At 43.9% G+C, this 72,089-nt stretch overlaps 1 protein-coding gene across 1 annotated transcript; it reads right to left on the bottom strand.

Annotated features, from left to right (window-relative positions):
- Positions 1-32,851: 32,851 nt before the first annotated feature.
- NDUFAF4 (NADH:ubiquinone oxidoreductase complex assembly factor 4) lies at positions 32,852-71,698 on the bottom strand. The gene is made up of 3 exons (XM_085611128.1): positions 71,426-71,698; positions 53,223-53,323; positions 32,852-33,160 (listed from the first exon to the last, which is right to left on the bottom strand). Exons 1-3 carry the CDS (start codon positions 71,550-71,552, stop codon positions 32,861-32,863), a joined length of 528 nt encoding a protein of 175 aa, XP_085467254.1. The 5' UTR covers positions 71,553-71,698; the 3' UTR covers positions 32,852-32,860.
- Positions 71,699-72,089: the final 391 nt, after the last annotated feature.

Here is a 72,089-nt window from a genome sequence, read left to right as displayed (position 1 = left end):
TCAACATCAGTGATTTTTTTAGGCATTGGAGTGCCCCACATATTCGGTGGTCTACCGAAAACCACTTCATAGGGAGATAAGCCTGTTCTAGAATGGGCTACCATTCGCATGTAAAAGAGGGCAACCGGTAGGGCTACCATCCAATCTACACCTTTGTCTGCGCATATCTTTGCTAGTTTTATTTTTAAGGTCTGATTGTGTCTTTCTACAAGGCCTGCTGCTTCAGGATGTCGCACACAATGGAACTTCCAGGTATACCCTAACAGAAGGGACACTTGTTTCATGAGTTCAGAGGAGAAAGGCTGACCGTTGTCGGAGTATACGACACGCGGTAATCCATAACGTGGGAAAAACTCTCGTACCAATTGTCTGGCGGTAGTTACAGCAGTATAATCAGGGACTGGATAGGCTTCGGTCCACCTTGATAATGAACATACTACTACCAGGACATATTTGTAACCTCTACATCTATTCATTTGGATATAATCCATCTGGAGGACCTCAAAAGGATGGTCAGGTGGATGGAATCCACCTTGTTCCATCGGAATGCCTTTACCTGGATTGAATTGGCAACAGATCATACATGTCCTGACCTTTTGTTTCGCTGCTGCACGCAGGTGCTTGTTGAACCATATATTCTGTAGGCTGTCTAGCATTGCTTTCTCTCCTAAGTGTGCAGGACTATGTGCGGTATTTATGATCACTTGTACCATCGAATCAGGAAGAAACCATGTGGATTTGCCCTTAGTCATCCAACCCTGATCAGTCAGTACCCCTCCTTGTTCCGACCATTTCTTTAGTTCGTCTAGAGTTGCATGTGTCTGTATGTCTTGTACATCCTTGGAAGGATCCCTAACTGTCATGGCTTTGGACACTGATGGTACCTGTGACTTTGTCATGTCTAGTGGGGTCTGAGCTGTCTGTTTAGCAGTTCGGTCTGCCAGATCATTGCCTTGGGAAATGGTATCTGTGGCTCTAGTATGTGCTTTGCATTTTAGGATAGCTATGGCTGTTGGTAAATGTATCGCTTCCAGAAGGGCTTGAATAAGGGGGCCATGCTGTATCTTGGCCCCATGAGAGGTCAAGAAACCTCTTTCTCGCCAGAGCACCCCGAAATCATGAACTACCCCATATGCATATTGGGAGTCGGTGTAAATGTTTACTTTCAGGTGCTCAGCTCTTATGCATGCTTGTGTTAGGGCGATGAGCTCTGCTGCTTGTGCTGACAATATGTCTATTCTTTTAGTCTCTATTATTTCAGTATCAGTAGTCACTGCATATGCTGCCACTAATTCTCCCGCCCCTGTCCTCATGCATGAACCATCAACATATAGTGTTAGGTCAGGGTCTGGAAGTGCAACGTCTGTCAAGTCTTGTCTTGGCTTAGTCACGGTATGTATTACTTCAACACAGTCGTGTGGGGAAAGGCTTTCTGTACTGGAGGGCAATAGAGTAGCGGGATTCAGTAAGTTGCATCGTCTGATCTCTCTGTGTGGTTGGAATAACGTCAGCTAATAGCCTGTCAGTCTAGCTACAGTCAGGTGTTGGGTTTGTGTCCGGTTCAAGAGAACCTCCACTGCGTGCGGTACTTGTACTGTCAGGGGGTGGCCCAGCACTATCGAGTCACTTTGTCTTATGGCTAAGGCCGTTGCTGCAACAGATTTTAGGCATGCAGGCAAAGCCTGTGCTACTGGATCCAATGTACTAGAAAAATAAGCACAGGGCTTGTGTTTTCCTGCATGATCTTGTGTGAGGACAGATAGTGCTGTTCCATCCCGCTCTGTCACAAAAAGCATAAACGATTTGTTGTAATCAGGGATCGCTAAAACTGGTGCTTGACATAAAGCTCTCTTTAATTCTTCAAATGCCACAGTGTGTTCTTGTGTCCAAGGGAGGACTTTCGTAGAGGCTGCCTCCTGTGTCGTCAACTGTATTAGGGGCTTGGCTATGTAAGCATACTGGGGAATCCACTGCCTGCAATATGAAGCGAGGCCAATGAATGCACGTACCTCCTTTTGTGTCGTGGGCTGTGAAAGACCTGAAATTAATTGTATACGCTCAGGTGTCAGTCTCCTACCCTCCTTGGATAGCAAGTGCCCAAGGTACGCCACTTGCTGTTCACAGAATTGCAACTTCGAAGGGGACACTTTGTGCCCCTTGTCAGCCAGGAAATGTAAAACCATCAGGGAAGCATCCTCACAATCATGGTCCGATCGTGCAGTGATGAGAATGTCATCGACATACTGTATCAGTGCCGTAGAGCTAGGCATATGAATACTGTCTAGTTGTCTTTTCAGTGACTGACTATAAATGCTAGGACTTTCCGTGAAGCCCTGTGGTGCTCTCGTGAATCTGAAGCTGCGACCTTTTAAACTGAAACCGAAAAGATATTGGCTGTCCGGATGTATTGGAATACTGAAAAATGCGTTCTTCAGATCTATCACTGTAAAGAACGTAGCATTCGCATCAATGGCAGTCAATATCGAAGAGATGTCCGGGACCACAGGGTACTGTGGTACCACACATTTGTTTAACTCTCGCAGGTCCACAACTAATCTATATACAGGTGGTATATTGGGGTCAGTTCTTTTAAGAATAGGAAGGACCGGTGAATTACATATGTTCGAATCAGTCTCAATCACCACCCCTTGTGCAATCAGGTCATCTATTATTTTTAGTAAACCCACTTCAGCCTCGGGTGGTATTTTGTATTGTCTAATCCGTGGTAGCACTACACCTTCCTTTAGGGTGACCTGGTGTGGTGTAATGTTCATGTAACCTACGTCAGTTGGGCCTTGTGCCCATAGGTGCTGTGGTACGTCTCGGAGCCTGATGTCAATATCTTTCATTACAAAATGTCCCTTGAAATCACGTAAATACAGTCGCACTCCTTCTGGTGAGCAACAGATTACTGCTCCTAGTTCTTTTAATGTTTTTATACCGAGCAAGTTTTCCAGACATGATTTAGTAAGTAGTAAGTCTGTAGTATGTATCAGTGGACCAACTCCTAAGGAGACTGGTTCTGAAACCTCATTAACAATAGGTCTACCCGAAAATCCCAGGGATACACTCTTTGAGCCCGAGAGGGGTGCCCCGGGCACCTCGGAATGACTAATGGTAGTTCTACTAGCCCCAGTGTCAATCAAAAACTTTTTATTTTGTCCCAGTAACCGTGCATGTACATAGGGACCCGCTTGGTCCACAGGAACTGGAATGAGGGGCAGGTCGAATTCCCTCTCTGGGCAGCTTCATGAATATGCCTGGTATTCTGGATAGTTGTTTTGAGCGTGCTCATACATTTGTGTTGTAGCTCGGGCTGGTGCAGGTGCATGGACGGACGGTGGCGGCGGTGGAAACGTGTCTGATGTATGATGTGTGTTACCGTCCTTGGGAGGATATTGACGAGGCTTTGTTTTACCTATCGCTATATTGTTTTTCAGCACTGCACACTCATTTACGAAGTGGCCTGGCTTCTTGCAATAATTACAAGTCCCACTATTTTGTTTCGTGCTATTCTTGTTCGTGTTTGCATTTGTGTTTGCCGGTGTCGATTGGGCCACCAGCATCTTCATCTTTGTGTCTTTCATGCGTCTCTTTTCTTGGTCATGTTCCTCTCTAGTTCTGTTCTGGTGATACTGTAACATCTGTAACATTTGGGAAGGGCTGTTTGCTTGCCAAGTACTCTCAACCTTCAGTACTCTATACTTTACCTCAGGTATGGAATTTTCTACTAATTTGCTCACAAAAAGATGGGGATATGAATCACTACCGGGCTTAAGGCCACTGTTGATAGTAAAACATTTCTCAAACCTAGAATAAAAATCGCTAGTGTCCTCGTCTGGTTTCTGTTTACAAGCTGAAATAGCATCCCAGTCTTCTTTCTTGGTAATTAATAATCTTGGCAAAACTTGTACAAGGAGTTCAGGTAATTCTTTAGCTCGGGGACCCAGACCAACCCCCGGGCCTCTTGCATTTTCTTCTGTTTGCAACACATCCCAGCTAATCTTGCTCTCTCCCACCTCCCAGTCTTTTTCTTTAAGCTTCTCGTAAATACCAGCAGGCAATAGTACTTTTAATAACTTTAGAACGTCCGCATATGTATATTCCCCTAAGCGGAGAATGTCTTTTAATTCCCTGTGAAAACCCCCCGGGTCTTTGTCATGGGAGGGCAACATCTTTTTCATTTCCAGTATCTCTAATTTTGACAGAGGGGTGTAGACATACACCCGTTGTAGTTCATTGTTTGCATCCTTTACAGGATGTACCTCTCGTAGGGGGTTCAGTTTGTCGTATGCCTGCCCCTTAACCTGGGGTGGAACGGGAAGCAGGGATCTAGTTACATATACTATATATTTGTGTCGCTGATCCAAGATGACATTAATCAGTTCAGTACCCAAGTTCATCCATCTGTCTAGTATTATGTCGTCCAGCAAACTATACAATATACCAGGACCAGAGTACTGACTTTCATATAACGTTATTAAATGTTGGACCATGTAAACACCAGCTAAGCGCTGTTCATTCGGTGGAAGGCTCAAAAACGTCTGTGCTACGACATCATTATTATATAAATCGTATTGGGATACCCACAGGGTGGCTGATCGTGCTAATTCAAGTTCAGTTGGGGTTAAGGGCTGTTCATTACCTAACCATTCATTCACCGCTTTGTCGGTGATTTGGAACAAATTTTCAAGGGAAAATCTCTTTTTTATAGCCGTTCCCTGTTTACGGTAACTCAGGCCTTTGGGTTTGTCGAATCGTTGGGCATGGCCCACGTATTGTATTTTATCTTGGTCCCCTGCTTCATCATCAGATGATAAAGCAGCTTTATCGTGCGGTCCTGCTTCGTGTGACGCTATTATTGCTTTTCGGATTTTGGTCAACATGTTGTCAGTCTGTCCTGATTTATCATGCTGACCGGCATCTATGCGATCACTCCAACCAGTATAACGATGGTCTACATCCCCGTTTCCTTCGTCTTTTTCTCTGATCAGACAATTAATTAGGAAGCGAAGGATGTAATTCTTAACAACCACTTTTCTATTTTGTATAGCATCTGCTATGCTCTCAGGACCTTCCCCTGTTCTTATGAATGTGTACATTTTCTTTAGATGTTTATCCATATCTGGTAGTTTTTCCAGATCTGTGACTGCTCGTCTAAGCCGTAGTGAAAACACAAGCATCCAGCCCTTTCCTGGGTCTGGATCATATATACATTTGGGGATGTTTACTTTTACTGTCGACACCCCTCCTGACGCTGTCCCGGATCCCCCCTCCCCGCCGTCATCGAGCTCCTGGAGCTGTTCTGGCGTTGGGGGTGCAGGGAAAGATCCTTCCACGTAGGCTGGTGGGGATTCCTCTAGATAGGTGTCAATAAACCTGTCGGATGCTGTTTTTAATTTTCGGGGTACTGGCGGAGGCACTCTAATGGGTCTTTCTACTGGAGTCACTTTCGCTAGTTCCTCTGAAAGGACGGGGTAAATACCAGCAACGACAGTATTCATTTCTCTTTCAGTCTGCTCTCTTTTTACTCGTTCCCCTTCCTCCCGCAATTTCTTTTCTTTGGCTTTTTCAGATTCATTCTTACTTCTCTCTATTTTGTGGAACTCTTTTTCTGTTCTTCTATGTGACTCCTTACGCCACAACTCAATGGCATCCTTCTGAGCAGGTCTAGATTTTCTCTTCCATATTTCTTCCTCTACTTTCATAATGCTTTCCGCATCCCACGTTCCCGTGATAGGCCATCTATATTTTGTCTCTAAATCATTCGTGTAATCTACCCATAGTTCTAAAAACAACACGGCATCTAAACCATGCTTACAGTACATGAAATGTCCAGGTGTATCCCTAGGCGGAATGTTAGCTGGTTCCTCTAGTACACCTTTTCTGGTACATATTTTACGTAGTTTCGAAAATAACGGCATGTTGGAATGTAGCCAAAAACAAAAATCCCAATAGCGCTGTAAAAACAAAAACTATAATAAAACAGACTTACATAAAACCTGACACATTCAAACCTAACTGAACCTGACTAGGACAATAACATTCATACAGGTATATCGGTGCACCTTAAATACTTTGAGATCTCTATTTCCTATAACTCTAGCTGCATGCACTTGAACATACAGGTCTCACAAGTGAGAACCCGTCTTGATTGCAACCCCCATGAGAAAACTCACCGGGAAGCGGAACTTGAACTTGAACTTGAATTTGAACTTGAAGTCGAAGGCCTCCGAAACTTGACGCTGCGCGGGGAATGGCGTATCTTAGGTGGATCTCCAGAAACCTCGGACACAGCTCTCTCGCAGGTGGGCTCTGGGTTAGGACAATCTGCGTTCCTCACCGCCTCGTATGGATGCCTGGTCGCAGTCCATCTCCTTCGTTGGCCTGAGGGAGTTGGCGGGAAAACCCGCGACGTACGTACTTGAAGTCCGTCACAGCTATGGAAGGGGGCAAAACTGTACCTTCATCTCCGGCGTGTGGGGAAAGAGAATTGTCCCTGTTCGGGCGCCATTATGTCGTAAATAAAATATTACGCTCTCTGAATTTCAGAATATCAATAGTATCATGCATACAGCAAGAGGCTGAGTCTGTGGTATCAGGTTCAAAAAGGGCTTTATTCCAATAACTCGAGTCATAGGGAGAATATTACCATCACCACAAGGGATCTGGAAGGGTCTCAAAAGTATTCTCAAAACATTATTCACAGAGTACAGTATATATACATCTCCATAATGTACGTAAGCGAAAAGAGCAAAAGAGAATGAGATAAGAGCATGTGGGCGTGTAAGTAGGTGTGAAGGTGGGCGTCTTAGTGGGCGTTTACTGGATGATAATGGGTATTTTGTCATAGGTGGGTGGATACCTGGATACCTGGAGGGGGTTGCGTGATCTGCTGGAATTGCACTGGAACTTTGCCTTACTTGTGTTCAACTCGAGCATGACGTGGTGTAACTGACGTGGGGAAGGGTTGCTATGCAACCGGGAAGTCTGGAAGTGAGGCCTTCAGTGTCAGGACGACCAGCACATCTTGTTTTATCTGATATCTGATGTCTGGAGCAGGGACTGATTTGTGACATAGGTTGCCCATCACCAAGAGCCGATGTGGCATCTATTTCTTCATTTACTTCATTTACTGCAGAGGCCTTACATGGGGACTATGGGCTTTTTACTGACGTGAGCTTTGCAATCTCCCAAACAGAGACAGTAAGGCTAGGCTTTCTCCTTTGCTGATGGGTTATGTTGATCCCTCCTTCTCCAGGCAGGAATGCGGCTCTGTAGGAGCAAGCAGATAACCGTGCTCAATACTGTCTCGGCACCTCTGACAGGGCCCCTTTGGCTGAGGCCCAAGTGTGCAAGGCCAAGGATACGCAGCTGCAGCTGAGGCCTGAAACCTCTTCTCGGGTCTGGCTGAGCCACAAAACACGGGTTTTTATGTGGTGCAGGAAAACATGATGAAAAACGTGCAGGCCTCGATACAGATTTGTCGTTTCTCTCATGGGAGACTGAATGATGGCAGGCCACGTTATAGTATAAGCATCATGATAGACAGGCCATGGAGAGGAAATGCATAGGTTACATGCATGTGCACATAAGCGTTGGGGGGGCACATGGGGACACACATGCCTCATAATTTTTATTTTCCTCAATACGACCCTACCAGCCCCACTGCCAACCCCGTGTACAGACCTGTGTCCAGCCCCGCGGCCATGCCCGTGTACAGTCCTGTGTCCAGCCCCGATGCCAGCCCCGTGTACAGGCCTGTGTCCATCCCCGCTACCATACCTGTGTACAGGCATGTGTCCAGCCCCACTGCCATACCTGTGTACAGTCCTGTGTCCAGCCCCGATGCCACACCCGTGTACAGCCCTGTTTCCAGCCCCGCGCCCGCTATTGGCAGTATAGCTGGTGCTGCGGAGTTGCCGCCATTTATAAGACCGCGCAAGGTGTGCCCCCCTAAGCAGGGACAAGATGTGTCTGTAAACGCAGAAGATGTATTCAAGGCTCATGTAAAAGAGATGCAGATGGCTGTTCGAAAATTAAGGCGTCAGGGGAACCGCGCAATCATGAGAATTGATCTGGGGTTTACCAAGAGCTGTAACAGGAGGGAGGCCCAACATCTGATCGCTGCAAGGACTGGGCTGTGTAAAAATGGGATCATACAGATGTGTCAGACAACCGTGGCCGACATACATGGTATACAATGGTGACTAAGACCTCTATAACGGTAAACAGAAACGTTATTCAACCCCCTCTATCCAGTGGCTCATGCACATCTCTGAGAAGGAGGACATCCAGATTCAACATGCCTTACAGGGTGGTGAATACCGCTTGGGACCCTATTACCTGGACGGGTACTCTGTAATTAAGGGTGTGCCGACAGCCTTTGAAATCAACGGTTGTTTTTACCATGGCTGCCCCAAGTGTTACAAGCACCACGAGTATAACAAAATGCTGGGTACCAAATTGGAACACTTATACAGACGTACTCTGACAAAGGCCCAGTATGTTGAACATCAGGGCTTTGCTCTGAGAGTTCTTTGGGAGCACGAGTGGTTAGACATGTTAAAAACTGACACAGACCTCTGCTCGTTTCTTATGACTCATGATTTACCCACACCTTTGGAGCCCCGAGATGCCTTATTTGGGGGGCGTACAAATGCCATACAACTGTACAAGGCCGTTGGCGAGGGTGAGAAAATACACTACTATGACTTCACCAGTCTGTATCCTTTTGTGAACAAAATGAAGTTGTACCCACTGGGTCATCTATAGAGATTTTAAGCCCCTATCCGAATACTTTGGGCTTATCAAATGTGAAATCTATCCGCCTAAGCAGCTCTACTTCCCTGTGTTACCATGTAGAGTTGATGGTAAGCTGATGTTCCCCCTCTGTCGAACATGTGCGATGTTTAAAGAGGTTGCGGGATGCAGACACACCGCTGAACAAAGGATGCTCACAGGGACCTGGTGTAGCAACGAGGTACAAGCTGCCTTAGAGAAAGGGTACAGGTTAGGTATAGTACACGAAGTGTGGCATTTTAAGAGCACTACAACACAACTCTTTGCCCCCTACATTAATTTGTTTCTCAGAGGCAAACAGGAGGCCTCAGGGTATCCTGAATGGTGTACTAGTCAGGGTGCAAAACAGAAATACATCGACGACTACTACGCTCATGAGGGTATCCGTTTACGCCCCCACCTGATAGAGGTCAATCCTGCACGCCGACAGTTAGCCAAACTCTGTCTCAACTCCTTGTGGGGAAAATTTGCACAGCGCACAAACCTTTCAAATACTACCTTAATATCAGAACCTGATGAACTGTTCAAGTACCTGTGTGCCCCCTGCTACGAGGTGTCCAGCTGCGATTTTATCGATGACGATACCGCTGCTTTGTGTTGGAAATATGCCCAAGAGTACCCCACATCGAGTAACAACATAAACATTTTCATAGCCTGCTTCACGACAGCCCACGCTCGTCTAGAGCTTTATGGGGTTATGGATAAGCTCCAGGATCGCTGCTTGTATCACGATACAGATTCAGTGATTTTTCTGAGTAAGCCTGGGGGTGAAGACCCTCCTCTAGGAGATTATCTGGGTAATCTAACCAGTGAGCTAGATAAGGATGAGTATATAAAAGAATATACTTCCTCATGGCCTAAAACATACAGTTACCGTACCAACAAGAACAAGGTGTGTATGAAAGTCAAAGGGATAACATTAAATGTCAGCAACACCCTAAAAATCAATTTTGATAGTCTGAAGAATCTGGTGCATGAATACGCTACAGCAGACGCTTCTGAGAATGCTAAAACCATAGTCGTGAACCAGCCCTGCATAGTCAGATCCAAAAAGAAGTGGGAAATCACAACCCAGCCTCTACATAAAACATTGCGAGTTGTTTTTGATAAAAGGGTCCTGACCACGACTATAAAACACTGCCTTATGGTTATTAGACCCATTAGAGAGACAACCGCCACAGCATGGACACCAGGTTACAACATCCGTTCTCCTGCGTTCTAGCAGGCCCCTCAAACTGCGGTAAAAGCTACTTTATAAAAAAGCTCTTAGAAAATGCCGACTCAGCTTTATCACAAACCCCTAACAATATTGTATGGCTTTATTCATGCTGGCAGCCTCTTTATACAGACTTGGGCCGTCGGTCACCCCATATCAAATTTATAGAGGGTATACCGAATAACCTAAACGATGATGAGCCACTGCCCCCAACCCTTGTAAATATGATAATTGTTGATGATCTGATGCGTGAAGGGGGTGATCATCCTGAGTTAGAGCGTGCTTTTACTCAAAATTCACATCATCGCAATCTAAGCATCTGCTACATTGTGCAGAACTTGTTTTACAAGGGCAAGAACAGTCGGTCTATAGCTCTCAACGCTTCATACCTTGTTTTATTTAAAAACCCCCATGACAAACAACAAATATCCGTCATAGCTAAACAGATGTACCCCGGAAACACACACTTCTTCATGGAGGCCTTTAGCGACGCTACATCAAAACCCCACGGGTACCTGCTGGTAGACTTAAAAAATGAAACTCTAGAAGACTATAGACTAAGGGCTGATATTTTCCCCCCAGAGCTCCCTGTAGTTTACACCCCTAAGCCCAAGACTAGGTCTTATAAAAAGCAACGCTGATGTCTTTTAGAGCCATTTACAGTTCAGCCATTATAACGCTCAGTGGTGACCATGTCTGCCCGCCTACGTCGCAATCTAGCGCTCCTGAAAATGCTTGCTACAGCCAGCCCCCAACACAGAAAGGCCATCCTGGGCGCCGCTTCTGACGATTTAGTGTCTGCCATTTCAGAAATAGCCCTAAACACCCTAAAAGGCAACGTTCCTATATCAAAGCGTCAGTTACAGGTGTTGAAGAAGAAGAGGGGTCTTATCAGGAAGCTCAGTAATAAAAGGGCCTCGCTCATCACAAAGAAGAAACTGGTGAAACAGTCTGGGGGTTTTATAGGCAACTTGTTGGGCATTGCTATACCTATAATTACAAGCCTCATCACGGGCCGGTGATGGAACATGCCACAAAAATGTATCTGGTGCCTAGGCAGCAAATGGAGCATATGGGGTCTTCCTCGGACAACGCCTGGGATATACGTAGAAATGAGACTCTACGCCTGGATACTGAAATTCAAGACATTTTGAGCAGGACCGATCTAAATCCCTACGACAAGGCTAACCTTTACACAGCCACTCTCAAAGAATTCTTAAATTCATACACCCTGTGGAATACCGAGAAAAACAAGCTGACTCTATATACCCCAGACTCTGAACAACCACCAGCTCCAGTCAACGCCCCGCAACCCCTACAACCGCCTCCCGATCTTGCGACATCCTCAGATACCTTTGTTGGAGATCTCTTAAAAAATATAGGTCAAAGGCACAGAGGGGCTGCGCAGATGCTAATGAGTAAACTAGCCGCTTCTAAAGACCTGACCTCTTGGAATGAACGAGGAGAGTTTCTCTACAAGGGCCAGCCGGTTGCAGGGTCGCATATGTACGATCTAGTCAAAGGTCTCACGCACCCCAAAATCCTAACGCCTCAAAATGCACCGAGAGGGTGGGAGCAGTTTCTGAGGGCCGCTGCTGAACTCAATATACTCTCCACGCTTGTTGGTAATAATGGACACCGAAGACTGTTAGACACTTTGAAGGCCCCCCTACTACCATCGCCTACAGGTTCTGAAGCTCGAAGGCTATCCCCGACATGGTCGACCCCTGCAACAGCGGTGCCACCCCGCAAAAAGACTATGCCCAAACCCCTCACGTGGATTACGCCTTGATGGTTCCGCAGACTTTTTAAATTATTGTGTGTATTATATGTATAAACTTTCCTGGTTTTTCTACTTCATTGGTTTCTTCAATAAAGTTTGTGAAACTAATGACCCCACTACCAACCTGTTTGTAATAAACGTTTGTTATAACTTTTCAATCCGTCTCAGTCGTCTTTTAAAACATTTAAGGTGTATGTATATTGAAATACGAAGTCTGAATACATGTTTTTTTAAAATATAATGTCTTTATTTTACATGTTCAACATTAAGCATACGACTGTTATAAACCCTTACAGTTTTGACAAGCTGCATATTCTGTTTTCACAGGTCTGACCGACGACCTTGTGTTTTCTTTTACATAATTCACAACTATACTGTCATTGTTAACAAGATCCCTCGAATATAGATTTAAGAAATTTCTAAACGAAAGACCCTCTGACATTTTACTGATAAAATAAATACAGTGTTCACCGCATGTGATGGCCATGGAATCCTGCACCCTCAGCTTGTTATACTCCACCACCGCTGCAGCTTTTTTCACAAACTTGAATATGGGCCGTGTATAGAGTCTGTGTTCAGGGAACTCTGCTGTACTGTCAAACACTGTAACCTTGTCCCTAGCTATAAACAAGGCGGCCCAGTGTGTCCCCGCCTGGTCATGCGGGTCTGTGTTAAAGACTAGGGTGCACGGTCTTTCTGGCCCTATTTCGCTTGGTAACCCATCGCTAGGGAAAACACCCAAAAAGTATTTCCTAGCGTATTTATGTCTGTTTAAGAAGTCACGTATCTGTACAGTATCCATTTCGCAAATGTTTTTAAAGATAGTCAAACAAAATCTGTCTTGCGTGGTTGATCTGAATGATGCTGTCGAATACCGAGAATACGACCATGTTCACATTAGCCGCTAACGGGTCGGCGAAACGTATTTCAGCTTTTAGATTCCCATTTTTGACCAGGTTGTAGTGATCGCCATCTTCCATGTCCGGTGTCAGGTCGAATGCGAACAGCGTGTATCCGCTCCCATAGCCTTCTCTTGACACGGCTACACCACAGTCCCTTTGATGCTTTCCTGTTATCGAAACCAGACCCTGATATTCCCTGATGTAATGACCGGCTGCAAAACTGGTTGTGTAGGGTTTTGCAGGAATCACATTGCCCTCGTGGACCAGCGCCGCGTAGTTGATTTTGTAGTGTTTAAAATTGAATGGGTTTGAGGCATAGGTACCGCTAAAAGCTGTATTGTCCACAAAACCTATGATGATGAGTTTGGGTAGCTGGCCCAGAAATAAATTCTGCTGCTGTGTTAAGCGGGTTCCTGCAGGGATACTGAATACCTTCAGAGATACTCTTTCCACAGCGTACTTGGCGTTGGATATTTGTAAAGCTTCGGCGTGCGCCAACCTGACGCTCAGTGACACTTTCACTCTCTTTACAAACAGGCTCGCGGCCAGGATGCTCAGCTTGTAGTGTTCCGCATCCCCGCTGATGAGGCAGAATGAGTCCTTGCTGCGAGTGAGCTTGAGCTTAAGATCAATTCCATTGATGAGCAGTTTATCTTGGAAGAAGAGGTCTGAATGTATGCGACCTAGGAGGTCAAAGGTACGACTACTTGCCGCCTGCCCTGCTCTTTTTATAAAACCCTTATTGGCTCCATCCAGAGCTGTGATTTCACACTGTCGGTATGTATCCCGGTGAAACAGACCCGCTGAAAGTTGTGTGTCAAGGGCATCGCTACTGTAATTTAGAATGCTCTCGATGTAGGCTCTGTAGGCGTACATGTTATCGTTCTGGGTGATGAGTCGATCACCCAAGGTGATGTCCACTTGGTTAAACAGGGTAGCTAGCGGGTAAGCGATCGTTGCCACTTTAGCGTCGTCTTCAATGTCGGTCCCATCGGCTTTGACGATTTTACACATAAGATGTAGCAACGTGTTGTTGAGATCCAAATACATATCCGTGGACCCTGACACAAAAAACTCTATGGGGGCCAGCGGCGTCAATGCTGCTAAAGGTGATACCTCCATGAAGAAGCTGTTTTCGATGCTTGTCTGCGTGGGTTTTAGACTAAACAAGTCTAACTCTGATTTGGCGCACTCTCCAGATCCACAATGTACGAAGGCCATGGCTGTGTTTACGAGGCTTTAAAAAATATTTACTTTTGAGCCGTTTCGCTTCTTGGCAGCTCTCTTCCTTCTTGGGGCTCTTCTTTTCTGAGTGCGTTTTGAAGAGCTCCTCCTTTTTTTATAGGGGGCCGGAGGGCCCCAGCGTCTGGAAACCCCATGTTTCCTTTTGACACTCGCGCGTGGTTTATACATCAAACCCGCTCCTTCTTGAGGTTGCTTGTTCATGCGCTCTGCAACCGCCGATGTAACAGACCCCACCACCTCCTGGGCAATGTTCGTGGCAGCCGCCTTAACATGGGGTTTTGCAATTTCATAGCCTCTTCTCAGGAAAGGCATAGCTCTTCTAAACAGGCTTCTAAAGAATCCTCCTAATCCAGCCCCGTACATAACAGGTGACCCTTGAAAGTACGGCGGTCCTCCATAACCGGCTTGACTTCTGTAATAGTCTCTGTACATAGACGGATCTCCGTAGGTTTTCATAACCACCATTCCTGCTGCTTAATATCCCCTGTTGTGTCTAGGCCTTAAATGAAGTTTGACAATAACTTTCCCGTATTTAAAGGCCACCGGCTCAGACTGATCATCGTAGATCATAATTGAAATTGTGTCAAAATGGTTTTTAGAAACTGCGACGTAGTCAGGTTTGTTAAATTGGATATTGACCATGGTATTATTATCACCCTGTACATGAACACATCTTAACAGCGGCGAGTAACTATCCCCGATCCTCTGAGCCTCTACAATATCACCATACACATAGAGCGTGTAGAACCCCCCGTTAATATCGGGGCACGTGTGATCTTGTTCCACCGGACTTTTCACATGTTGTACTGTCCCTAAAACCCTTTTTAATTTACCGGAGCAGTTAAACAGGGTATTGCGATTTATGGATTTGAGAAACACCTTCCTTCTAACGTTATCTAGCACCAGATGAATATTCGGCAGCGGTTCTATGGCAGCTATGGATTTGTTGATGGCTTCGACAATGCTAGAAACGCTTGGGTAGTAGCCGTGAGGGAAGGATACGTTTATGACCTTGGGGTCCTGTTCACGCTTGAATTGGAACTTGGTTTGGGCCGCTGTAAAGGTATTCCATGTTCTAGGGTACTGGATTTCTGTTAGGGCAACCTCCCAGTCCCCTTTCAGGTCCACAGGCTTAGCCAATTTGACAGTGTAATTAGAAATCTGATTGTTGGGGAACATGCTTTTAGAGGCGTTGGATGGTAAGGTTATATAAAAGGGTTTTGTCTCCATCGTATCAGCTGTTTTGAGCTCACACACCCTTCAGGGAACTGGCCAACACCCAACTGTTAAATTTCTCAGACCACCCCCGCCATTTGACATATGCCTGGCTCTTAGCCCCGCTACCTTTCCTTTTCAGAACCTTTTCAACCCTGTACACCCGGTTCGGATCATCTGGCACTTTTTGTAACTCTTCCTTGTAAAAAACCCCAGACACCGTTTCCCCATCGTAGTCCTTTAACCTGTAAATATACAGCCCTTCCTTAAGCTCCACACTTTCCACTATAAATATTTCATCGCTAAAAGTCTGCTGGTAACCCTTCGTGAAGACTCCTTTCAATTTTGAAATCCTTACGTGATCACCTTTTTTAAAAACAGGCTTCTTCACCTTTGTATCGAAATTACGACCATACACATTTCTCCAAACAGTTAACGAATTACTAGGTGTCACATCTTCGGGGGCCCTTTTGATGGTCCTATGATAACTGGCATTATATACAGCTAAGAAAGCCTGCAGGACATCCACGTATCTGTAGGTGTTGTGGGCCGTAAAATACCTCCACATCTTAGACTTTAAGGTTCTGTTAAACCGTTCTACAACAGCTGCTTTTACCTCCGTGTGTGTTACAAAATGTTGAACATTGTGTTGCTTTAATAATTTCTGAAATGCCTTGTTTAAGAATTCTTTTCCGGCGTCTGTTTGTAGTTTTTGAGGAATACGCCCCTTATCGAAGATGGCTTTAAAAGCGGCTGTGACGCTAGCCCCACTTTTATCACGCAGCGCCTCTGCGTAGGCGTACTTGGACAACACATCTATGACGGTCAATATATAACAAGATCCGTTGTTATGTTTTGCTATATCTTGTAGACTTATTATGTCCGCTTGCCATTGATAATCTATTTGCGCATTAACGATTGTTGGGCGTCTCTTAAAATGTCTTCTGGGCGGTTTATGGAGTGAATACGCCTCCTCGCCTGATAACCAAGTCTTCACAGCTTCTCTGCTTACCGACTCCTTTTCATCCCCAGCACTTCTATATAGAGCTTCGGTGCTCCCCAATCTACCAACTCCCCTAGTATCGTAATAAAGTTTTCTTAACACGCCCCCCTGCATGTTATCAGCCGTTACACAATGCAATGAATGACGCTTGTTTTGTGTAAGAACATTTTATTAAAAAATAAAGACTATTAGCAAAATCATAGACATTGGTTTCATATCTTTTCACATTCTGCATAGTACGACCTAACACAGCGTCACCCCATTTGGGTTTAACATTCTACTAGTTTGTTCTAAATACACGCTATCATGTAACGTTACATAAGAACCTACTTAAAACAGTCTTCGGGGGGCCAGAGACCCTGCTTGTCTATTTGTTTTATACACATTACACATACGCCTTGCTATGAGTCTTTCTATCATCCTTCTATTGAAAGCAGTGTCCATTCCCTGCATAACGGTTAGTTTTGAGCTCGGGTCTAAGGCATATCGGATCTCATTGAGTGCCCCTATCAAGATCATCAACCTATCGGGATGGACATATTTCTTTTCATTGTACAAACCATACACAACCCTTAGCAGTTTATATACCTTGTAAGGGTCTAGCAAAGTACAAATATAACGTATTGTTCTTGTTCTGTATGATTCACACAAGCATTCGTGCGCCGCCTGCTGAGGATCTTTGATTTGATGACCTTGACAAAGGCTGTAATAGTCCCGTTTGACACAATTTAGTACCACCGACGCGGCGAAAGCCTTAACTGCCTGTCGGTCGTCGTCGGTCAATCCTGGCTCTTCCTTTTCACACGCGTCAGAGCTGCATACACACTTATCGCAGCCCTTACGGTTTTGACATGTGGAACTTTCAGCTTGTTTTGAACACCACAGACAATTGAAAATTACATTGTTCGCTTTTGCAGGTCGCCACCCTGACACATGCCTCCACTCTGTAGCAGCCCTTTTTAGGGTCTCTCTCTAGGTTCAAAAGACGAGAGAATGACAATACGTTAGTTGAAGAAATAACATATATCATTTTTGTAACTACCTGCTCATAACATTTTCCTACTAACCTCTGCATTTTCACAGCCCTCTGCGGCGGCTCTGAAATCTTGTGAGTCGCCAATGTCCTGCGAGGCCCCATCATCTTCAACGCTTGTCCCAGGCTGTTGCAGACCTTCCTTCTCTGCAGCCATATTCTCCTGAAGGTCCATGTCTTCATAGACGGGTGTGTTAGGGGGTTCTACAGCCTCTTTACCATAGTGCCTTAAGAAGTATGTGCATCCAGCGGGTTTTGCTCTCTAGAGGTCAAAAGAAGACAGAATGACAATACGTTAGTTGAAGAAATAAAATACATCATTTTTGTAACTACCTGTTCATAACATTTTCCTACTAACCTCTGCATTATCACAGCCCTCTGCTGCGGCTCTGAAATCTTGAGAGTCGTTAATGGCCTGCGAAGCCCCAACATCTTTGACGCTTGTCCCAGGCTGTTGCAGACCGTCCTTCTCAGCAGCCGTATTCTCCTGAAGGTCCATGTCTTCACAGACGGGTGTGTTAGGAGGTGCTACAACTTCTTCAACGTCCTCCATGTCCACTGAACTGAGGCCAGCAAACACACTGTCACTACACGAGCCCTCACTTCCGCTGCTGTCGCACTTAACCGGGCCCATCCGGCATCCGTAATCCTTGAGCCTGAGTTCTTCCATAGGCCTACACAGGCCGTTGCCAAAACCAGTAACGTCGCAGCCCATATCCCGAGGTGTTTCTTGTTGAGCATTCTCGTCCATTACCAGAGGTGTTAAGCTGCGGTAATATCTATTGATAAGGGTCTGGGAGCCATCCACCCTGGCGCTTTTCACGAACGGGTTGTATCTCTTCATTTTGGCTGTGGGTCCCTTTTCGTATTCAAACGTCTGCTTGCTGTACACGGCTCTTGCCACATGCTTATATGTATTCTAAGAAGCCACAACCCCTAAAAGAGGCGTACACCTCTACAACACAACACGGTCACGTGGCCTCAGGACTGCCCCCGCAGCTGTTCCCCTGCAGCTGTCTGCAAACCCCCCAGCCACGTCCATTTTTGCAGGCAGACCTGTCAAATTTAAGGCCAGAAGTTTAAGACTAGGCCTGTCAAATTTAAGATTAGACCTGTCAAATTTAAGACTAGACCTGTCACTTTTGCGGCCAGCGTTTGCGACCAGACCTGTCACTTTTGCGGCCAGGAAAGTTTGATGGAAGCTATACCTACTTACTACTAAAGGGACATTCTTCTGTTTAAATTACAAAGTAAATAACTGTGCTGCTGTTCACAAGATACAAATCCAACCAGTTTGACAACATACTGCCTAGAGCAGCAAAGAAAGAAAAAAAATCAAATGAAAGATGAAACAGAATGTTATTATCATTTTATTTTTTCCTCCTGCTGCGGCAGTGCGTGAGGGGGTGGGGGCGGAGCAGCAGAGTTTTAGACACTCCTGTGCGCAATGACTGTTTGTTCGCCCCTCTTGGGCCGTCCAAAACAGTCATAAGCAATCCCCTGTTCTCCATGCGGGCTGCATTACAGCCTGCATGGAGAACATGCCCATACCTGCAGCCCCTGGCTGAGCGCCATTTCACAGCGCTCAGACCAATCACAACGCTCCCCCCAGCGCCTACTCCTCCCGCCCCCCCCCCCCACCTGCGAGCCTTACCAGCCACCCCTGGAAAAGGCATTAAAATGCTGACAGTTTGCAATAGTGAAGTTAAAGAAATACAGAGTGTAGGTATTTTTTGACATTTACCGTTACATATTATTCACATGAACCTATATCATTACAAAGAATGCCTTTCAGAAAAAAATATATATTCACACAAAAGCACAACAGCAATTTAAAAAACTAGGACTTCGAAAACAAAACTTTTATCATGAAAATGTTTTTATCCATCCTAACCTCACCCTTCGCCTATCCCTAAACCCATCCCTCAGACTAACCCTTACCGTTACCCTATGGCTAAAGCTTTGACCCCATTTATTTGTATGATTTAGTTAATGTAAAAATAGAACCTTAATTAATGCGTACAAGTAAAATATTATTTTCGCTCTAAGAACTATTCAGTAGTCGTCGATTCTTTTTCCAGAGTTCTGTGTTCAGGTTTCTCAGTGATGACATCATCCATTTTCTTTTTATGTCTTCGAGAATCAGGCTACTGATGAAGGCAGAACTGGTTCCATTTTGCACCAGGAAGAACTGCTGCAAAGGATAAATATATGACAGGTCAAGAGTGTGTACAACAATGATGCATTGTAAAAGAAAGTATAAGAGGTTACTTCTGGACAAAATTACGGGGACTCTTAAGTAATGTGTAAAATACGTCTCAACATCAGGTGGAAAGTAACTAGCTCGTGCATAGCCATGTCCGACACTTACTATGCAATGTCTATGTCTGCTAGCTTGGCCAAAACTGAATTACAAATATATATAAAGCCGCAGGCCAATTGCATATCCGTTGGGTTAAAACAATATTTGAAGGTCAGTGCGCAAGATCTGATGTTTAGACTTTTAAAAGACGGGAGTAAAAATGTGGACCGTTCTATTAAAAAGCCATGACCGCAGCAAATGATGTGGGCCAGCGAATCCTTCCAGTAAGGCCAAAACGCATCAAGATGAAAAAAAGAACGCTGAACACAAGAAGGAAGCATTGCATCGTCTCCTGCTCTAGGATAGTTTGAAAAGGGGTCCCTCTTCTGGATTTTCTGAAAAATGAATTTTGTAATCTTTTCACATTATTTCAACGAAGATAAACTGACTATCATTCATAGACTTAACAGCACATACGAACAAAATATAATAATTTGTGAAAATGAATATTGTCAAGTAAGCAGAATTTGCATTTAACTGCTAGCTATGTATCGGCACACCTTTTAAAGGAACAATTGGCTTAAAAGAAAACATTCAAAATGTAGTAAACTTGAAGAATAAAATTGATAGATGCCATGATGCATCGTATGAACATACATGCCATGCCATCATCTAGGCATAAATCAAATCACACTTATTGCAGATTTAAGCTTGAGTGATTGGAGGATGAAATAATAGATTTACAGTTATTAGACTAGAGCTAATTATTTTCTGTGTTTTTGTAGATGACCGTGGGCAAAAAAATTCAACTTCTATTGACCATGAAAGGCCTAAAATATAAGGACCTCTGTATTTGTTTTTAGGATTATTAGTGACGTATAGGTTTGCTTTGGAACTCTTGTTCTGAAAAGTCTCTGCTAAAATGTTTGGGTGTATACTGCATGTCAATTTCAGTGTGTCAGAGACACTGGATATTGCCACTCTGGCGTGTCTTTCGTCTGGGCTACTATGTCAAAGAGGATATCAGGGGACAAGAACAATATCTTAGTGGTTTGTTGCTTCACTGGACCATCTAACACTTGCTATAATAAATGATATACCCTCAGAAATCTGTATATCTCAGACTTTGTGTCTAGTGGGATTCTGACATTACTTGAACAAATAATATCTATGTAATAAATGTTTTTGCAGTTGTGATTCTAATCTCACTCCCTTTAGCTAAATAAATGCTCACTGCTTTTGATAAACATTAAGGGGTCTATTAGGAAGGCGGGCGAATGGGTGCCGCCGGGCCGGCAGACATCCGCCCGCGATCGCACCCTGGAAACCGCCGGTCCCATTAGCATGGCAATGACGACCGCGGCAGTGAGAATCTCAGCCCGCTACTTTTCCATCACTTTTCCGCCTGTACCAGTCCGCACGCATGCCTAGCGGGCGGAACTGGACCGCTACAATGATGCCGGTGCAGGGCCAGGCTCCGCCGGCATGATTATCTTGCCGGCGGTAGCCAGCCTTTCCGCGGCGGTGGAACCGCCATGGAGAGACAGGTGGAGAATATCTCCGGATGCCCATTGCGGGCCCCCAATGTGTGTGGGGGGGTGTAGGAGCAATGGGGGGTACCCATGGTACCCCCTACATGTCCCTGTACCAGGTGGCAGGCACTGTGCAGTGCCTGCTACGCAGTGCAGTGACATGCACGACATGCTGCTTTTCACACCGCGGTGATGCTGCTGGCAGCAGCAACTGGCGCAATGTAAATCGCCAGAATCTGACCGCCACAGACGCATTTCGACTGCGGCGCATCCTAATTGGACCGGCGGTAATGCCGCGGTCCTTGCGGGCGATCTTTTCCCACTACCATGGCGGTCGGCTCCCCGACCGCCATCCTAATAGGCCCCTTAAGGTTGTTTCTTAAGTTGAAGAAGAATACAACATTCCTCAGAATTATATATTTCACATCAATACCAAATGAATCCCTTTCCTAAGCACATATCACAATTAAATGTAAAGTGTGTCATGAAAATATCAGCAGTATTTGAAGAGATGAGGATCCTTACCTTTAGTCAAGTCTCATTATATACAAATGTGCAAAAGAAAATGAAGTTATGCTCCTTCAAAAAATCTCTAAACAGTATTTTTAACTACTGAAGTTTTTTCCAGAATATGATTAACTTCCTAAAAATACTTCGCTGTATTCAGCTATGATTTAAACTCTGTATCCAAAATGAAAACACTGTCCTGGGTTTCACTTCCCTACAGCAACAAAGTATCTTGATTGACTAGCAAGAACACTCTGGACCATGGAGGAATTTATGCTTGATAACTTCAGAATGGCCGCCACCATTTGCAAACATCCTAAGAGTTCTGTGGAGTCAGGGGAATGGTACTCAGGTGCCTTGTGTAATGCATCCTCCAAGAAACACCAATGTTCTGCACAGAATTTCCATAGAGCCTACGAGTTTGGGGCATGGCGCTTACACATCCACAGAGTGTAGAATGACAAATGCTGGACACAGATCATGACAGCACAACCCTACAGGCATGAGATAAGGTAAATCTAGGGCACTGTATACAACAACTATGTATTGTATTGCTTCATCACTCTGGTTGTATTCTTTGGCAGGTGATTGACTTAGAGAATTCCATGAAGGGTTTCAAGACCCAGTTTGACAGAGTTTCCAATGCCGTTACATAAAAAAATAAAGATTACAATTTAATGTCTGTGTAAATCACATGATCATGATGTATGTATAATAATTTTTGTAGAGTGTAACTGTCACTCCGAGGAGCATCATTGCACTATAACGGACTGATACATAGGAGGCAACAGGAGTTCTACAGGATCAGATAAGTGAGAGGACTAGGGCGTCTGGGGCTCCGAAGATCCAGGTTTTCAGGGATTTCCTGAAAATTGGTTCAGTCTCAGAGGACCGGAAATGGATAGGTACTGAATTCCAGGCTTTAGTTCCTAGTACTGCTACAGTTTTGCCACCTCTAGAGATGTAGCTGAAGCAGGGGGCAAAAAGAAAGCTGGCTGATGAAGATCTTAGGGATTGCTGCGCCGCATATGGTTTAATTCTGGCCCTTAGATGTTTTGGTCCAGCTGATCTAAAGGCTCTGTAGGCGATTATTAAGATCTTGAAAAGGATTATTTTGTGAATAGGAAGCCCGTGTAAAGATTTTAAGGCTGCTGAGGCTGAAGAGCCTTGCAACCGTTTTAGAACTTGGCGAGCGGCAGCATTTTGAACAATCTGCAATTTCTTCAGGACAGACTTATTGGTCCCCGCATATAGACTAGGCCTGGGTGGTAAATTCCGTTCCACTCGCGGAATTTGGGTAATTTTGTGGAATTGTTGCAGAATTTTTGCTTAGCCGCACTTTCAAAATGCGTGTTTGCGAGATATTTCCCCTAAGCACGCAAACAGCGTTCGCAAACAGTAAAAAAGCATCGCAAACGGGCGGAACAAGCAACTCCGCGTGTTTGCGGAACTCTGCGTGCTCGCCGAGATTATTTACCGTTTCGCGGAGCTTTGCGTAGTGCGACTACGCAAATTCCGCCCACCCCTGATATAGACTATTACAGTAATCCAATCTGGATGTAGTAAGGGCCACTGCTACCGACTTTCTCGCCACACAGAGTAATAGGTCAAAAACGTTTTGAGAGACTTTATAAGATGGAAACAGGTGCCGGCCGCAAAGAACACTTGTTGACGTAAAGATTGTGACGTTTCAGCTTTTACTCCCAGATTCTTCACTACGTCTACTGTGTTTGGGGGAGGGGGGAGATCTTTGGGCCACCAAAGGCTGGGTGAGAAAGTGTTTCTTTTTCCAAGCAGCATGGTCTAGGTTTTTAGGGTGTTATACACTTCAGATGGTTAGCTTTGATCCAGTGTAACACTGCTGTAAGGCATTTAAGCATTTTATTCCGCTATGGTAGAGTTTTTATCTATTACTAGGATTAACTGAGTATCATCTGCATAGGAAATGGTTTCAATATTGAAGGATGCTATCAGGTTTATCAGGGAAAGCATTTAGATGTGGAAAAGGACTGGGCTTAAGGCAGAGCCCTACGGAACTTCAGAGGTTATGGGTTGCTCTGCTGATTGATAATGGCCGAGGGTGACTATTTGTCTTTGATTGGAGAGGAAGAATTTCATCCATGCTAGGGGCAAATGGGAAATACCATAGGTTTTAAGCCAGTCCCCCAGTATGTCATGGGAGACTGTAAGGTCTAGTAAATCTGCCCTGCATTTTTCCCCTGGTCTAAGTCAAATTTGACAGTTTCAATGGTGTGTAGTATTGCCGATTCTGTGGAGTGCATGGGCCTGAAACCCGATTGGCTTGGATGCAAGAAATTAGCAGCTTCTAAGAAGGAAGTCAGTTGCATGTTGACTAGTTAGACAGGGTAGAAGGGAAATAGGACTGAGGTTAGAAAGGATCTTGGGATCAGATTTTTTTTTTGGAGGGGTTTAACTGCAGCGATTTTCCAGGTCAATGGTAATTCTGTTCGCGCGAGTGAGGAGTTTATTATATTATTAATAGTCGGGTTAATGAGTTGATAATGTCATGCAGTACATCTGGTGGGCATTGGTCGAAGGAGGATCCTGATTTACAGGAGAGGATAGCTTGGTGTGATTGTTCCATACTGATGTCCTGGAAAGACAGAAGGACCGGTCTATCACCCAGGCCATCGGCATGTACGTTAGAAACAGGAGGAGGGGTCGTCTTAAATCTTTTTTTAATTGGAATTTTCTGTTAAAAAAAGTCCGCAATTTGGTCACATAGAATCTGTGATGGTGGAATCTCTTGTTTAAGTATTTTAGGATGTGTAAAAGATTTCACAATTTTATAGATCATTTTTTGATCAGAGTCGGCCAGTCTAAGTAGATTGGTGAAGTAAGATTGCTTTTATAACAGTTTTAAAAGAGGTTAATTCTTCTTGTTTGTAGCTTCTCCGCCATTTACGTGCAAGCTGCCTACAATGCTTTCGTAGTTCTCTCAACTTTTGTATGAACCAGGGGGCAAAGCTTTTTCAGGGTGCTGCCAGAATGGTTATGTTGTTGATGTTACCTACTATGTGCGGACTCGGAGGTCTTCTCCTATATTTACGAGTGCTATTGTTAAAATCAAATCTGCTTGAAAGGGAATTAGGAATCCAGGTGATACCCTTTTTGTTACTACTGACCACTGCTGTGTTCTGTACTCTGACCTGATTACTGAACCCCTTGATTTTTTCCTAATGAGTGCACGTGAACCTGGTTGGGCATTAAATACTGCAACAATATGTCAGTACTCTGGGACAATACTGGGTTGGAATTGCTGCTTAAACTTTATAAGAAGGTTGAAGAATAAAGCTACCCTTCTGGACACAATTTTAGTTAGAGGGCTATTTGTGAAGTGACGCAAAACTAGTGTTGTCAAGGGATCGTGCCTATAATTTTATCAGTAAAAATATTGGGGAAACAGGCAGACAGACCACTTTAGGAGGTTACTTTATACAGGTCTCTTTGCTACTGACCTATCTCCAACTCCAGTCAACTTCATCACACTGCTGACTGGCTTTTGGATGTACATTTCCGCAAAGGAACAACACAAAAATGAAGCATGCCACGAGACTTGGGTGATAGGTTGGCATCATTAGGATTGCTTTACATCATCGTTCATCATTAGTAATAAACAGAAAGGACACCTAAGGAGCACTTACTAAAGTGGTATATATTAGCATGTCATCTGTCTCATACAAATATTGACTTAGTTTGATCTGAGCACAAAGGTTTATACCCAGACTGCTACGAACAAAGGAAGAGATAGGTTTCCTCCTTTCTACGAATATTTGATCTCTGATAACTTGGCACCAAACCTGGCTATGTCGTCCTGAAAGGAATAAGAGATATTAGAACATTGGAATGTTGGAAGCTCCATTGAAAACAATGGAGTGCTCCGGGCTTATAATGGCTGGTATAAACCCGGAGCACCAACATTCCAATGTGCCTTTGTTCACAGCTCTGGCTGTGAACAAAGACTTTAGGGAGCGTGAGGGGATTTCAATCCCCTCGTGCTCCGTGAAGGCTTTGTTTTGTTAGAACATTCTGCCCTCTAGTGGCAGAATGTTCTAATAGCCTTATAGCCCTTCGTAGCAGGGCTATACCGGCTTTTAAAGTCCCTCTGCTTTGTTAAAGTCCCTCGCCTTCGGCTCGGGCCTTTAACGCTGCAGCGGGCCTTTAACAGCCGGTATAGCCCGCTACGGCGGGCTATAAGGCTATAGTAATTGTAAGATGTATTTATATAGCACTTACTTCCCCTGATGAGGTGTTGAAGTGATTTCCTACAAGTAGCACGCTACTGGGGAGCCCAAGAGTAGAGTTTGATGGTTAGAGATCACTAAAACCACATCCAGTTTCCTCAAAGTAATACAATAGGTTTAGTCTTAAAGATGAAGGTGTTACATAATTGCTCAAACTGAGAAATAGGGTAGGACAGAAACTGTTAGTAAATGTTATCACAAACACAGGAACTTATGCAAGTGGCCTTCAAACATAGAAGGATAACATTCCCACAACAAAAGAATACCACAGGGTGGTGTCAGTCCTTTGTATATAATCTATATTAACAAACACAACATACATTAATAGGAGGCTATGTTTTCCCACTACAATCAGTAAATGTTCTTCAGCGCTGAAGTAGCTCTTATGGCCATGGCTGACGACCTATGAATTATATCGTTTGACAGTGGTGGTGCAGCATTTATTCTTAAGTGTCCCATTCGGCACAGTATCTCACACATTATGTCTGCACAGTTTATTCTCCCTAGCCAACCAAGTCGAATCTCTTCTCTTTCAAACATTCAAGCTGTCTTGGTACTCTGAACTGTTCCATTTTCCGAACCTGAAATCTGTAGGGTGCTTCAGTGCTCATCCCTCAGCCCCACACTCTTCAAATTGCATCTCACCCCCTAGCTTCCTTGATCTGAGATTTTCACGGGTGTTCTATGCAGATGGCACACCTCTCTCAATGGAGCTACAGAGAACAAGCTAGACAACTTTTGCAACTGCCTTAGGTTGGTTGCAAGCTGGTTGAGACTTAAAACCTTGAAACTGACTGCAGACAAGACGGTCCTTATCTTTGGCAGTTCTTCTCTCTGGTCAGCTCGTTGATGGCACTCAGGAGTTGGGCCCAACTACTCTTCCAGTGAACACCGCACCGAACGAAACTCAACCCTTACAACTCAGTCTCATTCATTCTGCAGGTAGTGGTACTTGGACATTTTTTAGAGAAGGGGGCTAGGCATTAATGTCTTCCCAAACGCATAAGGGGTGAGTGGTAATCTGTCTTTGAAAAGACGAGAAATGCTGCCAGAAGACAAATGTGAAGGGTCTCATTACTGTCCATCCTCCATCTAAACTCTTCAGGTTTTATTGGGGTGATATAGTGCCTACTGCACACCTAGTTCCAGTGCTACTATAAGCAAATCAGCACTCTTGTTTTGACCTATCATAAATGGCCTAAGGTGCTTTGAAAAATAGGCCTCCTTCTTTCCTTGAACTTTCATATAACTGCTGTTCAAGCCTTTGCTCATTCACACATTGACTATGGCAGTTATTTATATTTTGGGCGCTCGAAGTATTATCTACATGCATTCGACTTATTCAGATCCTAGCTGACAGAGGTCTTCTGGGACTTTCTCCTTGTTTTTCATCTCGGGTCATCTTAAAACCTTGCATTAGATTCTGGTAGCCCCATGCTTACTGTTCAAAGCTTGCTGTATCTGCCATGGCACACTGCAGAATAAGGGTCCTTTTTTTATATATATATATATGTAGCTGGGTTTTCAGATGTGTGCCCAGTAAAAACTTGCAGTGCTTCAAAGTCTACGTAGTATCTAATGTTTAACAGTTTAAAAGAACTCGACTAGGTGGAATCGAGATTGCTGTTCTTACTTCCACGCATTGCCCTGCATGCCCAGTCAAATTATCTGCTGCTCAAGAAAAACCTGAAAGCCTCTCTATTCAGTTAAGTGTAGTGCCAGGACAGCCCCTTCTTGGGTAACAGCATCCTTCTCAAAAGCCATTCATAGAGTCATTCACTCATTCCTTCAAACCATGTAAAAAAAAATGCCTTTAAGTAGCTTCAGTTGAAAGGATATTATGACTTTGAACCAAAGCCTAAAAGAAAACCCACTGAAATTTCAGTTGTGGAACAGTGCACAACCATACCTCTCTGAGCCTCCCAGGGTCTGCTCTTGCACGCATGTGTAATGTCACCAAGGATATCATCAATTCTCTAATTTCTGGTGACATCTATGTACATAGAAACAATGGATGCTGCAATGCTTCTCAATAACAATTAATTTATCATAAACATCTCCAACAGATCACTACAAAGCTGTATATCCACTGTTATCAAGCAGATCAGGAATATCATGAATTGCTTAGGATGTTCAGTGATGTCATCAATGAGGACAAGCTTACGACATGTCACCAGTGATGCAGTTGGTGACACTTCATGTTTGAAGGAGACACAGGCAACCATATGAGCAGAGCTAGGGTTATGGCTTGGCTCCAAGATCTAAAGCAAGAGTAATCATCTCACCAGTACTCACACACATCCCCCACCCCACCCCACCTGCTCTTCAATGCGGCCACAAACGCAGGACCGCCGCGGGTGGCCAAAGGCTAGCTATGACACTGGGGTGGTTCTAGGCCTTGGATCACACAAATTGGTCACTGAGGAAGCAGGGATTTAAACCAAGGACCGCATGTAATGCAATTCAGAGACTGTACGGTTACATACTCCTCTCTTCCATTTAACACCAAAGGTCAGGGATTTGAATTCAGTTTTTCAAGTAGTGTTAGTATATAAAGTTCAACTTACCCCACCTTAAAACTGACTATACACAATATATATATATATATATATATATATATATATATATATATATATATATATATATAGTCCTAAGACAGAAAGTTATTCTTTTCTCTTGCAATGTTTCCACAGACACTGGAGATCATACACAGCGACAGATCACCCCCCGTCTCAAATCACGCTGAAGGAAGAAACTCTATGTGGTTTCAGGGACTTCCTCTGTTTTTTCATGCTGTCATTGAGGTGTTGAGCCTCTCCTAAAATCACTCCTTTTTTCAACTCAGCCGACCTAGCAATAACATTAACATAAAATAGCATATCCTACCATTCCTTACTCTGCTGGTCTTACTAGTTTGACAACCATAAAGATTTAGTAGAGGATCAACACTTCAATGACCACAGTTAAATAATTAACAAAACAAAGAGGCCTTAGAGCCAGACTGACCTTTTTCCTCAGGTTAAAGCACTTCCTTGAGACTTACGTGATGTGCAGTGTGGCTTCCGTGGCAGACATTTTGTGTCTGCCATTGTTTAATCTTCAGTCTCCACTTCAAAATCTGGGATGGATATGGTCTCTTATGCCCCCACTTCAAAATCTCCACCACAATTCCTACATCCCTGGGTGATGTCATAAGTCAGGTTATTATCTGTGCTCGGGTAGTTATGGAGGAAAATGACCACACTAAAAGTGGTCCATTTTAGTAATTTTAGATCAAAACCATAGTGTCCCCTTTGACCAAATTGTATTTTTGTTATATTGTTGCATCTTTACTGATTTTAACAGAATCCCCCATCTTCCATTTAGAAATGTTTTGTCTGAAAGTTTGTGTTATGATGTACTTTATCTCTTGCCTCCAGAGCCTGCAGGACTGGGTCTCATCGGTGAAACAAGTAGACATCAGCCATGCCCTAAACCCAGTACCCCATGTCCTAATACAGCATGGTATGCCAGTGGTCTCTGAATGAAGGGCATGAATGAAAGGGCACCCAGCCAGGACTAGCGGTTTTGGGTGTAACCCTGCAGCTGTGCCTATTACACTGCACAGAATCTGTCCTACGAGGCACAATTGGCTTGCATTCTTCTGCCCTCCATGCACGCTAAAAATGACTTTTGGCTGTGGACAGCATTTGCTGTGTTATGTGCAATGGTGTTTCATTCTTTTAAATAAAATCCTAACATTTACAACATCAGATAGCAACAAAAAAGGAAAACAATTGAGAGGAGCAACAATCCCCCGTTTTGTTCCTCATTTCACCAGGAGACCAAAGGGCAATCTTTTTTTAGGTTGAACATTCAAGACCTCTTGTATATACTTATTTGTGTATGTACTTTGTGGGTTCTGGAGATCAGCCCCAGGACTTGTCTGCTTCCGCTTAGGGACTTCTTTTTTCTGTTCAACTGCCTCTATTTAACTGTTTTGATCAAAAAAGACCAGTAGAAGTCAGTAAAATACCAGAATTGCTTTCTGCTTGTTCAACTGCCTCTATTTAACTTTCTTGATAGAAAACAACCAGCAGGTCAGTAAAATACTAGAATCACTTTAGCATTCTCTAGATTCCAGTCCATAGAAATGGTCTTCCACGAGCACCCGTAGACAATATTTTTTTCTCATCTTTCAGTGATATGACCACCGAAGGCCCCGATTTTATATTAAAAACTGAGCTTGTCACGCAGTTTGGTGCTTACTTGTTAAAGAACAGTAATGTTTCAGCAGCAAGGCTAATGTGCTGCATAGCTAAATATATATAAGGTCCCAAGGCGTGACGGATTGCATTGCAAATGCTTGTTTTTAATGAGATGTGACCATGCAGGGCAGAAGGACCGTTTAGGTTTATCTCTGCAGAGAGCAGTGCCCTGCAAATTTTCCTTCGGCTGCTGAGCAGCCTGGGGTGCTCTCCCCTTACCTGATCCTGTTTCGCCAACTGTTTCAGATGGTAGAGCATCACATCAGCCAATAGATATCTTCGCCTTTCGTTCACGTATTGAGCCTAGAAGCCCATTGACTTCACTGTGAGGCTACGATAGCTTGTTAGTTGCTCCACTCCTCCTCTTCACGGCACAGATGGCAGGTGAATAGGGATCAGAATAGGAGACAGCTGTCCCTATCTGCTGCAGTATAAGAGTATGTGTGTTTGTGTATGTTAAGTGCGCTTCTTCTATTCCCCTATGAGAGGAGCAACACACACTGTGTTACAATAACATGAAAAGCTTACACAATTATACAGTCACTGATATTTAACTTTACTGTGTAAACACTATTACTTGCAAAATTGCTGGTGAGGCATCTTTTAAAGCATAATGATTAGCATCTTCTGAATCGATCAACTGCTGAAAAATGTTTGTCTATTGTTTACTTTTATGATTAAATATAATACTGACGATACTACAAAGTTTCTTGACTAAGCCTTACCAATTTCTAATCATATGGCTGCAGGAGGAGTAAAAAGGGGAAGAAAAAAGGATTTCACATGTATTGGGGAGTTCAATTGCCACTGCCATTATTGCATGTTTGTGCACAATGTTTTGGCCTTATACTTTGACAGAACGGGCTTCAACAGGGACACCCTCGTGGCATTCCAACAAATGTCTGACCACAAATCTTTTCAGCTGACCTTGGTTCTAGCATACCACACGGCCATTCTCTTTCAGCTGGTGCTAATAATTTGTCCAAATAAAAGATGCTCTTTAATCTGCCAGAGGGATGCTATCAAGTGACTGTGTGAAAGTGCGTAAGTTTGCAGATGAAAGCTATGAAGTGCATTGTAAAGTACTGTGTTCACCTTTCAATAATTTGCCTCTGCCCTACTTTCCAGCTCAAAAATGTCACCTAATTTGTCTTTCAAATGTACCTGTAAACAATCCACTGCACTCATGACAGTAGGGTTGTTTACTGGTGCCAGTGTCAAACTATAGCAGAACTGTAATTTAATGCTGATCTTGCAGAACATATTTATATCTGTTCAAAGTAGAGCAGCAACAGTTGGATTTAAGGATATTACACAAGAAAACACATTGTTGTGCAACAGTATTCGGTTGAAATGTGATGAGAATTTGCAGAATGGACCTACAAATGACCATCACATAAGGTGCCATCAGGCAATAAATACTTTGAAGTGTGGAAACAAGTACAACTATCATTGAACCAGCCCTAGTGGTCCGAGTGTACAAAGTAATAGGCACTCTGGCCATGGAACTCAAAGAAGCAAGACGGCCATCTTGTTTTGACTCCTCTCAGCACCAATGAACTGCCCGCACAGTCTGAAACTGCGGGTCGTTGACCCACAGTTTCCATAGCAGGCTTGATGATTTTCAAGGCCAGGCACGTTAAGCTCAGAGCTGGTGTTCGAAGAGTCGGGAGGCATCCTCACTTTGGCATGCAAAAAAGTGGAACAGTTTTAATCCAAAAACACCTGTGTGCGACTGCATTCCATCTGGAACTTAAGTGCGATTGGGTGGAGTAACCCCGCACACTCCTCCACAGTAAATCTACTGCAGCAGCTACATTTCCGAAAGGTTTCACAATATCAGTAGGACTCTCCTGACAACCTACAAGGCTGACACGTCAAACTATAGCGCAGCAGGTCAAGGATGGTCGAATAAATTGAGGGATTAAGAATGTGCGCTGTATTTCTGTTGGACAATCGACACAGTATTTCTGCATGGACATACAAAGGAAAAAAAATCACAGATGAGGAAGCTGGAGCCATAGAGACTTGCAAACTCCCGTTACCACCATCCTCACACTATAAAGACAGGTCTGCGACACCAACCTCCAGGCTGACTGTGGGACCCCAGAAGCGAATGCTTCATTTTAGCTTGCGCACATTTGAAAACACTTCAGAAGCTGCTCGGCCAAAATACCGGTTTGTCCAGTGGATGTCATAGAATAGCTAAATGGCTTGACTTGGGTGGACTTTTGACTAGGTTTTGTGAAACAGCATCGTGATCCATACCTTTGTTTGGAATTTAGGAAGGAATTTAAAAACAAAATCTTTAACTACTCGCCTGTTATACAAATTTTCAATTCAATTTCTTTGGTGATTGGCTAATCTGTATTTGCCTCTGAGAAGATTTGGTTTGTAAGCCAAGGTGTCCCTCATTTGTGCAAAAAACACTCCCTCAACCTGCCTATTATCAGAGTGCATTGGCATATTTTGTTATGCAGCCCCTGTCCAGTAACCTTATGAAACTGTGAAATGGAGACAGCATACCAAACCAATTACAACGTAAGGTAAGAGTATTTTCATAGCATTTTAATAATATAGAATTGAAAAGTATCCTCTTACTCAGCCTACCACCATAGTGTGGATACTATGGCCAATCGATATAAATATTTCTAGGACCATGCTGGACACCATGTACCTATCTGCATCACATTTCAATACATACAAAATAAATAAGAGTGGCAAAATCCAGTCCCAGTGATTCATGCAGCAAGTACTTGAGCCTTAAAGGTAAAGTTGGCCTCACAAACAGTGCAAAGGTTGGCCTTTTTATGTAGATTTTATTTGTTTTGCGTCTGTCGGAGGAATGATTTTGACATCAAAAGGGATAAAGAATTCCAGGAGCGATTTGGTATCTTTCAGTTCCAGGCTGTACTCCTCCGCTATCTTCTCAGCAGTCCATGTCTCAGGCTGACGCTTATGATTGCCGAGGACTGTTAGTGCTTCTATTATAGACAGCTTTCCTTTTGGAATATTCTCAATAGCTAGAATGGAAAAATTGTCGTGCTTGAATGTCTGCTTTGGAAGTCTGCGCTCCTCCTTTTGATTACTGATGACGTCTTTTCTTGCCTAGAGAGAGATTAAGATCATTAACATATGTTAACATTCAAAGTAAAAGATACTGTCAAAACAGTCAGTCAATAAATTCCACCCACTTTGCATGTGCTGAAATTAGTAACTTAATTAAATGGAACATGTATAAGACCAGCTTGATTCAGAAGCTACACCTGAGCCAGAAGGTCCACATGAACATTGTAAACAGCGCAAGTTGTACAAGAACAAAACATCCATCAGTACTCCAATCGATGTTGGGTACACTGAATCATGTCAGGCACTTGGAGGCAATTCTGCACAAATACTACAAGATGCTCCACTGAAAACAGCATTTTAACTTTAACCTTCAACAGCTATAGTAAAAGTCTTATCATCAACATTACGGTTTCCATAAAACGTGCTTGCTTAAAGATTTGTTCAACACCACTGCATAGAGGTAGTCAGAGAAGAGTTAGAGCACACAAAGTGCATGTCTTTTTGTGAAAGGATTCACAATTACCTCTCATTATGAAATGTTAGGCATATTGAAATTGATTCTTTCACTAATCAAACCAATGAAAATCAATAAGCAGGCCTTCATCATTAGAGAATATGTGAGCTAATATCAAAAACTTAATGAAAGGCAAGAGTGAGGATAAGATTTATAGTGAGAACTTTTTGGTCTGGGTCAGTGACAGCAAGATCTACTTACCCTTCTGTAGCTGACTTACCTTGTGTGTATCGAGTGTGTGTATGTGCTATGCGCATTTAGCACATATATAAGCACATATATAAGTAAGACTGTTTTGCAGGAGTCAGATTATGGGAACCAGTGGGATACATTTCGGATGCCCTTGGTTTAGCATGGTACAAGATGAAGCGTGAAGATAGCTTCTGCAGACAATGAAAGTGAATTGCCTGCATTCCAGTAACTGCAGGGTGGTGACCCAGGCACTCAAGTGAGGAGAATGGAGAAAGACCTACCTTTTGAAATTCCGTGAGAAAGTCAGAAGCAAAAGGCTGTTGATTCGTTGTTTCCGAGAAGCACTACCATTTGTGTAGATGGTAGTGAGGCTAGGTGGGACTTTAGTTTATCATGTTTGCGGTGAGAAAGTTTTGTGGCAGGGCCTGCCATTTGTATGCCTCAGATTATTCTTTCAGAAAGGTGTGGCAGGCAGGTGCAGAGAACATACACGTCACTGTGCCCATATTTTGGATTCTCATGCTAGGAGCAGTCCGATTGCTACCTGCTTTGAAAACCAACACTTTCAACCAAGCTTGTGAATGGAAAGCAGCCAGTAAACCAAAGTCCTATCAGTTCGGAAGCTTGAGTTAGTGGTGCAACATCACCTTTCTGGAAAATATGCATTGAAGTGGGATCCAAACTACCCTACTTGTTTCCAGTTGCAAGTCCTTCATGATTAAGGAAGGGAGAGCTTCCCAGAGCATTCGGAGGACTGATGCAAGACCACAGCTGGGGCATCACAGCCTGCCTCCCAGAAGAGAAAGGACATCACCTTAAGTCTGCAACTTGTTTTTGAAGTAGATGGTCTGTCTAAGTGCCTAGAAGCATGCTTGCCTGCCTGCTCAGGACGAGAAGGAGAGTGCCTGGCTCAGCAGAAGAAGAGACTGTCCAGGAGGAAAAGCCCAGTATATTCCCAGTGTTAGACCTGGCACATTGGCGTGAGTCTCCCTTCCATTTTGTCGTTGTGCCTCATGTATTTTTGTTGGTGTTAGCTGCTCAGGGCACTGTGCCACTGCTGTCCAGTGCCACAGTGCAAGTGCTCCCTATTGTAAATTCATGTATAATTTGCGATTCCATGATTGGTTGGTTTGGTTTACTTGTCAGACCCTAGTACAGTGCACCAGGAGTGCCCAGGGCTGGTAATCCAAATACTGCTGGTGGGCTTGCAGCACTGGTTGTGCCACCCACAGAAGCAGCCTGTAAACATGTGTCTAAGGTCTGCCATTGCAGAGCCTGCATGCAGTCTGGTACTGTCATGCTGACTGGGCAAGTGCACCCACTTGCCAGTCCCTAAACCTTCCCTTTTCTTCATATCAGACACCCCTATGGTAGGCCCAAGGGCAGGGTGCATTGTAAGGATAAGGTAGGACATGCCCTGGTGTGTGTGGCATGTTCCAATAGTGAATTACAGCCATTTTCGTTTTTCACTATTGCAAGGCTATCTGTTCTCCATAGGCCAGAATGGGCAGTTTGGTTATTACATTTTATAATCCTAACTGACTCAGAGAACATGGTAGAAATTCGAATTTAGTATGCATAAACTCAGGATGATAAAATACATCTTTTAGTAAAAGTTGGTTTTAACATTCTGTGTTTGAAAATGCCACTTTTAGAAAGTAGGCATTTTCTTGCCTAACCATTCAAACCTGCCTCTGCTAGGCTGTGTGTATTCCTTGGTCTGGCGTTTGAGTGACAGGGCTGGGGAATTCCAGGAGACAGGGTGAGGTGTCCCAGTGGTGAATAGAGAGATCTACATCCAGATGGGTGGGAGGAGCTGCACCTGAATAGGGCTGTGCCTGCCTTCCTCAATGCTGGCTCCACCTCCTGGGGAGCGGCTGATGTCTCTGCCCTGCACAGTGAATGAAGAGAAGGAATCCTGTCAACAAAGTGCTCCAGTGCTGTACTTGCCTTCCACAACGCTGGCTCCACCTCCTGTGGGGCGTCTAATGTTTTTGCCCTGCACTGTGAAAGGAAAGGAGAAGTTTGGTAAACAGAGTGCTCAGGAACTGGTTTGGACTGGGCAAAGGCCCCTCTGCCTTCAGAGGACAAAGGATTTCTGGGTATAAATATTGGGACCCTGATCCCAAGAACTTAGATCACTTTGGGTAAACAAGAAGAACCTCTGCTGAGGGAGGAACCAGAAGAAGCGGAGGAGGAAACTATCCCTGAAACTGGGGGACTGGCCTGCAGTGGTTGCCTTACTGCCACAGAGAGGAGAAAGGAACTTTGTGTGTACTTTTGCTCAACTTGTGAAGGATCTCCAAGGGCTTGGAAAAGAGCTTGCCTCCTGTTGAAGTCTCAGGAACAACAGACTTCACCCCCCAGCTCCCCAGAATTCTTTGGAAGTGCCTGCTGCTGTTGTTGGGCCTTCTGAGGGACTGCGTGTCGCAAGGAGCTGGAAGCGCGATTCAAGAAGGAGAAGCGTGCCGCCGTCGGAGCTGTTGTCGTCGCATCTCGTAAAGTGTGTCACCGCTGCAGCATCGCATCGAGCGGAAGCGTCTCGCACCATCCAGGAAGTGTCTCGCAATGCTGAAGAAGCGTGTCGCCATCGCAGCCATCGTAGTTGACGCATTGCACTGCATCAAGAGAAGAGTCTCGCATCGTGGAAGAAGCGTGTCGCCATGGCAGCCATCGTAGTTGTCGCATTGCACCGCATCAAGAAAAGCGTGCCTCCGTCGGAGCTGCTGTCGTCGCATCGCGTAAAGGAGTGTCGCCGCTGCAACATCGCATCGAGTCTTCTCGCAACATCGGAGAATCGTGTCGCATCTAAAAGGTACATTGACTTAAAGTGTCGCATTTAAGAACTTAAGAGAACTAAGCAAAATTCTACCATCTAAGTAACAGTATTGTGTGTTTTTGTCGTTTAATGGTCTTGTGGTAAATCTATATAAAGAATACTTAATTTTAATATAAAACCTGTGTGGTGTCCATTTGTAGTGTTGTCACTTGGTTACTGTATGTGTTCACAAATGCTTTACACACTGCCTCGGAGATAAGCCTGTCTGCTCGTGCCAAGCTACCAAGGGGGTGAGCAGGGGTTATTTTGGGAGTGTACCCCTTTACCCTGACTAGAGGAGGAGGTCCCTATTTGTCACAAGTGCATACCTGTGCCAACTAGAGACCCCCAAGTCTAACACTCAGACTGTTGGGAATCCAAACGTAGCTAATTGTTGAGAGACAACAAAGCCGATCGTGACATGAAGTCTGCAGGGTCCCCTGGTCTCCTGTTGCAGCTCTAACCATAAGCTGCATACAGAAGTATTCAGCAAGTTGTCACTGTGTTACCTGCCGTTCCCGCCATCAACCCTGAGGGTCAAGCGGTACCGCTGCTAGCAAAGGTGCTGACACAAGAGAAGTAGCTGCATCGTCCTCCAGGACCACAACTGCGAGGGCAAGCATCCGTCTGCATTGGACACAGCACCCAAAGACTATTGTCCTTCTGACTCGCCCCAAGGTACTCAACTGCTGAGGACGAACACCTGCCTATGTAGACAGGAAGGTCACTTTTTTGACAAGCCATTGGGCATGCTTCACCATGCCCATTACTGTGAAGGGGGAAAACTGTCTGTGAAGACAACAATCGCACTGGCTTGCACCAAAGCAAACAGAGGGAATCTTTTACTGCTAATGCAATCCTTTTCAGCACAGACTTGCTGGGCCAAAAGAAAACTGGGACGACCTATGGGCCAGTCTTTGGGGTATTCACTTGTTATCTATGCCTAGTCTATATCCAATTCTTTGGTAAGATAGATAAGAGGGGAGGAAGTGGGCAAAATAGGGATATCTGATTTTCACGAGATCCCGATGAGGTATACTACCCTGTAATGGAACCATATTTTGGAATATATATAATTTAGTAACGTTCTGTGATTAAAGTATTGTCTTTCATTTGAAAGCGAACACTGAGCCGGGCAATACCTTATTGTGTCTGTTGGTTTGGCTATTAAATTATAAGCTCTTGTGCCTCACACTACCTCCCTGAGAAGCCTGTGACTACTCGCCCTCACTACACTGACAGGCAAGTGTGGAAAGGTTTATGCTTGACCCAGTTTGCCGAGCCATAGTAGTAGGGACCATATAACAATGTGGCAAACTATCTCAGCCACCATGGTTGTAGTCAAGAAGCACCTGTTTATACTGTGGCCTCCAAATAGAGGTCTGACACATGCTATCACCTAAATTTGGCAACCCTTTTGCTAGGTATAAATATTTACTTTTTTTTAAAAATATTATATAATCGAATAATAGAATAAAGAACGTAAAGAAAAAGTCATATATTGGCCCACTAGCTCAGATACCGAAGCGTGCTTCTTTTTAGGCAGATATGCATAACTGATCAGGAGATAATGCGGTCAGTCATAGGGCAAGAGAGCGAATGGTGGAAGTGGGCACAATCATTGCCCCATGCTATATGCTTTAGAAGCAAAATATGAATAACAGTTGAACAGACCAATGGACAAAGAGGGCAGATCCAAAGTCCCTCTTTGCATGCATATACGTAAGTAATTATGATTTTTTTTTTTGTTGCAACAGCCTGGCGAGACAGCCCAAACTGTCTCTAGGTCACGCCTGAAAATAAATCAAGTCTTTCCTGTATGGTCGAGGCTGACACAGTAGGAAGATTGTTTCTGAGGCTAGTCTTCCCAAGAGAAGATACAGAACTACTATGGTGTAAAACTGAAAACTAGAAGGTTGAGAGATGAGTTGCAATTGTATTATATTATATTATAACCAAGAGGCTAGGAGGGAGGGAACAATGGACTAGGGCCGCAGGTCGCTGGGCAAGCCCCCCCCCCCTCTGGCTCTCAGTTGGGGTCCTGGCCAGTAGGCTTCAGCCTCCTTGCGGCTGTTTGCCGACGTGGCCAAGTGGACTGTTCTTGTCGTCTCATTGTCCTTCTCCTCTCAGCAGGTAGATGTCTGCACCAGCAGTGGGGTCTGCAGGTGTTGTCGCTCTAATGCTCCTGCGGGGGGGGGAGAAAAGAAGTGGGAAACTGAGTGCGTCGGCCACAGGCGCCAGGGAAGTCTCCCCATCTCACCTCGAATTTCAGCTGAGGTCACAGCCTGCAGGCCTTATTCTCTTCACTGCTGTTCACCGATGTGGTCAGCAGGTAGCTCTCACTGACTACAGTGGCACTGAGCTCTAGCCAAGAACGACCACCATGTTGGTTTGCCAAGTCACGCCTCCAATAGATACAGAAGTCATGTTGCCCTGGGCAAAGGTTTTACCTTCTGAATAAGTCTCATTTTCAGATGTCAAAGTCCTCCAGATGGTCAAGGTCTATGGCTGAAGCCAACATGGGTCAATCAAAGCCAGGTACATCGCCAAGCTCTCGATTAAGCAGTTTGCGTCAAATGCTCAGAGCAAGACAAAACTCAATTTCATAGCCACTGAGGTAACTTCAACACTGGGAAGGATCTACTGCCTTCGCCAGATCTAAGGTTTTACCTTCGGAATCGGTCACAGTTAGAAATTGGGTTTTTGGTTGAGGGGTGTATGAGCCCTCTTCAAACAACCACCACAATCTCTGTGAATGCAAGGTTGAGTCTAGGTGGGGTGGTACCTCATGTGTAATGATGTGGATTAAAACTGGTCAGGGAGTCCACCAACTGCTTTTAATAACTGGACTGCCTTGTCAGATTAAAAACCTGTATATGTAAATGCTACCAATGAAGTCAAAAACTATCCTGGTAGTCTAATGTGAGTGCCCTCTTTAGGGTCTAACTCTAGTCCGTCAACATGTTTCGCTCCCCTAGTGGTCAGGAGGATCCGTGAAGCTTCGTTAAGACAGGAATAGTGACTGAATCTTCCTGCCCCACAAATGTGTCAAAACTGGTGCCCTTTGAGAGGTACCCACTTTTTGATGTTCGCTTTTCAACCTCCAACTAGTGATAAAAGTACTCCCTAGGGTGTGGCAGAGGTGCAGCGCTCAGTCGTGCTAAAGGTTTCTGAGTACGATCTGATCGTCGCACCTACCCTCATCCTCTGCTTCCCCGATGGGTAGAATTTCCCAATAGAACAAAATATTTTTTGCGTATAGGGACACAAAACTGCTTATTTTAATTCTTCTGTTTACATTTACCCTTCTAAGTGTTGCGTCAAGAGGCTCCATCGCTAAAACAAAGAGCAACAGTGACAGAGGGGGACCAAGCCATGTACACCACTGGATCACAAAGGCATTGGAAATGACTCTACCAGTCCAGACTCTTTTGGTGACGCATGTAATAGCTTGCTCCAAGCAATGATCCCAGGCCGTAGGCCGCTGTTGTGCAGCATCAAAAACAAGTAACTCTGATCTATCAAATCAAAAGCCTTTTCCATATCACTTGAGGCCACCACTGGCCTTTGTACCTCCAGTGGCCATTCCCCATAACCTATAAGAGCCTCCTTATGTTATGTGCCATGTTCCTGTATGCCACAAATCTTCCTTGGTCTTGGTGTACTACATCAGAAACTACACGTGCAATATTTTGCCTAGGTCCTTATAGTACATATTTGCCATGGATAACGGCCTGTATATGGACACCTTCCGTGAGCCTCAACCTGGATTGGGCATGGCAACTATTATAGTTTCTGCACTTGTATGGGGAAAGTTTCCCTTTTTTGCCTGGACGTTTCATTTCATACATTGTCAGAAGTGTAGCCACTAGGATATTTCTATGTTTGAATAAATTCTGCAGGACTTGCCTGGTTCCAATTCCTTGATAGCACACACAATTTCTTCTACTAATACCTCCCCTTTGCTCTTCCGTTACTGTACCTGTGCCTGATGCGTCAATAAGCTGGGTCTGGGGGCTTGCTTTCTACTGCCAGATGTGTTTTTATAACTTACTGTAGTCCCTAATGACCTTGCTAATTTCTAATTGTGAACCAATGATCAAACCATCTTTCTTTTTAAGAGCAGGTACGGGGCTTACAGGTTTTAAGAGCGTAGATCTGTCCCACAAGTTGAAACGTTCTGTCACTTTCAGCGGGACGCCTAGCTATATACGGTTTATAGTCAAATTTTATCAGCCTATCCACAGCTGCACTATTTCAGTTCTTTTATTTTTAGGATTGACCGTACATCTGGTTTAGTTATCACCTCTGCCTCCAGGGTTCCGTAATATGCTTCCAGTTTGGTGACCGTCTCTACAAGTGTCCGGTCCATGAATTTAATACACAAGCCCTTCGGATGAGCCTTGAAGACATCCCACTCCACTAACGTATCTTCTAATGCATTTGTGTTGTCACTAAAGTACTGGTTTATCTATTGTCACTTTACTACGCTGCATCTTTTAATTCTTCTGATTGCAATAGCCACATGTTGGGTAATAAGATGTCTTCATCGGAAATATATCAACACTTGGTTATGATCAGATATGGTGTGCCTCAAATGTTGCGCATGTTATGTCCATGTACGTGTTATGAAGGTAAGATCATACCCAACTTCTAGAGGAGGTCATGCATCGGGGAGTAGCGTGTGCATTCCGATTCCCCTAGGTGCCTGCGGCCCCCAGACATCCTCCGTTCGCCCATCCAAGGTCCATTTAGCAAAGCATTCAATGACTGATCAAAGTTGAACCCATGTAATGGTGGGCTAGATCTATCCAGTGTATTGTGCCAGACATAATTTTAGTCGCCCACTTATTTGGTGTGTGTGTATATTAACCAGTCTTTTAAGGCAACATCCCCCACTGCTCTAAATATGTTAGTTGTTCTGTAGTATTTCACAATGAGGACCCTATCAAATGTCGTCCCTGCTATTACATGTCTGTCCTCCTGCTCAATACTACTTCTCTGTGACATTAAGGAAAATTTTAGTCTGGTCCATAGGAGTACATCTCTTACATGCGATGAAAAAGGTGGTGTGGATTAACTGCTCTTTTCAGTTCTTTGCTAGGTTGGCCCCAATCTGCCCCTGTAAAATGTGTTTCCTGTATGCATGCAGGTTGATGTCACGTCTGCAGAGGTATGAAAATATTTTATATCTTTGTACTCTGATCCCCATGCCTCTGCCTCTCCATGTCAACTACTTATAAGTGTTCACAACCATGTTTCAGTCACCCCGAGACATTCCCTTGCCCTTCAACCCACTGGACCCATGACGGCGTTGCATTCACATCTCAGTCTAACTCATTGTTTATATCACACATGAACTATAACTCCCTCCCTCCCTGGGCTTAGTTTAAAACTACTACACCCCAACCCTTTCAAACCCATTTTAAAGACATATGGGGATGCCTGATGCTTCACGCTGGAATACTACATGGTACTGCGACTGCACTATTAAGTATCCGCTTCCCATCCCTGTAACATTTTTTGGACTAATAGCCTTCAGATGGGTGAGCCTGCAAGACCTATGCAACCAGTATCAGACTCTCCTAGGAGCAAAGTCTCTCTCCTCTGATCAGTAGTGAACAGTTCCAGTAAAGAATTATGTTCAGAAGACACTTAGACTGCACTGGGTGTTCCCAGTGGCAAGGTTTGAAAGAGAAGTTGGGTAAAAAAAAAAAAACAATATCGCAAGCTACCTTGTAGAGCTGATGTTTCACCACTCACATTTCAGCAATACCTAGTTGCCCCCTAAATTCATACCACTTCATAATGGAGGATCTAGCCCTGCCCCAATGTCAGCAGCACAACTCATTGGGCACCCTTCTTTCATCAGGTCCCCAGTTTAATTCTAGGCAGTTTATTATCTAGTGCCTCTAGTGCTCTTCTCAGGGAATGCAAGCATTACTGCTTTCCTCAAGACCCCTCTTAGCTCGGGGGGAGGGTGGGGTGTCCTCCCACAAACTTCACCTATACACTGGTGCTGCCTGTCACTACATTGATTCCACCTTTTCCCACTGCTATCATGGATTGGTGGGCACATGGAGTACTCTTGGCCTCCGGCCAAGTTTCAAACAGTAGTCCCTGTAGGGCCTCTTTGGCCACCACTTGCATTCTTCCTGTGCGTTGTCTGCACCGCATTCAGCGGTTTCCTCTTGCCGCCAGGTCTTCTACATCCAATACTTCAATTTGCCACCAGATGCTACCTCCAGCATCCTCCTGCCAGCTCTCTCCTTGGTTTCATGCAGCAAGGGCCGCATATCCCAACCCATTCACCTTTAGGTGCCATGTTGAAAGCACAGGATAATAGTCCAAAGTTACAGCTTAGCTACAGTCTCCCAGGACAAAATAGCAGATGTAAAATAAAGACCTTAAACTTACAGTCACTTGTCAATGCCTGTCCTGGGGTTTATGGTTGCTCTAGTCATCAGACTGTGCAGGATTAACAGGCATAGGATCATATCCGGTCAAGTCATTTTGCCAGGCCACACCCCCACATAGTTCAAACACATTAAGTTCTATTTTTGACTTATCATAGATATTCCAGGCATATCAGTAGCAGTGACATTCAAACAAGGCTGAGCCATTTTTGTGAAATGTTGCCTAGCAACATAGAAATGTGCAGTAAATATTGACATGAATGTATCAGGATCTTGGCATAGCTCTTCCTCACAGACTGCGGTGAGCACATTGATGCAGATGCTCAGTTTTTTTTTCTGCAAATACACATGGATAATGAAGCACGAATAGGACCATAAACCTGAGGGGTTGTTTCCTCCCTCTACTCCGCGTCCCTCCTGAACCCCAGCTTTACTGAAAAGATGTGCGGACGAAGAAACGCATTCACAGTACTGCAGTGATATCACCCCTCATTATTTTTCCCCTCACACACACTGAATCAACTGAAATTCACTAACTTTATACCAACATAGTAATTTGAATTACAATTACATGGGAGTGCTTGTGCTGTTTTATTTAGAACAGTTACATAAGCAACACAGAAACAACAGCTACAAAGTAACAAACATGGTTTTGTAACTTTACATTCTCTAGGGTGGACTGGAGCGTGGGTTGGACACGACATTTGCTTTTAAGGAGCACTGTTAAATCTGCTTAATTTAGGTCTGACCTTGGTTTCCTGTCAGTGCTGGGTGTATGGGAATTGCTTTCGGTAAGCGGTGCTTTTGTAGACAATACCATCATGCAAAGGATAAATTATAGGAATTAACCCATTGTTGGATTTATGGTTCTGCAGCCATTTTGTTTGGCTTTGTATGAAAGTATTTTTTTAAAGTGAGTTTCAGAAGAGAATTGCGCTTTTATTAGCACTCCCAGCAGAACACTGTAACCCACTATAGCAATTTTCTTTGCCAGAGAATGCCACGTTTTCTCAGCACAAATGAGGTGGTGGCAGAAATGGCTATGCACAGTATTACATTTAAATAAAAACACATGGGAGAAATCACACTAATGCTTTTCCTCATGATGATTTTGAGTGAGTGAGTGACTGACTGTCTACTGATGTCAAAATAAGCACTGACAGATTGCAACTTTCCAGTGGCGATAATAATGCAAATAGGTAACAGAGAATCTCTAATGCTTCGAATCTAACAGATGCACTGGTAGCAGGCTGACCACCAGAAGTTACCTTTGGTAGTTATAAAGACTGTACTCTTGATTTTTCTTTTTAAAGGATGGGGGGTGGTGAGGGGGCCTGCTAAGGGATGCAACAGAGTTCTTGTCTTACAAGAGGAAATTCTAGATGTATAGCAGCATCAGCTAACAAGAACTGGCAGCGATGTAGATCAGTGTCACACTGCTGTCCCTACTATGATCAAGTTTAACAAATTAACATGGATTCGGGAAGCTCTAAATAATATCATTAAAGTCAGAAAGATATACTGGTATACGTTACTATAGATAAATATGCCAGTCTAGTAAAGGACTAAACACAACTGAACTCAATATCTAAATCTGGTTGGCCAATAAATCAGCTAAGAGATATGTTCTTTGCATTGTTCGCCTACAAAGGATTTCTTTGTGATCTATTGGTTATTCGTTTGGTAGATCCTAGAAAAGCAAGCAGTGTAGTTTGTTGCACTGCAGTTGAGACCACTATACCAAGTCGTTGATATATTTGAAACCGGGAGTTACAAAGCAAGAAGTAAATATAATGTGCATCGAATGCATGGCCTCTACAGCAACAGGAGTATGCATATAATGCCTTAATTTACATTGGGGTGCAGCACTAAAAATTTATTAATTAATGACTGCAGCTCATGATGACTTGTCTGCTCGCAGTTATATACCTACCGAAATAGAGTCAAAATAGAAACTTTCTTGGTCTTCTTCTTCACTTTCCATTAGAAAGTGTTGATGAAAAGAGAAATATCAGAAATGCAAGTAGGCTATTAAACTACAAGACTAGTCTTTCCACAATTTCTACATCTAGCACCTGACCTTTGTTCCATCATAAACGGCAGACACACTTTCAAGTTACTTTGGATGGTGCCCTTTACAACAAGTGCATTGATCTGATACAATTCGAGCCATTCTTTAAGCATTTTCCGGCAATTCCCTGGCGTTTTTTTCTTTACCAAAGCTAATTCAAGTTTGATATAACATATCCTCTCAAGATTGGATCACTGGGTCAGTGAATATTACCAGAGCAAGGGCTTTTCAAATGGATCATGCGGAGATCCATGCGAGAGAGATATATATATATATATATATAAATAAATCTAAAAAAAATGTAAAGCGGGAGACAGACATGTGCAAGGCAGCAGAGCATTGTATAGGATCAAATGTATGTACACAGTGAATGAGTGATTGTAGTGGTAGCTGGGCTCTATATAATTACTCATAATACCCATTGGCCTGTGGTTACCATTGTTTTATAAATTGGATTACTTTCAAAATAGGCATTTACAAATACATTTTCTAGCGGCTTTAGGCAGAGATAACGTAGGTTTTATTTTCTTTTATGTGTGATGTTATCACCGAATACCACAGTAACTGTTTCCAACCCCACTTATCTCCCAACTCTTATCTGCGATAAGTACCCTGCCTGCCGAACTCTAAACCCTATGCTGGATATGAAAGGTTTTCAGGCAAAGGAATGATATTAAGAATTGCTGCAATCACCTCCGCTTGGATTCCAAAATTCTGCTCTTGGCACTGGCGTTACAACTGTAAATCGGTTTCTGCTTAAACTTGTGTGAACAGGGTCTATCCAAGAGCACAAAATTATTTAAATAAATCTTAGATTATCAAAACTGATGGGAGAAAGTATGCCTCATATGTTTATTTCTGAAAAGATGACAAAAATATTACTGAAGTATTAGAAATAGCCACTGATCATTTAGTTTTTTGTTGTAGAGGGTCCACAGAATGTCAATCAGCGAGACTTATAGGGCCAAAGTTTATTATGTTTTATTTTTAAGTAAAAACAAGATGTACTTTAGGAAAGAGATGCAAACATACGACTATTTGGTTCCCGTTGACATGGTGTTTTGCTTCACATTAACTTTTCACATTGAATAAAACTGCGAGATGTTTGACATAGTGATGACTTTCACGGGCAAATGCTGCCAGCTAATTTACCGATTTAATAATGGATGTGTGCATACTCCAGAACCTTGAAAAAGTCCAAAGAGGATGAAACAAGATTTGGATGTGAAAAATCTTATCAAGACAAGGAAGCGGAAATTACCTTACATGACGTAATGTTTTGAAACAGCTGTATGGATCTTAATGTGATTATTTATTGAAAATAGTGTGTTATATCTATTGATATTTCCTGCAGTATTCTTGTGTATACATTTCTTGTGGAATGCTCCTTGCTCCTAGGCAACTGTCTCCCAGTTTGTGATGGGGGTTCTGGAAAGTGTTGAGAGCTGTTAAACCGGGAGCAGAGAGCAGACCATCAAGGGCTGTTTTCCTCTTCAATAAACTTCTTCTTCTTACAAGACTCTGTGGAACTCGTCTTTACAAAATTGCCGACTAGCGTGGGATAAACAACCCAGTAAGGATCCTATCCGTGTGGAAGGAACAAACATTTTTTTTCTCTCCTACATCTACTAGAAAGGAATGGAAGAAAACAAATCTACGGTCCTTGAATCCATTTCGCTGCCCATAGCCACTTACTCTACAGGCTATGTCAAAGACCTACATACAAGGAGTGTCGTTACTTTAATTTTGGGGATATTTGGGACTGTACCTGTGGGGCAACCGCCAACTGCTGCCTTCGCGCAGTACTCGCACTGTGTTTGCTCGCGCCATTCCGCTCGAGCCTTCCTCATGATCAGTGTTCCTTGCTCTCCGGACGCAAGAGGTTTTCTACGTGATCATGCACTACGCATGCGTGCCGCCATCTTGCTTTGGGATTATTCCCTATACATTCCATTGTACTGTGAGCAAAATCGGATTTGATCCGATCGGAAATTTTCTTACAATCAGGCGCGTGTATGCCTGCAATGTGACTTGCATTCGTTATCAGCTTTCATTCATAACAGATGATCAGTGTGCTTACAGACGTTTGCTACGCTATTTATATTGATGTGAATTCATTTCTTCGGCATTGGAGCTCGTCAGCAGACGTTTACCTTATGTGTCAATCCATATCAACGGTGACACACTCACCTTCATTTGAACCTTAATTATTGCACTGTACACAGTATATTATAATGATTTGTTTTTAGCCAGTACATCTTACTTATCATCCTATTTTCTCACTATGACTTCTCAATCGATTTTTGCACCTCCGCCATTTTTACAAAGCCTTGGGCAACCAAGTTTACTGTGGGAAGACAGGAAAGAAGCATTTGAAACCTACCTTGATGCCATTGGTGGGGATGTCTATATTGCAAAAAGAAAATTAGCCGTACTTAAACATTCATTGGGTCAAGAAGGATGAAATGTATTAAAAACCTTACCAGGGGTTAATAAGATTACAAATGTCACAAAACAAGCTAGCGAAAGTGGGGATAATGACATAGATGTTTATGAGATAGCGTTAAAGGCACTTGAAGAAAAGTTTGGCAAGAAAACTAGTAAACAAATTATTTTTGCGAGCTCAACTCCATAGTGAATCTATTGAACAATATGCAGCCAATTACGGAAGTTTGCTGTTAATCGTAAATTTAAAGATTTGAGAGATGAACTCAGAGATCCAATGATCAATAGAATGTATAGTGTAAAGATCCAAGAGAAACTTCTAGGCATCAAGACCCCACTATAGAAAAACTATTGCGATAGCCAGAAGAATGGAAAACACCTCCAGATATGTAAAATAATTAGGTAGTAATTCTACCAATAAAGAGGTTCATGATGAGTGAATACACAGCATAAACAATTCTAGCAAGCAAGCTAATAGACTGGTTCATCCTAAACTTGTCGAGAAAAAGTGAGATCAGTCTAAAGTTAGATCCAAATATTGTTTTAGATGTGGAAGTCCAAAGCACACTGCTGATGCAAGCCATTGCTGTGCGGTCAGAAGCAGATGTTACAGATGCAAGAAATTCGGGCATTTTTCGAGATTATGCAAGGGTATCCCTAATTTTCTGGTTGATAAGAATACCATTAATTTAGTATTTTTCTTGTGAAAGTGAAAACAATGAGGTAGAGTTATTAATGATTGATTCTTCACAAGTTTGTAATTGTGATGGGTCCAAGGATAGCTACCGTCCTCCCAAATGTCTGGTTGAGATCAATGGTACAGAAGTTCATATGTGGGCAGATTCATGTTCTCCATAATAGATAAAGCCACTTAGGAAAATGTGGGTTACAATCTACAGACGTCACACCAGAAGGTTGTTGTGGTAATAGACTTCCTGTTCTAGGTATGTTTTGACTCACATTTGTTTTAAGGACAGGAAAACTTTGGCCAAGCTTTATATAGTAGAAAAAGGAAAATAGTTTCTTGGATGAAAGGAACAACGTGGTTTAGACATTGTTTTAGATCCAAATCATCCTGAACAAGTTTTAAATATAGCTTCGTCTAACAACAAATGGGTCACCAAATTTACTAATCTTTTTAAAAGTTCACTAGGATGTTTGAAAAGATTTAAACACCACATTATTTTAAAAGACAATGTTGTGCCCAAAGTACACAAAGTATGAAATGTACCACTGGTTTTAAGACAAAGGTTGAGAGAAGAACTACAGAGACTGTGTAATGAGGGAGTGATTGAACCAATTGAGGCGTCAGAGTGGTTAATTCCGGTCATTTTGGCTAAAAAAAAAAAAAAACGGTAAGATCAGGATGTGCATTGATTTGAGAGACTTAAATGAGTGTATATGGATCGATCACCATCCTCTCCCCAGAATCAATGAAAAGTTGGCCAGCGTGGAAGGAGGTGCATACTTTACCATTCTAGACTTATCCCGCGCATTCCATCAGGTTCTTTTAAACAAGGGAAGTAGACATCTTACTTATTTATCACACCTGAGGGAGCGAATCAATTCATTTGCATGCCAATTGGACTTGCTTCGGCATCCGCCGTCTTCCAGAGAGTGATGCAAAAAGTTTTGTCTGGTGTAGAGAACACTTTGGTATTTCAAGACGATTTATTGATTTGGGGGCGTGATGTTGCACAACATGATACCATTTTAGAAAATGATTTGAGTAAATTAGCTGATGCGGGGCTCACCAATGGCCTTGAAAAATGTAGATTTTGTGTGTCAGAGGTAGAATATTTGGGCCACACTCTTACCAAGGATGGTGTCAAACCAAAGATCAGTTTAATTGATGCCATCAAAAAAGCACCTCCTCCTACTGATAAAGACCACCTCAGATCCTTCTTCGGTCTTGTGGAGTACTACTCCAAATTTGTCAGTCAATTCTCTGATAAAGTTCAAAGTTTAAAAGGTCTCATGAAGAAAGGCGCAAATTTTGTGAGGTCAAATGAGTGTCAGGTAACTTTTGATGATATAAAGAAAGCCATAGCAAGAGCTGTTTGTTGAAAACCATTCAATCCAGGTGATATAACCATAATTTCTACCGATGCTAGTAACCATGGTCTTGGTGCTGTTTTGATTCAAGTGCATGATGGCAAGGAAAGAGTTGTAGCATTTGCCTCTTGCACGATAAAGGGAGCTGAACATACCTATTCTACAGTTGAAAAAGAAGCGTTGGTTTGCTGGTGGGGTGTTCCAACACTTTCGAATATTTGTGTGTGGTATTAGAGTCACATTACGTATGGGGGGGGGAGCAGGAAAAGCCACTCCCAGGATAGCCAAATGGCTTTTTCACTTACAAGAATTTTCTTTTGATATTAAGTATGTGCCTGGTGTGAAAAATGTCAATGCTGACTGTTTGTCCAGATTCCTATGGAAAGTACGCAATCCACTGATGATGATGAATGGATGATTGCTGATATTATTGATGTGTGTGGTGCAATTTCTGAAAAGGAGTGGATGTCTGCTGCAAAAGAAGATATCACCATAAAAAAAATCTCATTGACGCTCTTACACATGTTCAAGGGTGGAAATTATATCCTGAATCTTTAGGGCCTTTCAAACTTATTTGGTCGGAATTTGCCATTGTTAACAACTTTGTAAGGAGGGGGTGTTGGCTTGTTGTACCCCAAAGTTTAAGAGAAAGGTTATTAAAAATTATGCAAGAGGGTCACTGTGGCATGTCAGCCATGAAAAGGCGCATTAGGGAGGATTTCTGATGGCCAAGTATGGACACTCAAATCAAAAGATTTGTACACGATTGTACTGCTTGCGCGGTCAGTGATAAATCCCATACCACCCAAGAGACCACCATTGATCCATTACCTTTACCCAAATCACCCTGGGAAAAACTTGCCATTGATATCTGTGGTCCCTTTGAGACCCTTGGCACAAGTGACAGATTTGCCATTGTTATGACTGACTATTTTTCAAAATGGCCTGAGGTAACATTTGTAAAGGAGGTAAAGACCAGTGTTGTAATAGCTTTTTGTGAGGACATTTTTAGAAGGGAGAGTTGTCCCGCTGAAATAGTTTGACAATGGTCCTCAATTTATCTCTGCGGAATTTGAGAGTTTTTTTTATCTGTGTGGGGCATGAAGCCTACTGTGTACCATCCCAGGGGAAATGGTTTAGTTGAGAGGTTTAACAGAGTGCTAGTTGAGAGCATACAAACTTGCAGGTAAGAGTGGTTTGCATCATAAACAACAGGTTAAAGAGGTGTTACAGAACCACTCCGCATTCAGTCACTAAAGAAACCCCTTTCAGTTTGCTCAAGGGAAGGGTACCTTGCACTGTAGCTGTGCCTGCCTGGATGGACAGAGCACACAAATGCAATGTAGATCATGAAGAAGTGAGAGTGTGTCAAAAATTCTTATGTCTTTGACCATACACCTGCATTCACAAACATGGTCGACTATTCAAGTCTGGCATGTTGGTAAGAGTTTATGTTGGTGACAAAACAAAAAAGGGTGCTTCTAAATGGTCATGTCCTAAGGAGGTTGTGTATGTTAAAGGTAACTGTGTAAAACTTGCAGATGGAAATTGGTGGCACACTAGAAAAGTATCTATCTGCAATGCCACTGAACAAGAAGAATGGTTGAAACTCCAATGTCCTGAGAGTTCTTATTCCACTTCTAATCAGAGGATTTCACAAGGTAAATATACCGTTGATCCTGTCATAACTAGTCTCTCCTCCAACACCATTGGTAGACCTAAATTTCTTGATGATTACTCATGTGATTAATCCATTGTTCTCACCCTTTAGGATCTTGCACTTTTTGCTTATTATTGTATCCCTAAGGGGGGATATTTACCTTATGTTTTTTTAATTATTGTTGTGCTCACTTCATTTACATGTTCCCGCGTGAGAATTAATTTTGTTAGGAAGGGAGATATGTTACATCTATTGATATTTTCTGTAGTATTCTTGTGTATATATTTCTTGTGGAATGCTCCTTGCTCCTAGGCAACTGTCTCCCTGTTTGTGATGGGGGTTCTGGAATGTGTTGAGAGCTGTTACACCGGGAGCAGAGGAAGCAGAAAGCAGACCATCAAGGGCCGTTTTCCTCTTCAATAAACTTCTTCTTCTTACAAGACTCTGTGGATCTCGGCTTTACAAAACAGTGCACTATGTATAGTTATAAAATGCAGTACATATGTTCACTGGCAACATGAGATTTAGTATGGAACCAGTAACAACAAAGGTAACCTTGAAAGACTGATACTGGACTGTTGATGATGTGCCCAATAAGTTTATCGTTGCCTGTATAGCCATTGTCCACAGATGCCTCAGGAGACAGGCAGTACAAACTTTCATACCACCACATAAGAAAACACCACTCACTTAACACCACCATAGGCGTACAGCACACAGATCATTCCAGCCGAAAACACTACAGATACAAACACAATACCCAAGAGGCAGCTACCAAACAGACATCCTGCCCCATATACAATCTGTATACAAATATGTGCTTGCGTCCAAAAACCACTTCAGATGTAAACGGCACACATTATCTGCAACAAACACATCACACACATTTAACAAAGAGGTGGACACAATACACATATTACCCTAAAAGGTGACATCACAGTCAGATTACTTCAAAAGCAAGCAACCTGCACACAACTCTACAAACACTACGCTTGTCACCCCTAAGAGAGACACCACACAGTTTTGCTAGGATGAAAACCCCACACAAGAAGAGAGGCAGACTCACCACCCTTGTGCTGAGTAACAGTCAGACAAATCATACATGCTGTATACACCAGAGGCAAACACAAAACCAATATAATTACACTAAAGGCAGACAAAACACACACACTACCCCAGAGGCGAACAGAACATCTATTACTACAGAGACAATGGGCCACATTTATGACCGTCATGTAAAACAGTGTCTCAGACACTGTTTCTGATTCCAAAATGGGTCGCAAGGGACCCGCTTCATTAATATTTATGAGGCAGGTCGCAATTTGTTACCCTCTGGGACTGGCCAGCACTCACAGGGATGGAAGCCAGCTAGGGTCAGTGACTGCTTTTTAAATAAAGCATTTTCTTTTTATGAAGCCGTTTTTCCTAAATTAAAACTGGATGCATTTCAGAAATGACAATGAAAAGCTTTCTTTTCATTTTTTTAGAGTGACCACTGGTTCGTGGGACCACTGCCCACTATGAAAAATTGTTGCCGACCCCATTCACAAAGAGGTAGGGGTCCCTTGGGGAACCCTTCGCGTTAGCGAAAGGCTTACCACTAATTTGAAATTGGTGGTAATTTGCTAATGTTTTACGACAGCATTCCCAGTTGCGAAACATTCATACATACAGTGCGCCTCGCCATTAGAAAGGGACGCCCTTTCCTAATAGCGAGTTGCAAACCATATTTTGCGAGTCGGTAATGGGTTACCGACTCGCATAATAGGGTGTGTACATAGAAAAAATGCATTTACCCGTTACACACAGCCTAATATCTTTCTCTTTCTGTTGTTTGGTAAGGCTTTCTCACTTCAACAACTGTGAGCACTAATCTGCGAACTTTAATCAATTATGTACAATGTGTGAAGAACAAATAAAATGCGATTACCTGGACAGGTGTGGGGTCTGTAGAATCAACATAAACCTCTCTTAATAACGATAGAAGGTGATCATCCTTTTTGTAAATTTTATCTCGAACTGCAGCATTTTCTAAAAAAAATATAAATATATATATTTTTTTTAAACAAGAAAGAAATTAAGCAACGTTGTATAAGCAGTTCATTAATACAAGAGAAAATGAGAAGTGGTGTTATGAGATTAAAAAAAAGAAAAAAGAAAAAAGAATTTCTTAATTTACATAGCACTGTTTACCTGAGAATTCTTTTTTGTTTCTTATTTAGGGCAATGATTGAGTTAGCAGAAGAAGAAAACAAAGATGAGTGACGGAGAATTATTTCAAAGATTTGACCAATGTTAGATGATACTCTGTACCTTCCATTGCTGAAGGAGAAACATTTGATTGAAATGCTACTTGTCAGATAGAAAATGTATCCTTCAAAGCTCTATTTATGAAACTCTGGAATCCAGGAGTCTGCTTTAAAGTAAAGAGCCTCGACATTTTTTGAACATTTGTAGTGGTTACCTTATGTAAGTTTGCAGAGTATTAATCTTGACATTTTGCTTTTGCACCAAGACCTTAAACTAAGGGCCCGATTACGATGCCATAGGAAATGGCTACAACCCTCGTTCGGGGCCGTTCGTACGGCATCGTAATCTCTTTTTTTTTTAATTAATTTCAGACCAACCCATTTCGATGGAGTCGGTCAGAAATTAATCCAGACAGGTTTTCCGAATGGCCTACCACGGGCTCTGTGAGTCCGTCTGCCATTCAGAAAGGGGCCAGTAATCCCTCAGGCGGGTCTTTCTGCCCGAGAGATTACGATGGCAGATTCCCACAGCCTTTCCGTGCCTGCCTTTGACACAGAAAGGCTGTGGGAATCTGACTTTGGGGACCCCAGCAGGGCCCCCATGGTGCAAGGCCTCTCGATGGCGGCCTAGGGGGACCTATGGTGTCCCCTTGTTGATCCCTGCACCCTGTGGCAGGCACCATAAGGTGCCTGCCACAGGGTGCAGGGATCTACTACACCTCAGCTCTTTACCATGAGAGCATGCATTCCATTCGGAACGCATGCTCCCACGGTAAATAATAGGAGTGCGACCGAACAGTGTTCAGTCGCATCCTAATTCCTAGATAGGGACCGATGACAGGAGGTAGTTCGGTCCAGGTACCAAAACAATGTCAGACGGACTTAGGTCCGTCTGACAACGTAACCAGACCCTAAATTGTGGTCTATACAAGAAGTCAACTAAATTTTTGCACTGGATTGCATATATGATGCCTGTTGCAAAGCTGCTTATATATTGACAGTGCTGCTTTTCTTTCTAAAACTGTTAACAATGAATGGCATTTTCTGTATTTATTGTTACAATAATGTGATAATGTAAGATACATGTTGCTGTTGTAGTCCTATTTGGCGATCATCCTGGCTATTATTGACATGTGGATACGGTGAAATTTACTCAGTTATCTTCCATACACCCCTATTTGTGTGAACAGGGCATGGTCCCCCAGACACCCCCAAATAGAATGATGAAGATAGCACCTCTGCATTTGGTGCTCACGAGCGCACATTCTTAAAAGTCAATGGGCCTGAGTTTGTAGAAGCATGTGCGAATGTCAGTGAGTGTACTGTGCAAATCTATTAAACTACCAGGTACTAAACTTCTCCACAGTTTGAAAGTTTACAATGGCAGTTTCTTCATTCACTGAACACCTCCATTTTCTTTTGCAGGTGAAAACAATAGTAACTATACTAAGGCTAAGACTTCTTTAATTGCAGCAGCCAGCCACTTCACCCTTCTATGATGGAGCTCATGGGTTGCGTGCCACGGTTGCCACTTTAAGATGGCCGGCATAATTAGGTATGTTCTAATCGCTAACCGAGCCCCTCGAGACCAGCATAGCGCCCAAAAACAACAGACTTCATCGCGTCTTGTTTCAGTGTTTGATAAATCCACCCAATTAGACTGGGTATTTTAAACTCACACTATAGGCACCTCAACACCAGCATCCCTGGCGTCTGGACAGGTGTAGGTCCCACCACGAGGAGCCCTCAAACTTGAGCTGAGTTATCTTCCTACTACACAGAGTTTGTATATCTGTACATTCTCGACCAGTGCGTCCCGTCCTGCACGGTTAGTAGGATACACTTCCCCACCCCTTTGACACTCCGGCAGGATCCGGTCTGGACATTACCGGTCCTTGTCCAAACCTTATCACAGCGCCACCCAGACCTAGTCCTGCGGTGATCAATGGCCATTACGGCTCCGCTGGATGCCTCTCGGTCTTTCGTGCTTCTGCACACTCCACGCCCCGAATAACCACCTGAGTATCGCTGTTGGCAGGGACACCCTCTGCTTTTACGCTTTGAGTCATTCACCAATTACATCTAGTTTTTACATCCTCGACCAACACATGCCGCTCTGCACCGCCATTTGCACATGCAGAAGTAGGGCTTTAGTTCAATACCAAACAGAGGAGCCAACCCATTACTTGGACTTTACCTCCTTCCAGGAATCCATCTACTGCCAGTTTTGTGGTTGGTGCAGACGCACAGGATGATGCACCTTCTCTGGAACCATTAGGTGAGTCCCTGTCGCCATTAAATGGCGCAAGACCGTAACGCTGCTGTGTTAACCACTGGGGTAGATCCTATCATCATTTGTATTGGCATTTCAGAACGAGTAACCACTATAGTGACTGTACTATGCATGCTGCGGTTCTGACTGCTTTTACTGTTTTGATGGTCTTGATGTTTTTAACTTTTTATAACAATAATGCGGCTGTTTTCGCCACTACTTCCCACCCATATACAATAAGGTTCACTGAGTGGTGTGGGCCTTGATTTAGTGCGGTTAAGATGGTATACGACACTAAAATCAATCACGTAAGACTTACACCTGGCAGCTCACTGGAACCGGTTTCAGGTACTTTTTAATCGGGTGTTACCTAGCTGCCTTAACTATTGCTTTTTTCCTTATTTCCCTCCCTTCCAGGTCTGTGAGAAAGACGCTCTTCACCCCACTTGACATTTTCTTCCACACACGGGTTACATAGGAATCCAGCTTCACAAGGGACAGAACACCTAGGAATTCCCCAATTGCCTCCTTGTATTGTATTATAGAGTAGATTAGGTACGCCCCCCCGGTCCTGAAGAAACGCCACTCATCCACTAGGAGAAATTAGGCGTGAAACATGTCGACCTTTTAACCACACTTTTTTTTTCTCCCCACATTGCACATCCGAGCTGTAGCAGGTTTAATCCCCCTGCCAGCCGTGACTCTTGCAGTCTATTTTTAACCTTAGCACCTGTGCCCAGCTAAATAAAAGACATTTTGGACACCTGTAGCTAATTTTAATACCATCACACCACTCTACTCACTTTGCTTCTGTACCCCACCTCTTCATCAAAACAGGGGCTATACGGTTTAACGTCATTAAAGATCTCTGGAAAAGAGCCCCCTCCCCCCACGGGTCCCGTCGGGCATTGCAGCGCCGGCCCGATGAGGAGCTGCCCTATGATGAACCCCTTGGGGTGTGTGAGGGCCCTTGCTCCAATTGGAGCACTCCCCCTCCCCACTGTTCTGTTCCTTCTCTCGCTGACCGCCCGACTTCCCCTCCTTTTCCCGCCCTGCCACAGCCCCTCCCTCCCCCTTCAACCCCAAAAAGGAACTGCATACCCTCTTGTGCATAGACAGTTTAGGGCATGTATGCAGGACCTGGATAAATAAAGTCGTTGTCCCCCCATTTCATTAGTTTATGTAATCGTACAACATAAAAGAAGCATGCACGGAACCATACAGACCATATTAGAACATTTTCCTTCTTATGGTCTCTGTTAGGAAAAAAGAACATATTTCTTTTTTGCGGTTTCTTGCTTGTTTAAGCACACCAATTCTATTGTGTGCGACATGCAAACACGTGTAGATATTCCCTCTATACGTCGATATCCATTTGTACAATTATATACAATTAAAAGGCACACATGACATAAGGTAAATTATAGCATACAAAAATAAAAGTGTAATGGTAGACAGTTAACAACATGCACACACAAGTATAAGAAAAAGTAAAAATGGTTTCCTCTATAAATCTACATGTCCTACATATTAGTTAGGCATCAGAAGATTATTAGGGATGGGTGATCCCTGTAGTCACCCACTGTGGAAACACAAGGGTTAAATGTAATCTCCAGGTACAGCGAGTAAACATTAATTCTCCCATTGTTAAAAGCCTCTTTACACTTACTTCGTCAAGGTAATCGGCCATCTCAATACATACTTGGCTTCCCGCACACCTCGCATCCTTGTGGTGGCGGTGAGTAGTGCTTTTAAGCATAAGTCATGTGACCTAATTAGCATCACATGATAAGTGCAGGCAACATGATTGGATGTGAGGCCAAGGCTCTCCAGGACCGTTTGGATTGTAATAATCTAACAACGGTAGAGTGACCGTTGTACATGCGTAAAAGTGAGGAACAAGACAACACCCTCCTGCTCGGCAACTCCCATAGGTCCTGGGAGTGCAGGCTGTGCGTCTGTATGGCGGTGAGGACCGGGGTTGGTCCTGCCTTCGGAGACGCGGATGACGTCTTTTGGCATCAAGGAAGGCTGAGAATTGTAGTCCCGCCTTTAAACACATTCTAAACTGAATGAATTGTTAAAAACATAATAAGCTCATTATTGCCATGCGGTGGCAATGGATATCGGTCTATTTAAGTGCACTGAAAAGTCACTAAGTGAAGAAATACCCTGTAAATATCTACAAGAGTATGTACAAAAATTAAAAACCACCAATGGGAAATATTATTATTACATGTGCCCATGTCCTCACGTTGGTTAACGGATTTTAGGCAGGTGTAAGATGATTTATACACAATATCAAGAAGTGGATACCAGTGAGTAATCCACACGGGGTTGAGTCCATTGTTTAATGGGCAGTCTCATAAAATATTACTGAGGAGATCTATCTCACTGTTCAGATTCTTATTATGGGTGGACAGTTTGTAGATCCACTGTTGTTCCTTTTCATTTCCCCCAAGTTTCTTGTTTCTGCAGTTACATGTTCTAGAGTTTGAGATCTTTCACTATGTGTTTGTTGGTTATGTAGTGTTCTGCTATTTCCGTGGTGTTACGTCTGTAACAGATGTTACTCCTGAGTTTACATATTTTGGTGCTCACCTTTCTGGTTGGCATCCCTATGTATATTAAATTACATGGTCAGGTTATCATGTAAATCACACATTTAGTGTTGCAGTTTATATGTTTTCGTAATTTCCATAAGTAACGCAGGCCTAGGTCAATTTATTTTGTTGGTGTTGATAGGTGACAGACACTTCATTGGCAGCAAGGGTAATGGATTACTACTCCTGGTAGACAGAATGTGTTATGTATAGTGTTAGGAATTCTTAGGCTTTGCCTGGGTCTCATGTGTACTAGTGTGTCTCCTAGGCTCTTTTGTGCGAAATAACGGGTATTCCCATTGCCTGGGACCAACGTTCAGTATGCGCCAATTCCGTTTAATGATTTTCTTTATGTTTGTCAGATGGAATATTATATGTGGCAATACATACTAGGGAAGGCTCAGTCTTCAGTTTTACTGGTGTTTCCAGTAATGCCTCACGATTCTGTTTTTTTGCCCTTTTCGATGCTTTATGGATTATGTCTTCCCGGTAACTCTGTGCTCTTAGTTTGTCAGACAGATAAACTGCTTGGCGTTTAAAGTTGCTAGAGCAACTGCAGTTCCTACATTTAGGTACCAGTGTTAGATTACTGCAATCCAAACAGCCGCTGGGAGTCTCGGCCTCACATCCAATCATTTTGCCAGCATTTGTAATGTGACACTAATTAGGTCACATAATTTAGGCTTAAAAACACAACTCCGAGCATGCACAACCAAGATGCGAGCTGTGCGGGGAGCCGAGTAGTTATTGAGACAGTTGATTCTCTAAACAGATTACATGTAAAAGGGCTTTTAACAATGTGACAAGTAATATTTACGCCATATAGCCGGAGATTACATGTAACCCTGTTGTAACCACAGTGTGTGACTACAGGGATCGCCCACCCCCACAACCTTATGATGCCCAATTATATGTAGGACATGTAGGTTTCTAAAGAAAACATTTTTACTTTTTATTACACTTGTGTATGCGCTCATGTCATACAGTGTAAGCGCCATATTACTTTTATTTTTTGCATGTTATAATTTACCTTTTAATTGTGTCTTTTAATTGTATATAATTGTACAGATAGATACCGAGGTATAGAGGGAATATCTACACGTGTTTGCATGTCATGCACAATAGGGTTGGTGTGCTTAATCAAATAAGAGATTGCAAATAAGAAATATATTCCTTCTTCCTAAGAGAGACCATAAGAAGGAAAAGGTCCTAATATGGTCTGTATGGTTGCGTGCATGCTTCTTTTATGTTGTACGATTACATAAGGATATCAGTTGGAATTAGCAACAATGCAAAATGGGGTTTTAACAGCTATTATGGTCATGAAGAAAGCCTACTGATCCGCTGGGTATTACATAGACTGAAACATGTCGACATTCTGATATCCGGAGCCATAGTACCTTTGAGACAACCCATTGTTTTTAACCTTGTTTAAGAGACTCTAGAGTGCAAGAATAGGATCCCGCAGGTAACTTTAATCCAGGAATAATCCCACGTTCTTAATTTGAGTGCTCCGCTAACAAAGTGCCTTGAGCCCACCCACTGCCACTAGGTACAGTGGATATGGATCGGATTGTGAAACATGTCACAGGTGGTACCTGTGGGTGAGGATCCTATAAAAATATCCAAGAGATACCAAGATCACACTAATTCACCTGGGTGCAGATCTGACATTTTCTAATGATAGACCAAGAACCTCGTAGCTGACCTCTTGCTCCAACAGAATTTAGGTAAAATAGGTTAACCATCCTTAGTGTAGTTACTAGTGATAGTCATGGAGGCTGAGGGTTTCCACCTGGTCATACCTTCTCACTCCCTCTTTTTGTGTATATGGTGAATAAACTAGAACACATACAATCTTTTTGACTGTAGAATTCAAAAAACAAAAAATTATTTTATTAAAGATGTGGAGTTATTCAACCATTACATCTCACAGGTCTTGGTCTTTGGTGAACTGCAACTCAATTAGATTACGGACCCACACGAATAGTGTGAATACAATAAGCCTACATATTCAGACAGCACACAAATACTCTAGACAGGTGTTCCTAATAACAATTGGGCTGCCGTACTTCACAGATATGTCATCCCTCCTCCCTTTCCATGGAGGCACATTTTCAAGTGAGCTCTCTGACTTGTAAACAAGAGTTGACAAAACATACCCCAGTCAGCAGACATTTCAAGAAGTCAGTTCATCCAATGGACTTAAGTTGATTTAATGCACTCTAAGTATCAAGCCTTTGGCAAACAAATAAATAAAACAAAAATACAGAAAATGGATTAGATTAAAACAAGGATGGGTAAATGTATTTATCCATCAACATTTTACTTTTGGTTCACAACTTCAGAAGTGCTAACTTCCCTCATATTTGCTTACTACTCATTGTAAGCGGCCCATCGAGAGCCCTTATGATGGAGGCACAGTGGGAACAGAGAGGAGACACAATCAAGTGCAATAACAGTACAAACAAAATGGGAGTGTGGGAGACAAATACTGTGATAGCTCAGTGGACGCGAGTCAGCCGGCAAACAGAGCACAAACTAGATGAAGCCTAGAGAAAGCCTCACTGGAACTCAACTGATGAGCTGCAAGGACATCATTTGCTACCATTTGTTATGGGCCTTAAATGCAATTTCCACGCAATACTGCCAAATCCAAGCAAAATGTTGAATCTGGAATCGAAGCTTAGGTCAACCCACAGCTCCAATCAAATGATTGTTAATAAACAGGAGCGCCGTTAGTTTGCACGGATCATTAAGTTAATGAACCAAACAGATTTAAAATGCTGCACATTCTTACCTTCTTGGCTCTGACAATTGCATGCAAAAGCCTAGCTGGGCCTCTCTACCAATAGAGCCACTATTCACCCTTCTGCTCTTAGCCCTGATGCTTTTATCTTAAAGGATCCAGGTGTGGTGCCCTCTTTCCAGGGCTCTTGATCAATAAGAGCCTGATATTGCAGCAGCAAACTTGGCCATTGATCAAAGCCTTGAATATTCAGAAGAAAATCCCAGAGAATGTATGAGAAAATGCCCTTAAATAAATTAGTTCTCCATGTCTCTATAGAAAAGTACAAGTGGATAGACAACTGATTGATGTGCTATTGGTTGTGAAAAATAGCTCATTATTGCATGCTTTTAGGTCGAGCCTGGGCTGCGCATGCGCTGCTCTGCCAGGCCTGCTAAATTCGAGAATGGACTTGAAGCCCCGCCCACTCTCCGCCCATATTTTCCATTGGTTTGTATCATTGTCCTTCGTAATTGCGGGCTTCTGATTCGTTAATAGTCTTGTTAGTCCCTCCTTGTCTTTATTTGTTACCTCCCATGAGGGCTGGCCCTTTACTTCAATTACACAGTAGGTATTATTTATGTGTTAATTATCATAACAGATAAATGAAAGGCATTGTCATTTACAGTGCCAATAGCTTAAACTCTTGCAAATGCGAGACCTATTCCATTGCAAATGATAGTTATAACTGCAACTGCACTATTAGGACAGCAGTTGCCGGGATTGTGCTTTGATGTTACAAAGCAATATTTTAACACACTTTTAGAATATCTGGTGAATTTCTAACTTTCATCGACATACTCATAGCTAGAGTGACAACAGTAAAATGTACCTTGACCTATTTTAAGGACTGGAGAGCCAGCAAGCTGCACCATTATATCTTGGCGCTGTCAGTGGCCGCATTCCGTCTGCATGCTGCTACAGTTATATTGTCACCTATGTCTCCAATACAATTGAAAGAAGGAATTCCCATATTCCAAAGGAAAACAGGGCTTGTAAAGACACTGGCAGTGCCTTTGTACTTTGATTCAAGTTGAAAAAATGTCACTTGGTAACAAAAACAGTACACCTCCACGGGGGAGTGTACTTTATTTGTAATAATGAAATGTTTCTGTTAAGTACTTTAGAGAGATGGCATATGTGTTCAATTACTACTCAATCTAACTTGGCATTCATGTACCACTAATCGGGCCTGTACCGTCCGTGCTTCAAAGAAACCTATTTGCAGGTTTTCAAAGCTTAATTCTAGCAAATAAGAATAAAGGCAGAAAACAAATATGGAGCAAACATCCATTCCTACGTAGATCACTAAAACAAAATACACCCTCAAAGAAGTTTCAGCAAAGCCAATGTATGCTAGTGCCGTGATATAGATATACACTGCACGAGCTAATTTCTCAGCTCACTTTTTTTCAAATGTGTGCGAGAGCTGGGTGGAGACAACACGCTGGGTGGAGATTCACCTACTATACACGTTGTAAATGTTCAGCATACAAAAACAAATAACAAGAAATGGACAAGAAACAGATATAACAAGCATTGGTATAGCCAATAGGTCTCGCTTTTGGGACATTACAAGTGTTTAGCCATGCAACAGTTGATGTTGTTGCACCATGGATATTGTGCTGCATAACTAAATACTTATAAGGTCCCAAAAGCGAGACCTATTGGCTATGCCAATGCTTGTTTTTATTGTGAACATAAAGGTAGCCACATTTAGGTGTCAGTATGTTTTTTTCCATTTTATTTTGTGACATATGCCTGCATTCTAAAAAATGCTATTAAACCAGAGAAGGCCAGAACTATTAGTGTTGCCAATGCTTGTTGATAAATGCTATGTAGCTAACTTGCAATCAATTCGGTGTTGTAACTTGTTACAAATACTGCTCGTTATTCAATGAAAGGGTTTCATAATAAAAAAAATGTGTTGGGTTGGAGTTAAAAAAAAACCCACAAACTAAAATAAAAAGAGACAAAAGTTACAACTGACACTAAGACAAACAGGGGGTTACTAAAATCCTGACAAGGCAGTTAGAAAACGGTCTCCATTCAATCCCACTGAACCAATTACAGCCTAAACGGAACAACCTTGAGACTTCAAAGTGACTAAAAAAACTAGAAGGTATATAAGGGAGACAAGATGTTGTTGTAGCACAAGGAGGAGTGAATTAATGAGCATCGAGAAGAGGAGACTTCCTTCTTTCCAATCCATAACAAAATAACAGGGGACTTGGCACAGATATACAATTTGAGAGTAAGAGAGGTTTTATACATGGATGCATCATATTATGTTCTTGAAACTCTTATTGTTTGAGACCACCTCTCAGAAAAAAGAAAAATCACATAGCAAAAGTGTTGTTTCACCTGAGAATCTGTAGTATACATAACTTGAATGTATTAACTGTATCGCTGATATTTTGGCGAGGCATTGAAGATACACTAGGGAATTTTGGTAGACCAAGGTTGTGTGGTAGCCAAGGGAGTTCAACAATCAAAATGGACAATATGAAAATGTGAATAAATAAAATATTACAGTCTACAGCAGTCACAACTCAATCAGATGATCTTCCCAAACTATTATAGGGCAATACAAAAATGTAAAGCTTATGTAGAGGCATAAATAAGGGTGTGCCTTATCTCATTGTCATATGTTATTTTATATGAGGTTTGCTTAGTGCTTATGCTGCCCAAAGACTGCTTCCATTTACAGAGGGTCACTTTAACAACAAAGTGGGACAGACTAATGCAAGGGTATGAAGGGAAGGTTTAGCCTAAACATGGGCACATGGTATATTCAGGGTGGGTAGGGTACAGATAGTTCAAGAGTCTGTGGAAGGTGCCTTTAATAGTCTGTTGAGAGCCGTGTTAGATTCTGTGAAGGGGTACTGTAGATGTTTCCTAAAGATAAGGTGATGTTTACTAAATGTTTGGAAGTTCTTCTGTTGGGAGGACGAGATTAGGTGTGGATGAAATTAGTTTTTTTTCTAGGAGTAACAATTATGACTTTTGTGAAAATTATAAAAATTAAACAAAATATCTTGGAAGAGTTACGTGCCTGAAATTATACACTAAGTATGTCCTGGCGTTGTAAAATTCTTTGAGATACCTGTTCAGTGAACACGTTTAGTGCAGGGCATGCAGAAGTGGCAAACATCCAGTTGCAAAGTTTCTGCAGGACATCTTTTGCCCATGGTCAAAAATTACACGAAAAAAAATCCGTAACTGGGAGACAAAACAAAAACTAAGCAAAATAAAATCTATTCTTACAAAAGATTTCATTCACATTAAAAAAATTGTCTGGACCTATCCACAAGTAGCTAATGTTATGTTAGCTACCATTACAAAAATACTATGAACTGATTGGTCAAGGGACTGAAATGTCCAGTGCCCATCTTCAGGGATTTCAAAATCGTGGGCGGGAGATATCTGTGCACTCCTTCCTATCTGCAATCCGTGTTTTATACACATCAAAGTAGCACTTGCATATCTTTGTGGTCCCTGTATTTGTAAGAGATACGCCGTATACGTGTTCATAAAACAGCTCTAATATTTGCAAACATTAATTTGCCAAGTATCTCTGAAATGCTGTAGAGTTTACATGAATGGTGGCTCCTCGAACAGCATCACCACACAACCACAACTGCGACGTCAAACGTTATGCAGATCTCACATAGCACAGTCAGCACGACACAGGCAGCCAAGGAAGGAAAAGAACATACAGGCAAACTTCGGGTCAGAGACACTCATATCTCCAAATTATCAAACCAGCCCGTCAGAAGGGCGAGGCCATTTCTAGCAGGTATTGAGAGCCTGTGGCGGAGTTCTCAGTTGGAAGCATTTATACCAAAATGAAAGAAATAAATGTTTTTTTCTATTTCTTTACTTTTGCTATAATCGCGGCACCAGCGCTTTACTTTTAACATTAAAAGTAGAGCGCGGGTGCCGCGATTATAGCAAAAGTAAAGAAATAGAAAAAACATCTATTTGTTTACTTTTGCTATTATCGCGGCACCCGCGCTTGACCTTTAATGTTAAATGTAAAGCGCCGGTGACGCGATTATAGCAAAAGTAAAGAAATAGAAAAAAACATCTATTTATCTCTTTTTGCTATAATCGCGGCACACGCGCTTTGCACGAAAGTGAAAGTAAACAAGGGATGCGCACGCAGCTCTTATTGGAGAGGCGGAGCGGGCTTGTACACATGACCGCAAGCTGATGGCCGCTTTGGTAGCACTTCCAAAAGCAGCTTACTAAATGTCTCGCCAGGGCACCGTATGCGCTGGCTCAGGCGAGACCTAAAAACCTATGACCACTTTCATAACCAAACAAGCATTGGCATAGCCAATAGGTCTCACCTTTGGGACCTTATAAGTGTTTAGCGATGCAACAATTGCATAACTAAATACTTATAAGGTCCCAAAAGCGAGACCTATTTGTAGCGGTCTAGTTGTTAGCGCGTCACGTGACGTGACGCGGGTACGCAGGTTGACGCCAGGATGCGCGCGCAGGAGTAAGCGCGGAGCGCGAGGAGAGGGGTGCGTGGCAGCGAGCGGAGAGATAGAGGTGGCCGGCGCTCCTAGGTGTAACTGCTCACTGTTGTGCCAATAAACATAGCGGAAAGATAATACTTGTTCCGAGTGCTCATTTACTAACATTACAGTGGCGACGAGGTCGGGACGGAAACCGGACCGACGGGGGGAAGCGCAGTAGAAGGCTACACTCCACGTGGCCCCACGAGTCGAAGGAAGACACGCTACCAGGCCATCAAGCCCAAACAAAACACCGCACGGGCCGCCTGGAAGGGGGAAGTCACGAGATACGACCCAGCCAACTGCGGAGATCGACCCCAGGCACAGAGCACCCGAGGAGCGTGGCAGTGCCACGGTACAGTAACCAAACCACAAACAGGCCACAGAGACGACGCCGTTCTCAACCAATAAAAGCACACGAGCTGCCCTCGCACGTAATCAAGCACAGAAAGCGCTGCACTGGCTACCAAAGAGGAGGAAGTGGGGCCCAGTGACAAGAGCCCCCAGAGGATCGAGCACACAAGAAACAACGACAACACCCCAGGCAGCCCCCCGAGCAAAGTCACCGTCGAAACAAGCGCCAAGGAAGCAAAGATGAGTACCCCGGCAGGGTATGCGATTGCACCGGTGCAATTCCTAACGAAACCCGGTGAACCAATGATGAAATGGGAGGACTGGAAGGAATACATAGACAATTTCATAGGGGTTTTGGAGGACGAGAACGAAGAGAAATTCACACCCCAGAGGAAAAAACGCATCCTGCTACTAAATCTAGGGCCTGAAGGTCTGAGAATATACAAGAGCCTAGTGCCCACGAAGAGAGAAGACACAGACGATGACGTGTATGCGCACGCGGTGGAGGACCTGGATGAGCGATACCGCCCCACCGTCTGTGTTTCGGTAGACAGATATAATTTCCAGCAAAGGAAACAAAAGGTGGGAGAATCCATCGAAGAATACGTAGCAGCACTGAGGAAGTTAGCAGCCCCGTGCAGGTACGCACTGTGGGAAGACGAATTTATAAAAGATCAAGTGATCATGCACACCACCAGTACAAACGTGCAGGACAAGCTGTGGGCGAGTGGGGACACCACACTCAAGGAAGTAATGGTCATTGTGAAGAGGGCGGAACTCTCGAAGAGGTGCGCCGATGCTACCAGAAAAGACACAGGCGCCCCAACCATGGTGAACAGGATACAGGAGGGTGATCACCGCAGGGACCAGAAACCCAAGCCTCCCACAACCAAAGGAACCAGCAGATGGCAAGGGAAACAAGCGGACGGTGAGAGCAAGAAAACGTGCTACAGGTGTGGAAGCTGGTCCCACGAAGCCCACGACAGACGTTGCCCGGCCTTCAGAGCCAAATGCATGCACTGCGGTATCATGGGCCACTACGAGAAGGTGTGTCGGAAGAAACAACAGAAAGGAGTGGTGAAATACATGGACCAAAGCACGGAAGACCCGGAAGACGCCACGGAGGAGGAGGTGGTCACCGTACTGTGCATATATGATCAGGTACTGAGCGTGGATGCCAAGAGATCAACCAAACCGGTCCTGGAAATGTCCGTGGGCGGCATAACCATCTCGGTTGTGGCAGACACCGGATCCCCATTCACCATCGTACAGCGTGCAGTGTGGGTAGAACAATTCCAACCCAAGTTGGGCCCTAGGCTGGAGAAACTAGACATACGACCGGTAACATACAATGGTGATCGCATCCCCATGCTAGGGTACCGACGCCTGTTGTTCGAATTCAGAGGCCGTACGGCGTGGTGCAAGCTGTACGTGGCCGAGAAAGGACCCTCCGTCCTGGGATGGTTGGACCAGGGCGACCTGGGCATAAAACTCGACCCAGGGGGGAAGGAACAGATCCTGCTCACAGACCAGGTGGAATGGCTGGACACAGACAGATGGAAGGAAAACTTCCCGAGAGTGTTTGGGGGTGCAGTAGGAAAAATGGAGAAATTTCAACACAAAATAGTGCTGAAGGAAGGAGCCACACCAGTAGCACACAAAGTAAGGAATGTGCCCATCGCAGTAAGGGAAGCTGTCCAGACGGAACTCCAAGACCTGGAGAAGAAGGGCATCATAGAACCCATAACCTGTGCCGAATGGTTGGCGCCTTTGGTGGTCGTGATGAAACCCAACGGGAAGGTCAGGCTTTGCGTAGACTTGAGAGAACTCAATAAGAACATAGTGGTGGAGAAATTTCCCCTTCCCAAGATAGAGGAGATGCTGGCACGAACCAGAGGAGTCCAGTGGTACTCCACCATCGACCTTACATCGGCTTACCACCAGGTAGCCCTACACCCGGACAGCAAAAGTCTCACATCGTTCATTACCCCGTTTGGGTGCTACAGATTCTGTCGCATGCCGTTCGGGCTGGCCTCGGCGGCGGCCGTTTTCCAGAAGATGATGCACCAGCTGTTCAGAGACTGCAAGGACGTGCAGTACTTCCAGGACGATATACTGGTGATGGGCAGAGATAGGAGGGACCATGACCGGACTCTGGAAAAGGTGTTACGGACGCTGGAAGCTAAAGGTCTCACGGCGGAATGGTCGAAATGCCGGTTGGGAATGCAATCGGTGACCTATTTAGGCCACGAAATAGGGCAACAAGGGGTCACCCCCAAGATGGAAAACGTGAAGGCCATCGTTGAAGCTCCGGCCCCCAAGAACAAGGAGGAGGTCAGGTCCTTCCTGGGGATGGCGGAGTACTACAGTAAATTCGTGGCACAATTCGCATCCAAGACCTATAACTTGAGGAGGCTAACCAGAGAAAGCACGGTGTTCCAATGGACACCGGAAGCCCAGGCGGAATTTGAAGTCATCAAAAAAGGGATCCTAGAAGCGATGCCTCTCAAGGGTTACGACCCGCAAGGCGCCACCATACTCATCACGGACGCCAGCGACAAGGGGTTGGGCGCTGTACTCATGCAAGACCGAGGAAGTGGAGAAGTGGAGACGATAAGCTTCGCCTCCAGAGCACTGACGGAGACAGAAGGCAAGTACAGCGTCATTGAGAAGGAGATGTTAGCGGTAGTGTGGGCCATGACGAGATTCCGGCAATTCCTATGGGGTACCCGATTCCTGCTCAAAACGGACCACAAGCCGTTAGTGAAGGTTCTGACGTCGTGTGGTCACGCCAGCGCCACACCCAGGATATCGAAAATGTCCCTAAAATTGTTGGACTACAGATATGATGTAGAGTACATCCCGGGAAACAAGAACCGAGTGGCAGACTACCTGAGCCGAGCGGCGGCCATGGAGCCGGGAGAAGAAGACCCCGCGGACAGAGGAGAGATGGTGGCTCTCATTGAGGATCAAGAGAAGATCATCAGCAGACAGGAGTGGACAGCCGCGTATGACGAAGATGCGGACCTGATGGAGATAAAAGCCCACATCACCCAAGGGTGGCCTGACAAGAAAAAGGTGAAACCCAACCTCAAACCTTTTTATGAAGTGAGAGAAGAATTGACCGTGGGAGATGAGGGCATATTCATATACCGGGGAGACAGAGTAATCCCCCCCACGAATCTCATCAACAAACTACTGGACCTATTGCATGAAGGCCACCTGGGTATTGGGAAACTCAAAGCTAGATCGAAACAGAATTACTGGTGGCCAGGCATGGACATGAGGGCAGAGAGACATGTCAGGGAGTGCCCCCAATGCCAAGGGGCGGACAAAACGTTGAGGCCATTACGCCCGGCTCTGGGGAAATTCGACACGCCCGCCAACCCATGGGAAGAGTTGTCCATAGACATTTTAGGGCCGGTGCTGGATGACCAGAGCGTACAAAAATATGTGTGTGTCCTCATCGACCGTTATTCCAAGTGGCCAGAGATAAAAGTGAGCGAAACGATGGACACGGAGAACATCCTGGAGTTCCTATCGGAAACATTCACCCGAGAGGGAATTCCCAAGTCCATCTTAAGCGACAACGGGCCACAATTCACATCAGAAAAATGGAAACAGTTCATGGGGAGGAACGGCATCGAGGTAAAGCACACGGCCATATACCATCCGGCAGGTAACGGTCTGGTGGAACGATTTAACAGAGTGGTGATGGGGGCCATTCAAGCAGCCATCACCTGCAACAAAGACTGGAAGAAGGCGGTGGAGAATATGGTATGGGCCTACAGGATAACGCCCACAAGCACAGGGTACAGCCCGTTCCAAATATTGAGAGGACGTGAACCTTTCACGCACGACAACAGAATCTGGAAGGAGAAGGTAGTGACCAGTGAATGGTCTCCGGCAGTCGTGAGAGCAAATATGGAGAGGGCTCAAGCCATCTACACCAACAACTACAACGAGAGGAGGAGTGTGAAGGACACTCGGTTAGTGAGAGGAGAATGGGTGAGAGTAAAGTTGGCTACCCTACAAAGGAAAGGAGACAGCAAGTACAGCAAGCCCATGCAGGTCAAGGAAGTGTATGACAGAGCGGCTCTGCTCAGCGACGGGAACGGGTGGTCGCAGGACCGCATGGCCCGGTGCAACAAAATATTGAGATGGGAACAGTGGGAGACGGAAGGCGAAGGCACGGGAGACGCGGATGGAGAGAATAAGGCGAGCGGAAGTGAAGAAAGGGAAGAAGCAGGTACAGGAGAGGAGCAAGGAGGAGAGCAAGGGGGTGAGACCCCAGTGGCAGAGATGGACAGGCTGGGAGGTAATCGGAACAGTGGGGGAGCGATGGCCGAAGGGACAGAACGTGAGGAAACACAGAGCCAAGGGGCTCGAGGGTCAAGCGGTAAGGTGACCAGGAGCGGAAGACAAGTAGTAAGGCCTTCCAGGTTCCAAGACTTTGAACTGGACTGCGAACTGTAAGTGACTTATTGTTGGGTCGGTAAAAGGGGGAGATATGTAGCGGTCTAGTTGTTAGCGCGTCACGTGACGTGACGCGGGTACGCAGGTTGACGCCAGGATGCGCGCGCAGGAGTAAGCGCGGAGCGCGAGGAGAGGGGTGCGTGGCAGCGAGCGGAGAGATAGAGGTGGCCGGCGCTCCTAGGTGTAACTGCTCACTGTTGTGCCAATAAACATAGCGGAAAGATAATACTTGTTCCGAGTGCTCATTTACTAACATTACACTATTGGCTATGCATAGCGGCCATGCGGCAGCGAAAGTTAAAGTGATCACGATCACACATCAAAGCGACCCCCCCCCCCCCCCTCCCCCCCCCTTCCCCGCGCGCATGCACTGCAGCTCTAGGCTGCCCTGGTAGCACTTTTTGGAGCCCTCTCAAAAGTCTCGCCAGACCGGCGCATGCTCGTGGTCAGGCGAGACCTAAAAATAACATGTGAGAAGCACTACGTCCAGGTCCATGAGAACGTCAACCCCGTGCGATCCAGCAGGTGGCACCTCTACAACGTAGTGACACAAGTAGGAAGCCGCTGCCTGACATTGGTATGGCCTCCAATGAAGGACAAATCCAATTCATCGTTTACAGAACACACACCCTAGAAATGTCAAGGTCACATGTTGCTGCGCATGGGCAGTTGAGTCGCAAGTAGGTTTGTAGAGGGCAACAGTAAACCAATGCAAGCATGAACGCTCGGCGCATAACTCAACTGTCAATAAAGGGAGCAGGGGCGCACAAATGTTTATCAAAATTGCTCAATAGATACAATAAGAATAAAAAACCAAGGATACCTGCCACATGCCCCACGTGCGCACAACCCAAATACTCACGAATGCGTAACTCATGTGGTGTTGTAGGGTGAAGCGGAGCCGCTTTCGGCTTCTCCTGGCTGGCAATCTTGTGAGCCCTGCTTTCCACGTTAAAATTTCTGAAAGCGCGAGCAACCAAACCGCCCATTGTTTCTCAAAGCATAGCCAGCCAAGCCAAGCGTAAGAGTCTGCGCCGGTAAAGAAGAGGACCAGCAAAGAAACGGAAAATGATAGGACAGTGTTCAGCGGTACCCGTTTTCAATCTACTTAGAAACGCTCCCATTCCATCATGGCGACCACGCAGAACGTGTGGAGATTCTAATGATGCCGTTTATGGATGCTAGAGCTAAAACAAGCCCAATCACCCTTCAGAAAAAGTGCGAATCCTACAGTAAGAAGTCCAATAACACTAAGCGCAAATAAGGACCAATAAAAACAAGCACTGGAAACGTCAATAGGTTGACTTTTTTTGTGGCAAACTGCTAATCATATTTTAATGAAAGAGCACAATAAAGCCACATACCTGTCAAACTGTTGTCTGTTGAATGAGGGTGCGTTTATACGCTTAGAAGGGGAATATGATTAAAGTAAGTGTAAAAAAATTGGAGGGTGATGCAAGGTTCAAACATGCAAGGAGATTTTACTTTTGTTAAATTTTATTTATTTTAAGATGTGGTCCAGCAGC

Source organism: Triturus cristatus, chromosome 6, assembly GCF_964204655.1.
Source record: "Triturus cristatus chromosome 6, aTriCri1.1, whole genome shotgun sequence".
In the NCBI taxonomy this organism is placed as follows: domain Eukaryota; kingdom Metazoa; phylum Chordata; class Amphibia; order Caudata; family Salamandridae; genus Triturus; species Triturus cristatus.
The sequence above is the reverse complement of the archived record's forward strand: the minus strand, read 5'-3'. Positions and strand labels throughout refer to the sequence as shown.

Bases quoted from the DNA above. Each gene is read 5' to 3' on its own strand.
- NDUFAF4 (XM_085611128.1), bottom strand. From the start codon at position 71,552: ATGGGCGGTTTGGTTGCTCGCGCTTTCAGAAATTTTAACGTGGAAAGC. The intron at 53,324-71,425 runs GTGAGTATTTGG...TATTTTTTTTAG, and splicing joins ACCACATGAGTTACGCATTC to AAAATGCTGCAGTTCGAGAT. The intron at 33,161-53,222 runs GTAATCGCATTT...ATCTCTCTCTAG, and splicing joins CAGACCCCACACCTGTCCAG to GCAAGAAAAGACGTCATCAG.